Source organism: Rhinolophus hipposideros (assembly GCF_964194185.1).
Source record: "Rhinolophus hipposideros genome assembly, chromosome: 2".
NCBI lineage: Eukaryota > Metazoa > Chordata > Mammalia > Chiroptera > Rhinolophidae > Rhinolophus > Rhinolophus hipposideros.
Window position 1 is genome coordinate 3,772,743 of NC_138048.1, and position 72,089 is coordinate 3,844,831.

At 40.0% G+C, this 72,089-nt stretch overlaps 2 pseudogenes across 2 annotated transcripts; both read right to left on the minus strand.

The window, feature by feature from the left end:
- Nucleotides 1–16,537: 16,537 nt before the first annotated feature.
- On the minus strand, nt 16,538–27,028 carry LOC308506399 (spermatogenesis-associated protein 31D3-like; annotated as a pseudogene). Its single transcript has 4 exons — nt 27,015–27,028; nt 26,165–26,935; nt 16,892–17,057; nt 16,538–16,622 (listed from the first exon to the last, which is right to left on the minus strand). The product of its transcript is annotated as a spermatogenesis-associated protein 31D3-like (transcript).
- Nucleotides 27,029–27,140: 112 nt separating this feature from the next.
- Nucleotides 27,141–27,683, minus strand: LOC308506401 (spermatogenesis-associated protein 31E1-like; annotated as a pseudogene). The gene has a single exon. The product of its transcript is annotated as a spermatogenesis-associated protein 31E1-like (transcript).
- Between the last annotated feature and the right edge of the window lie 44,406 nt (nt 27,684–72,089).

Consider the following 72,089-nt stretch of genomic DNA (forward strand, 5'->3'; position numbering starts at 1 on the left):
AATAACCAGCTTAGGTAGTAGAGCTGACCAGATGGAGGAAAGAATCAGTGACATCCAAGATAGAAACCTGGAAATTACACAGATGGAGGAAGAAAGAGTCTTGAGATTTAAAAGAAATGAAAGAATTCTACCAGAACTTTCTGACTCTATCAGAAAGATCAATATAAGCATAATGGGCATACCAGAAGGAGAAGAAAGAGAGAAGGGAACAGAGAATATATTCAAACAAATTGTTGATGAAAACTTCCCAAATTTGTGGACAGAACTGGATCCCCAAATCCAAGAAGCAAATAGAACACCTAATTACCTCAATCCCAACAGACCTTCTCCAAGGCACATTGTATTGAAGCTGTCTAAAATCAAGGACAAAGAAAGAATCCTCAAGGCAGCCAGGGAAAAGAAGATGGTAACCTACAAAGGAAAGCCGATTAGATTATCATCAGATTTTTCAGCAGAAACTCTACAAGCCAGGAGGGGGTGGAAACAAATATTCAAACTATTGAAAGAGAGAAATTATGAGCCAAGAATAATGTATCCAGCAAGGATATCCTTTAGATATGATGGAGGAATAAACACCTTTCCAGACATATAGTAGCTGAGGGAATTTTCTAATACACGACCTGCACTACATGAAATACTGAAGGAAGCTATTCGACTACCATCAACAGGGACAATTTGTGGCAACAAATAAAGAGGGAGAGTAAAGGCTTGAACAGGAATATGGGACTGGAGAAAGTAAACGTGCTGAAGAAAATGGAATACTCTAAATATCAAACTTTCTTTTACATAAACATAAGGGTATCCAATCAAAACAAATCCAGAACTGAAATATATACTGTAATAAAGGAAGAAACACAGGGAAAGATCATAGAATACCACCACACAGGAATAATAGACAACAACAAAAAAACAAAGAAACAATGAAGACACAACCTTACCAGAAAACTAAAGATAGAATGAAAGGAAATCCTCAAGTATCAATAATCACCCTAAATGTAAATGGACTGAACTCACCAATAAAAACGCACAGAGTAGCAGATTGGATAAAAAAAAAAAAAAAAGAAAAAAAAAACCCTAAACTCAACCATATGCTGTCTCCAAGAGACACTTCTGAGCTACAAGGACAAGCATAGACTCAAAGTGAAAGGGTCTGAATTGACACTCCAAGAAAATGGTAACAAGAGAATATCAGGTGTAGCCATAATGATATCAGATGAAGCAGACTTCAGGGTGAAAAAGATAACAAGAGACAAAGATGGACATTTCATAATGGTAAAGGGGACATAACAGTCATCAATATTTATGCCCCCAATCAGGGAGCACCAAAATATACCAAGCAACTACTAACAGAACTAAAGGGAGGAATTGACTGAAACACAATTATACTACGGGAATTAAATAAATCATTGACAGCTATGGATAGATCATCCAAACAGAAAATTAAAAACAAAATAGCAGCCCTAAATGACACATTAGATGAAATGGACATAATTGACATATATAGAGCACTTCATCCTAAAACATCAGACTATACAATCTTTTCTAGTGTACATGGAACATTCTCAAGGATAGACCATACATTGAGGCATAAAAGCAGCCTCAGCAAATTTAAGAAGATTGAAATTATACCAAGCATATTCTCTGATCACAAGGCTTTGAAATTGGATATCAACTGCAAAAAGAAAGCAGGAAAAAACACAAATACATGGAGATTAAACAACATACTTTTAAAGAACGACTGGGTCAAAGAAGAAATTAGAGGAGAAATCAAAAGATATATAGAAACAAATTACAATGAAAATACACCCTACCAAAATTTTTGGGATGCAGTGAAAACAGTTTTAAGAGGGAAATTTATATCATTATAGGCCTATCTCAAGAAACAAGAAAAATCCCAAATAAATAACCTCATGTTACACCTTAAAGAACTAGAAAAAGAAGGACAAGTGAAACCTAAGGTCAACAGAAGAAAGGAAATCACAAAAATCAGAGCAGAGCTCAATGAAATAGAGAACAAAAAGACAATAGAAAAAATTATGTGACAAAGAGTTGGTTCTTTGAAAAGATTAACAAAATTGACAAACCCTTGGCTAGACTCACTAAGATAAAAAGAGAGAAGATACTAATTAACAAAATCAGAAATGAAAAAGGGGAAGTTATCACGGACAACACAGAAATACAAAGGATCATCCAAGAATACTATGAAGGACTATATGCCATTGAATTCAATTACCTAGAAGAAATGGACAAGTTCTTAGAAACATATAGCCTTCCAAGGCTAAACCATGAAGAACTGGAAAATCTAAACAGACCAATCACCAGTAACGAAGTTGAATCAGTCATCCAAAACCTTCCCAAAAGCAAAAGTCCGGGACCAGATGGCTTCACTAGTGAATTCTACGAAACCGTCAAAGAGTCTCTAATACCAATCCTGCTCAAAGTCATCCAAAAAATTGAAGAAGAGACAATACTCCCTAACTCATTATATGTGACCATCATTACCCTGATACCGAAACCTGCTAAGGGCAACACAAAAAAAGAATACTACAGATCAATATCTCTGATGAATACAGATGCAAAAATCTTAAACAAAATTCTAGCAAATCGAATGCAACAATGCATTAAAAAGATTATTCACCACTACCAAGTGGGGTTCATCCCCAGAACACAAGGATGGTTCAAGATCCCCAAATCCATCAATGTGATACATCACATAAACAAAATAAAGGACAAAAATCATATGATTATATCATGCAGAAAAAGCATTTGACAAGATACAACATCCATTTAGGATTAAAACACTTAATAAAAGAGGAATAGAAGGATAATACCTCAACATAATAAAGGCCACATTGACAAGCCGTCAGCTAATCTCATAATTAATGGTGAAAAACTGAAGCCCTTTGCTCTACCTTCAGGAACACGACAGGACTGTCCCCTATCACCTCTGCATTTCAACATAGTGTTGGAAGTCCTTGCCAGGGCAATCAGGCAAGAGAAAGAAATAGGCATCTAAATTGGGAATGAAGAAGTTAAATTATCACTCTATGCAGATGAGATGATGCTATGTATTGAAAACCCTAAAGACTCCAGCAAAAAGCTATTAAAACAATAAACAAATACAGTAAAGTTACCAGCCTCAAAATCAACTTACAAACGTCCATTGCATTCCTATACACTAACAATGAAATCTCAGAAAAAGAAATACAAAAAAAAAATTCCCTTTGCAATTACAGCAAAAAGAATAAAATACCTAGGAATAAACTTAACCAAGGATGTGAAAGATCTATATGCTGAAATCTATAAGACATTTTTGAAAGAAATTGAAGAAGACACAAAGAAATGGAAAAACATTCCGTGCTCATGGATTGGAAGAATCAACATAGTTAAAATGGCCATATTACCAAAGCAATATACAGATTTAATGCAATTCCCATCAAAATCCCAATGACATTTTTTAAAGAAATAGAACAAAAAAGTCATCAGATTAGTTTGGAACTACAAAAGACCCCGAATAGCCAAAGCAATTTTAAGAAAAAAGAACAATACTAGAGGTATCACACTCCCTGACTTTAGCTTGTACTACAGGGCTACAATAATCAAAACAGCATGGCATTGGCAGAAAAACAGACACATAGACCAACGGAATAGAATTGAGAACCCAGAAATAAAACCACATAAATACAGACAGATAATTTAACATAATTAAATATGGACAGACAAAAAAAAGAGGCCAAAAAACATACAATGGAGAAAAGACAGCCTCTTCAATAAATGGTGCTGGGAGAATTGGATAGCCACATGGAAAAGAATGAAACTGGACTGTTATCTGTCACCATGTACCAAAACTAATTCAAAATGGATCAAAGACTTAAGCATAAGACATGCCACAATAAACTGCATAGAAGAAAACATAGGTACTAAACTTATGGACCTTGGGTTCAAAGAGCATTTTATGAATTTGACTCCAAAGGGAAGGGAAGTAAAAGCTAACATAAATGAATGAGATTATATGAAACTTATAAGCTTCTGCACAGCAAAAGAAACTATTGACAAAATAAAGAGGCAGCCAACTGAATGGGAGAAGATTTTTGCAAAATGTGCCTCTGATAAGGGGCTAATATACAAAATATACAAGGAACTCATGAAGCTCAACAACAAAAAAACAAACAACCCAGTTGAAAAATGGGCAGAGCACCTGAAGAGACATTTCTCCAAAGAGGACATACAAATGGCAAATAGACATATGAAAAAATGCTCAACATCTCTAATCATCAGAGAAATGCAAATAAAAACCACAATGAGATATCACCTCACCCCAGTCAAAATGGTTATCATCAAGAAGACAAATAGTAACAAGTGTTGGAGAGGCTGTGGAGAAAAAGGAACCCTCATACACTGTTGGTGGGAATGCAGACTGGTGCAGCCGTTATGGAAGGCAGTGTGGAGGTTCCTCAGAAAATTATGAATAGAATTACCATATGACCTAGCAATCCCTCTCCTGGGTATCTACCCAAAATATCTGAAAACATTTATCCATAAAGACATGTGTGCTCCAATGTTTATTGCAGCTTTGTTTACGGTGGCCAATACATGGAAATCACCAAAATGTCCTTCAATAGATGAATGGATAAAGAAGTTGTGGTATATATAAACAATGGAAATCTATTGGGCGGTAAGAAAAGATGATATGGGAACATTTGTGACAACATGGATTGATCTTGAGAGTATAATGCTAAGCGAAATAAGTCAGACAGGAAAAGCAGAGAACCCTATGATTTCACTGATATGTGGTATATAAACCAAAAACAACAAAAGAACCACACAAACAAATGAGAAACAAAAACTCATAAACACAGATAATAGTTTAGTGTTTACCAGAGTGTAATGGGGGTTGGGAGAGGGAGATGAGGGTAAGGGGTATCAAATATATGGTGATGGAAGAAGAGCTGACTCTGGGTGATGAACACACAATGGGATTTATAGATGATGTAGTACAGAATTGTACACCTGAAATCTATGTAATTTCACTAACAATTGTCACCACAATAAATAAAAACAAAGTATTTAGTTTGAGCTGATTCTGTCTCCTACTCTCTCTCCCTTTCTTCCTTTTTTTCTTTCTACGCATCTTTATTAGTTTCCCACTATATGTTGATACTGTTCCTTGCTAACAGGGATATAAAAGAAATAAAAGAATTAGACAGAGTGAAAGACGGAGGACTTTATCGTGGGAAGAAACAGTGATGTGGAGAGAGAGAAAAGAAAAAGCAGTAGAAAGGTAAAGAAGGAGCCTGTTGCAGGCAAGACAAGAGGAAATTTCAGTTAGTGACAAACATAACATTAGGGTCTAAAGAAGTTAAGTATCAGCTAAAAGCTTTAGGTAAAGCATAGGGTTTCCTTAAGAGTGTTTGGTGAAGAAAGAGTGGGTAAATGTAAATAACACAAGAAGGAACTGAGGTGAGAAGAAGAGGATATAAAAGCAAATCACCTATATAAAACTTTCCCCTACATTCTCCCATTTTAGAATTATTCCTGCATTTTACTGCAGAGTATACAATCTCTATGCCATTTCCTCTAGTCTGTGTACTGTGTACCAATAAATGTTTAAACAAAGGGATGAAGATTTAGGGAAAATTGGTATTCTCTAAATTCAGGTTTAAAATTTAGTTTCTGAGTCTTAGCCAGATTAGCCAGTAAGTAAAGGGATAGAAATGGGGGGGCAAGGGGAGGGTATAGTGTAAAGTCCCAAGAATATTTCAGTGTCTACATATAGATGTCAAATCTCTTAGGGCATGTGGCTCATTGAAATCTACAATATTAAAGTGCAGAGGAGTAAGTCAGAGTAAGGTGTAAAATTCTCAAGTATTTTGGAGCTTCGACATCAATTCATGCTCTCACCAGTAGAGATGATATCTCTTCCTCATCTCAGAGACACTTAGCAGTAGTTGGGAATAGATGAAGATCTATGCTAGCCTAACGATCGGCATGTAAGAGGCATTATGTCTTTATTCTGCACTCCAAGATGGTTACTGATTAGATGTAATCTTCAGCCTTGGAAATGAAACGAAGCTTTTAATATATATATTTGAAGTTAAGTAGATGAGCGGATCTCTCCTTGGACAGCAACTGTCTAGGCAATGAAGATTATGGCTTAACTCAGAAGTTATTGAAGTGTTTTTTTCCTTTTTGGCATGATGATAATGGCCAGTGTAATGCTTTTCATTTTTCTCTAGAGTAATGATGAAGCCACTAATCGTCCCATTGCTGGAAATTACTTTCAATATTAGCTAGAGAGCAGCAAGATGCTCTCATGGTTAAAAAATAAAAATAAAAAAAATAATAAAAAGAAAGGGGTGGGTAGAAACTTGAAAATAAAGCTGTTTCTAGGAGTGGAGTAAAAATAGATTGTTCAAGTGAGAGTTTGAATATTCTTCAAGGGAACCGTAGATATTTCTTATTTCTGAAACACTGCTCTGCTTTGCTTTCTTCACTTGGCTGAAATGCTTTTATGGCATCATCTTTATGTGTTAGCTCCAGGAAGCGTTTGCTTTTCATAATTAGAAGAATAAAGTGCCATCTATACAGCGTATCATATCTAGAATGTGGTAAGTAAAGAGAGTCAGTCGTGAGTGTCCTCATTAGGATTGGGGACTAGATTTAGTTGTTAAAATACAAACCACACAGGCCTCTAAGGCCAGTGTGTGCACGAGTGTGTTTAGGCAGTGTGGGTGTGCTTGTGCCCTTGCCTTGCACAGATCACCCACAAATCAATTCAGAATAGGACCTGAAGCCAGACATTAACCTTGGCTTAGTCTAAATGTATGAGAACACTCCCTTCATCCCTATTACATAGGTTCTGTCTTAATTTAGTTTGGTGATAGAAGGTCATTGAAGTCTGAAATACGTATAGCACGACTGGAAAGATCAACTGCTAAATTTAAGACCAAAAATTATTGGAATGATCAAATTTGTTTTGAATAACACAACCCACAAAAATGCATACATACGGTGCAACAACTCACTTACATGGCACGTGTTATCCCTCAGGATATAGTCAAGAAGCTGAAAGTAAAGTTTGGAAAGGCTTCTGAGCAACCAAAATGTTACGGTCTTTGCCAACGAAAAAATTCCTCACCACCTACTTATTCTTAGTTTAAGTTTACTTTGGTTTGATATGTTTATCTGGTTTCTGAGACTACAGCACATCAGAGTAACCAACTAGAAAGAAAGGTGTTCTATTAGACTCTTAGTGAATCTGTTAGCTGCTTGCCCATGTAACAAAGGTGGGACAACAACTTACCCAGTCTAGTGATGAAAAAAACTATTAGAAAGAGTCAAAAGTCCTTAAAACAACCATATTAAATCTGTGGATACACAACACTCTTCAATAGCCTTTAAGTATGTCACTTTAGAATAATTAATGCCAAGGATCTTGAAAAAAGGAAAATGAAGCAGCATAAATTCAATGTCTTAAAAGTTAGGAAAGTGTAACATTTTAATGTGGCTACAAAGCTTTGGTTATGAGAAACATGACAGATTGCCTTATAATCCTGAGTAAACAATGATTTTACATGTATATATCCATATATATGTAAATATATAAATATACACATGCATATATATATATATATATATATATATATATGTACATACACACACATAGGCACACACACAAATACAAACACACACACCCATGCACACACACAGGGCTGCCAAAAAAGTATACATATTTTAAGAGAGGAAAACTGTATTAAAATGGTAATACTCAATATATACCAATAACAAAAGATGAATACAAATCACGTTTGACTTCTGCAATTACAAAAGGTGCTCAGTGTGGTTACCATCAGCATCTGGACATTTCTGATTATGGCAAACTACTGCTTGAGCAACGTTAACCAAAGTGTCCACTTCTATACATTTTTTGGCACCCCTGGTATTTGAATGCTACTCAGGCAGTGTACTAACCAGCACCGAATGGTTGGGTGGAGGTGTGCTGACAGGTTGGGTCCTGGGGGAGAGGAAAATTCAAAGATGGTGCTAGATTCTTGACCTTTAACCCATGTATGTGGGAGGCATTCATTTTGAAGGAGAATGTCAGATGAAAAGGGCAGAGAAAGATTGTGAGTTCACTCAGGGAGTATTGTGTTTTGTGTGCTTTTGTCAAATCCAGGACAATGTATTCCAGTTGAATATACACAGGGGGAAAACCATGAGACTATTGAGTTATGGAAGTTTAGTCAAGATGGTATTTTCAAGGGAAATATACCAACCACATCTGCTCCAAGGCCAAGTAAGACTAAGATGCAAAGGTGTCTGTTGGGTTTAGGCATGAAGGAAGCTGTCAGTGACGTTGACAAGTGACACTTCAGTGGAGTGGCGGGCCTAGAAGCCAGACTGCAGTGGGCTGAGAAATGACTGGGAAATGAGGGAGTACGGAAAAGGAATATAAGCAACTATGCAAAAGCTTGGGACAGTCCATGGGGGAGAAGAAGGGCATTCCCTGCAGGGGAAGACATGGAGGGAGGGTTTTATCTTGTATGGGAGAGAGTTGGTTGTGTGTAGTGCTGATGGTAAGAGGCTAGTTTTTCTATTGAAGTAATTTTTCTCGCCTCTGGCTCCTGCTTTCTGTCTAAAAGTCTATGTAGATCCTGGAAATTTCAGAGCAGATCTTTTAGGAAGCATCAGAATTATCTCTTGCTTTATCAACTATCTTTGAACAACCAGCTTTTATGATCTAGTCATAGCCCACATTCCCCTCTGACTATTTTCCAGTTGCTCTACTCACATTAGATAAAAATATCTCTCAAAGTTGTTAATGGGGATAAAGAGAGCAAAACTCTTCTTCCCACATTTCAAATTGCCCCGCATAAGAGTTCAAAGGGATAAATCAATATTTTAGACCAATTTTTAAAGATTTGAAGAAATGATCCTGATTATACTAATCACACATTGAGTTATTGACTGTATTTATTTCACATTTTTTTTCTTGACTGCCTACCATCTACCAGATATTTGGCATGAAACACCAAAAGATGACCTGAGTCTTGACTTTTATGTATTTTAAATTTGGAAGATTGATTTTTGGGATTTATGATGATTTTCTACATTTTTGGTACATTGTTCTCTGAGATGTCAAAATAGTGTTTTAAGGTACCACTGAAACTTTGTTTTGACACCCTACATCTAAATTCCTTTTCTGCTTCTAAAATCAGCCCTGCTGTGTGATTCTTAGTAGAAAAAAGAGATCTGCTTCCTTGTGGAAGCTGAAGACACCAGATTCCTTCTGTCGATGACCGCTGACAACTGAGATGTGAACCACTGACCTAGAATCAGACCCTGGGTCCTCTCACCGAGGGTGTTCCATCCTGAGGAAGTGGTATAACCTCCCAGGGACACTGAGAATTACTTCCGGTGATGGTAGCAGTGCTAGTGTCCAGGGGCGCTGTTCCTAGGAGCTGACCCTGGCTGTGTCCTCAGCTGCCCGGCCTCTCCGGTTCCCACCCCTGTTCTGAGCCTGCTTCCTGTGGATTCATTGAGCTCTCTGAGACCCATCCAAGACCTTTCTCTTCTGCTTAGGTTAGCCTGAGGCAGTTTCTGTTGTTTGCCATCAAGAGTCCTGACTGATTCAGAGGGTCACAATTGAATAATCAACAACTAACAAAAACATTTATGTTCAGGTCACATGTGTGGACAGCAGGCATTGTCCTTTAAACAAACGTTGTCACCAAATCCTCAGAACAGCAGAGTGAGGCAGACACATGGGTCTGTTCTTTCAAGTTTCATATTAAGGGCCTCCTTTCAAGTAGACGTTATTCTTCTTTGCTGTCCATTCTATGTCCTAAAGGAGGAGAGAATGTGTGTGTATGTGTACATATGTGTGTGTGTGTATGTGTGTACATATATATTCTCTTTTATATATATAGAGGGTGCCAAAAAAGTGTATACACATATTAAGAAAGAAAAAACTGTATTAAAATAATAATACTCAATATATACCAATAACAAAAGATGAATATAAGTCATGTGTACACATTTTCTGGCACACCTGGTATATGACATATATAAAGTATATTGGTATTACAATATTAATATAATGTATTATATATGATATGTAATATAATATATATGTTTTAACTCCTTATCATTTATTAAGATCTTATTATATGTCAGATATCATGCTTAGTATTTCCCTGTCGTTATCTCATGCCATTCCCACCAGAACTTTGTGAGTTACATTTATTACCCATTTTACTAAAGAGGAAATGAAAACAATAAAGGTTAATTAACTTTGCAAGACAGTAGCTATAAGTTGCAGAGTTGAGGTTTCAACAAATTCCATGTTCTTTGTTTTGAATTCCAACTCCTCTGTTCTTAACACTCAGCAAATTCCCTTCCCTGCCTCACTACACTCACAAGGGTGATGCTTCCCTCCTTTTCTGGACTGAGGTAGAGTCTGTGTTTCACTTGTCCTTTTTTCTATTCTGTTTTTCTCTCACTTTCCTAGGAGGGAAGGCAAATCCCTGTTCTTTAGGACCCGTCACCCATTGCTCGGTCCATGACAGACATTATGAGTCGATGACCACACTCTGTTTCCATGAGCCGTCTCGAGAATCCCTCTCCCCCTGTTCCAGGAAGTCAGACCCCTGCTTTGGTTGGAGATGAATCCTGTTTGCCATTCCTGGACCAGAACCATGCCTCTCACACAAATGTGCTTAGCAAAGTGTTCCCACCATGTTGCTATTTTGTTCATTTTACATTTAAAGAAGTAACATTTAGAGATTACTAAGCCATTCTCATGGGCATATTCATGCCTACCTCACTGGGTTATTGTGAAGATTAAATGAATTAATGCACATAAAACTCTTCGAATAGTGTCTTGGCACAGGTAAATTAGTTATTAGTACTATTATTCAAAAGCGTACATGTTGTATCCATAGAGAAGGAAAGGCAGGTCAGCAGGGGTTGTGGGGAGGAAGGAATGGGGTGTGACCTCTGCCTCAGCATGTGGTTTCCTTTTGGGGTGATGAAAATGTTTGATGCTAGATGGGGTGATGGTTGTATAACATTGTGACTGTGCTAGATGCCACTGAATTGTACACTTCAAAATGGTTAATTTTATGTTACGTGAATTTGCCCTTAACTTAGAAAAAAAATGACAGAGCTTGTAATGGATGGGGTAGGACCAGGGGGAACCTGAGAGGGACTGCTGTCTTCACTTTTGCTCCCTGGGGCCCTCGCTCACCTCACTGTAGTCCCAAATCTGGTAACACGGCCAGAATTTGGAACTAAGCCTTTAGTTCTCTAAATAAAGTATTCTTTCCACATTAATATGTTGCTTTAGAAATCAGAGAAAGTCCATCCTCACTGGTAGGTAGTTGTGATTTGTGTCCTGGTAATTGCAGATGGAGGAGGAGTGTCCCACCCTCAGGCAGGAAAAGGAGTGAATTTCATAGTTACCCAGCAGTGCTAGAGGACAATGGGTAATAAATAATAGGAACTATCTGTACGATGGGAAACATATAATGTCTGTAGTAAACATGACTCAGGCAGGGGAAGGCTGGAAGGGAGCTCTGATAGTCAGCGACTTCTCTTGCTGCACTTGGGGTCTGTCTTTACTGATTGAGAAGGAAATTCAAAGAGTTTGGAACTGTGTCTATTAAAAGCAAAGTGACATCATTCTCCTCCCTGATGTGTAAGTACCTTCACTGAGCTTGCTGTGGCATCAGTGGGGCTGCTGCTGGCCACTTAGTCTCGGCTAAATAGACCTCAGGGTACGGCCATGACTTTGCCATGAGCGTCACGTCACTGGGAGGGTCCTCGTGGAAACAAAGTCTCAGACCTTCCACTGCTAATCTCTTTGCAGTTTCCTTTATTCATAACTGTGTAAATGTGTTAGAGCCACAGCCTATTTTGTAAACACAGCTTGTTGTTTATTAATAAATAGGAAGATATTCATAAACAGCCACCTCTCATTTTAAAGCAACTTCACAGACAGAACTTGGCTAAGAATTAAGTGGCAAAAGAAGGTTTTAATTTATTACATGCTGTTCATGTTTGTCCTAAAGGGATTGCTGTGGTGGTCTTGGCCTGATGCTGGATCAAGTTGGAAGGCCAGGTGTGCGCCCTCTGTCCCCTTGTCACCTGGCTCAGGTGGACCTACCAGTGGAGGAGGGGCATAAAGCCTCCTTGTCTTCTTAGAAATCCTCAAAATTACCTTGAAAACCTGTTCAGACTGTTTCCTGTCTTTCAGCATAAATGATAAGCCTTCTCCCTGTGCTACCGGGGACACAAAGGTAAACTGCATGATTTCTGCCTCCAAGAGCTAACAGTCTGATGGGGAAATGATCGCCGAAAGAGGTAACTGTAACACAGATGATAGGAGTGTTCTAAAGTTTGGGGACTAAGTGCCAGGTGAGCAGAGGAGAGAGGATGTTTAGTTATGTTGGTGGGAGGGAGGGATAGCTTCTGGGGGCACGGGACAGGGCAAGATTACTGAGGAGTTGGCACAGAGATGACATTGAAATTGAACATTAAAGGATTACCTTGGACAGTGAAGGGAACCTGAGAGGGTGTGTGTGTGTGTGTGTGTGTGTGTCTGTGTGTCTGTGTGTATCTGTGTGTCTGTGTATGTGTCTGTGTGTGTGCATGTGTGTGTATGTGGTGTGTCTGTGGTGTGTGTAATATGTGTGGTGTGTATGGTGACACAGGGGAGAACACAGAACTCGGCCCTTACTTGAACGTAGAAAGAGAAACAGACTTGCATTGTTGGAATGTGGGAACCAACTGGAAGGATAGGTTGGGAAAGAAGAGTTGAATAAATCTCACTTCCCGATTTCTTCAGTGAGAAAAGACAAGGATATGGAAAGTCTAGGTGGCCCTCTTGAAGTTCACATAGATAAGAAGGCAGAGTCATGGGAAGAGGAACAACGATCCTGCGAGACGCTAGGCATTCTGGACAAAGCGTAAGGTTTCCCTAAGACTGTAGATGATTTCATCATGGTTTTAGACTGTAAATGTCAGATAATGTAGCATAAGGACCTGTCTTCACAAAGATGTCAGAGGAGATGGTACTTTAATGGTCGATGCAGCCAGGTCAGTGTGGGGGACGTGAGCCTGAGGCTCGGGGCTCCAGTTATGATCTGACATAGGATCACTGTTTCTTCAGCTTGTATTTTCAGCATTTTCATTCCCAGATTTGTTTGGGTGAATCATTTTATCATATGATATTCTATATTCTGTATACTTACAGCTGATTTCATTGGCCTGAGGTTAATTTTTTCGCCTTGAAGAACATAACTCCATTTTCATCAAGAGACTCTGGGGAAATTTTATTTTATTGCCAGTTTTAAGTAATTTCAGGATTGTATATTTCAATCACAATTACACCAGCCAGAATTTAGAAACTGAAATATACAATACGCATGTGCTGAATACTTGCCATTGGCCAGTCCCAGTGAGCGTCTCAGCTGTCTCTGTCCTGCTCAGTGCCCAGCACCAGCTGGGCTTCCCTGCCTGCTGATGTCCAAGGCACCAGCAGGTCCGCGAGAAGCCCAGCTCTGTCTCTCTGGACTTGGGCGATCCCTCCCTCCCCTTCCCTGTTCAGGCCTAGGGAGGCTGAGGTCTCCCTATTGTTGCTGGTTCTGCTGCTTTGCATCTTTGATCAGTTGGGTGTATCTCACCCCAGGCCACGTCTGGGTAAACTCTTCCTTTGCTCTCTGAACATTGAGATTTTCCTGCAGGAACCAACTGATGCTTATTTATGTATGTTCACCGGAAGCATATTCAGCATACGTATATGATGCTTTGCATTCACACAGTACGTTTATTACATGAACTGATCAGTGGGGGTACAACTAGCAAACAGCCACGTATTGTATGATTCCATTGTATGAAATGTTCAGAATTCACCAAACTACAGAGAAAGTAGATGAGTGGTCACCTAGGGAAGGGGGAAAGAAAAATATTGAGGGGCGAAGGCTAAAAGGATCAGAATTCTTTCTGAGGGTGGAACATGTTCTAAAATTGATTGTGGTGATGGACGCACACCATTGTGTATATACCAAAACCACTGAATTGTACACTTTTAATATGTAAATTGTATAGTATGTGAATTATACCTCCATAAGGTGGTTATTTTTGTTTGTTTTGGTTTTTGATTTTTAATAAAGAAAGTTTATAAGACTTTCACTCATAGTTGCCAAAACTGGGAAACAATAAAAATGTCCAGGGTGAATGGATAAAGCAACTGTGGTTCATTCTGGTAATGCAATAATATTTAGCATGAAAATGAAATGAGCTATTAAGCCATAAAAAGATATGGAAGAAACTTAAATGCATATTACTAAAAGAAAAAACCAATCTGAAAAGGCGATGCACTGTGTGATTCTGACTAGATGACGTTCTGGAAAAGCAAAACTCTGGGGACAGTAAAGACATCAGGGTTTGCTCCAGGGTGCGGGTGAGGGGGATGAACAGGCATAAAACAGAAAAGTTTCAGGGCAGTGAAACTACTCTGTTTGAGATTACAAGGGGGAACACATGTCACTATACATTTGTCTAAACCCGTAAATGTACAACACCAAGAACAAACCCTCATGTAACCTACGGACTCTGAGTGATAATGATATGTCCATGTAGGTCCATGGATTCTAAAACTGTGTCAGCTGGATGGTGATAGTGGGGAAGTGTATGTGTGTGTGTAGAATGTCTCAAAAGTGTTTGGGCAATTTAACCTTCATTAACATCAGAGAAGTAACTGCTACAGACTTACCCCCAAGATCGTTTGAAGGTTGAATTCTTTACATTTATTTTGTATTGAGTTCAGTTTTGTGAATGTTGAATAATGAATTATTCATTCTAATTATTTGTGTCAGCCCCTCTGATTTTAAAAGCTAACTGAAATAAACTAAAATTTGCTATTCAATATTCAGAGAACTAAGTATAAAAAAAACTTGAAGTTCTATATCTGGGTTCATGTAAGGCAAAACATTTTATAGGAAAGATGGATTTGAGGACATATATGACCTTCAGTGTAAATGTCTGGGTATAAGTAAACATTACAGGCAGTATTTCAGAATTTCAAGGTAGTAGATGTGTTTAGCCCCAAGTTAAGGTCTCCACACAGTAAAGGTAGATACAGGTAATATCTGGGTAACACGTGGAACAAGCAGAAACTTTCCTTAAGGCAAATATATGATGAAAGATGGATTGGAAAATAGGATGCCAGCAGAGGGCAGAGGGACATAGAGGCCCAACAGGGGTGGAGGATCTGCTGGTCTGGTGGGTGGGGGAGGGGCCGTGTCACAACCTTTACGACTCATCAATGGCCTGGGATGCAGGCCTAGCAATAAAGTCAAGAGTCTGCACTGTCACAGCTCAGTTGTCTCAGGCAGCTTGGCAATTCAGATACTGGACTTCCTACAATGGAATGTGTTTGCATTTCTGAATAGCGTTATTGAAATTTGTGTGAAGACCTACACTACAAGATATACTGAAGGAGGCTATTCAACCAACATAAACAGGCATAATTTGTGACAACCAAAACATAAAAAGGGAGAGAGTAAAGGCCTGAACCAGAATATGGGAATGCAGAAAGTAAGCGTGCTGAAGAAAATGGAATACTCTAAATATCAAACTTTCTTTTACATAAACTTAAGGCTAACCACTCAAAAAAAAAAAACCAGAACTGAAACATATACTGTAAAAAAAGAAGAAACTGAGGGAAAACTCACAGAGTATCACCACACAGAAATAACAGACAATAACAAAAAGGCAAAGAAGCAATGGAGACACAGGCTTACCAGAAAACCAAAGATGGAATGATAGGAAATCCTCACATATCAATAATCACCCTAAACGTAAATGGACTGAACTCACCAATAAAAATGCACAGAGTAGCAGATTGGATCAAAAAACTAAACCCACCCATATGCTGTCTCCAAAAGACACATCTCAGCTACAAGGACAAGCATAGACTCAAAGTGAAAGGGTGGAAATTGACACTCCAAGCAAATGGTACCCAGAGAAAATCAGGTGTAGCCATAATAATAGATGAAACAGACTTCAGGGTGAAAAACAAGAGACAAAGATGGACATTTCATAACGGTAAAGGGGACTATACAACAAGAAGACATAACAGTCATCAATATTTATGCCCCCAATCAGGGAGCACCAAAATATACCAAGCAAGTACTAACAGAACTAAAGGGAGAAATTGACCAAAACACAATTATACTAGGGAACCTAAATACGTCATTGACAGCTATGGGTATTTTTTCAGGTTGTCGGATTCATGACATTTTATCCCTTTTCTTTTTGCAAACAAAAGCATCACTTCCCACACAGTCAGAGGAATGTTGATCAGGGAGCCACCTAAATTCCAGGGTAAAATGAAGCTGAAAGTAAGGAAAAGCTGCCTTAGAGTGAGTGGTACATAAGAAGAAAGGGAGAGGGGAAAGAGTGACTTTGTGAGTGGAACAAAGGTTTCTGCCCCGTCATCCCCGCACTGTGACCCTGCCCTGCTCCCAGCCCCTCAGTCTGCTCCAGCTCCACCTGCTTGAGGCTGCTCAGAGCACCGCACAGCATGCCGATGCCTTTGACCCAATGGCACGGGGCTGCTGTTTGAGAGGGAAAACGTTATTTGTGGGGACGTCATCAGGCTTGGCGTCCCTGTGTTTGGGGAAGGTGATCATGGTGCCTTCCCTCCATCCATGCTTCAGGGAAACATACAGGATATTGTCCTTAGCAAGTGCTGTTAGGCCCTCAGGATGGACGTGTCCCCTTTGATCCTCATGGCCCTAGTGGAGTCCTCATCCATCTCCTCCAGAACACCTGTAGCTCATGAACCAGAGGTGAGAACCAGGGTTACAGATACTTGGGGGCTCACCATGGACCTCCATGGAACGCTTTCATTAGCCAAGACTGCACCCGTACCCACCCTGACAACAGGGTCTGAAGGGAAGGCATCTCCACTGGTACACACTGGGACTCAAAAATGGCGTGAGTGTCCCAGAGGGCACTTGAGGTCATTTTTCCAGCAAGATATATGAATCCTGTAAGGACAAAAGCAAAAACAAAACAAAACAAACAAACAATAACTGTCCACCACAGCTCTTTCTCACTAGCACACTTTAATCTCTGTGTCCCAAGTTATGCCATTGACCATATGATATTTGAAGCTTGGGGAAACAGAAAAAAGTGCAGCATGCTGATGGAGATTTGGTGGAGTCTCTGGGAAGGACCAAGGTGGGTTGAAGCCCACGGCAGGAACTTGAAGGGGAAAAAAGGCAGTGGAGGCTCTGAAATCCGTGTGGGTGGAGCAGGCAATAACTCAGCCTCCCAGACCTACATCTTCCCATCTTAGGGTCCTTTACTTTCATTCCAGCGCAGTTGCTTCCACACAATAGAGCTTGTTACCAGGAACACCTCTGCCATCTGGAATAATGCAGAGTACATTCCCAGCTTTGGCCTCAACCCCCCAACCTTCCAGCTCATCTGCCCCTTGTTATTTTTTAAAATCCACTTCATTAGTTTTTCCACTTACTCCCCGTCAATTGCTGTCAATCTGAGCTCTCGTTTTCCTCCCGGTCTCAGGTAGACTTAATAGTCTCTCGGGTAACCAACATTTAAAAATCACCACTAAAAATGGGCCCCTTCCAATCCCACTTAATTCTCCCCATTCGGCAAAAATTTACCTCTGTTTTGCCAGAAATGCCTTCCTGAAAGTAACTGATAACTTTGGATTAAATCCCACACTCCAGTCTACTCATACCCAGATCAATTCAGCTCCAGAACTATCTGGAGATCATTCATTCCACAGATAATTATCCCACTCACTAGCATGTGAAGAGAAAAAATTGGAGCTTAGGTCACAGTTTTTGAGTCCATTTGCTCTCCATTTCTACTCAAAACTATTTCAAATCTCATTCACTTTCTTCAAACTGAGGCTTTTTAAAATTTTTTTATGAAGCTCCTTTGGAAAATTATTGCATGTTAAATCTATAAACTTAGAAGACATTTATAAGATAGATTCTTGGAAAACACAGAAATTCCCACATCCATCTTGCTTTAGGCTTTAATTATATTTCAGATTGTTCTTATAACTCTTTTTTTTTATTAGTTTCAGGTGCACAAGACAAGGTAATACTTAGACGTTCATCATTTATATCCCTCACACTGTAAACCCCCCTCCCCCATCCCCCTTCCACTATCCCTCCGACATCGCACCGAGCCATCACATTATATATATAAAATTATAGTTGGCATTCATTATTGTTCAGCTTCAGGTGTACAGTACATTGATCAAGCATCTACACCTTCCCTGAGGTGGTCTCCCAAATAGGACACGTGTCCATCAGATACCCTACAAAATCTTTACAACATTATTGATTACGTTCCCCAAATTATTTTTCAAAAACCCTGAGGCCATTTTGTGGTTACCGACTGTTTTCTAATCCCCTCACCTTTCCCCTTATCCCCACCCCCCTGCCCATCTAACAACCCTCAGTTTTTCCTCTTTGTCCCCAGAACTGTTTCTGATTAGTTCATTCACTTATTCTTTTCTTTAGATTCCGCATCTAAGTAAGATCATATGGTACTTGTCTTTCTCTTTCTGACTTATTTTGCTTAACATAATGTTCTCTAGATCCATCCATGTTGTTGCAAATGGTAACTTTTCTTTTTTCTTTATGGCTGTGTAATACTCCATTGTATAAATGTACCACAGTTTCTTCATCCAGTCATCTACCGATGGGCATTTCGGTTGCTTCCATGTCTTGGCTATTGTGTATAGTGCTGCAATAAACATAGGAGTGCATAAAGATTTCTGAATTGGAGTTTTGGATTTCTCCGGATAGATGCCTAGGAGTGGAATTATTGGATCATAGGGTAGTTCCATTTTCAGATTTCTGAAATACCTCCATACTGTTTTCCATAGAGGCTGCACCAATCTGCAATCCCACCAACAGTGCACAAGCGTTCCCTTTTCTCCACATCCACGCCAGCACTTGTTGTTTGTTGATTTATTGATGATAGCCATTTTGACTGGGGTCAAAATGTTTTCGGACAATATTACTTCAAATATATTCTCAATCCCTTGCTTCTCCTTTTCACCTTCTGGTATTCCTATGATGCACATGTTGTTGTGCTTGATGTTATCCGAGAGGTCTCGTAAACCATCTTCATTGTTTTTTATTCTTTTTTCTTTCTGTTGTTCTGTTTGGGTGATCTCTGCTAACTTGTCTTCTAAGTCTCTGATTTGATCCTCTGCTTCATCTAACCTGCTGTTAATTCCTTCAAGAGAGTTCTTAATTTTGGTAATTGTGTTCTTTAGTTCTAACTGGTTGTTCGTTATGATTTCTACATCCTTCTTTATGTCTTCTCTAAGCTCCTTAAACATTCTTATCACCAGTGTCCTGAACTGTGTCTCTGATAGGTTGGTTACCTCTGCTTCATTTGGTTCCAGTTGTGGAGGTTTCTTCTGTTCTTTTATTTGGGACATGTTTCTTTGTTTCCCCATTCTGGCTGACTCTCTGTGTTTGCTTTGATGTATTAGGTAGATCCCCTAGAGTTCTTAGTTCTTGCTGGGTTATCTTATGTAGTATGTGTCCTTTATATTTGACTTGCACTAGTTCGTTCTTCTCCTCTGCGTGTGCTCCAAAGGTGACTCTTGTGTTGTGTATATTGTCCTGTTCAAGAAGAACTTTAATTGCTTTTTGCTTGTGAGTAGGAGTGTTTAACTCCTAGGCTGACTAGTTGTGAAACTTGGCTCTGCCCACCGCAGGGTGTTCTGCTGGGTGAGAGTTGACCACTTGAATGAGGTTTGGCCTCTATGGGCTCTTGTGTCTGCAGAGAATTACCTCTGGGTGTGTGACTTGTAGGTCAAACCTCATAGTACTCTGGTTTGGTCTGGAGTTGGCCTCTGGATATGTTGAATCTTGTGTCTCTTAAGCTGGGCCCTGGTAGGGCAATTTCAGAACAAAGCAAATCACCAAGCACAACAACAACAACAACAACAAAGAAAAAAAAACACAAGAACATTCACATGTAAAAACGACCGACAACCCCCACTCAACATAGGCAAATGTATCAAAGAAATAAAGACAAAACAAAGCAAAACAAAACAAACAAACAAAAACAAGACAAAAACAACAAAAAGCAAAACAAAACAAAGAAAACAAAAGAAAAAGAAAAAAGAAAAAAAAGATAACAAAGCAAAGCAAAACAAGGAGCAGCACCATTCTTGTCTTAAGCCCCCCAAGTAATCTCCAGGTTGTCCTCCGCTGTGCCAAAGAGTTCCCTGCCTATTGCGCAGGCAGTGCCGGTCACCTGGTGCCCAGAGTGAATTTGGGAGTGTAGATTTAAATGCGAGGGCCTGAGGGGTCTGGATGACAGTTTTTAAAGAGTCAGTGCTGTTTTTGCCCTTGTCTGCACAAATGCCGCTGAGAGTAGCACCCCCAGCCCTGGGTCCAGTACTCCTGAGACTTAGGACACTTTGTCTGTGTGTGTGGAGGGGGGGGGGTGGGCAGGAGATTTTTGAGGTGCTGAAAGCCAGAAGCTGCTTCTGCCTCTTCTTCCTGCTGATCTCAGGGAGTGCCTCTGCAGTTGCCCTTGCCCCGCCCCAGGCCAGCCAGAAAGGGTGGGGGCTGGGGATGGAGGGGTCTTCTCTCTCCCAGGCCAGCTACATCACATTCCTCCCGCAGGCCCGAAAATGTAGTGGCTGGGGGTGGAGGAGTCTCCTCTCTCCTCGTCCAGTGAAATTCCCACTCCTCCCAGCCTCTTCTGTGGGTCAGAGCTGGCTGCCAATCTTCCCAGAGCCTGAGCACTGAGGCTCCTCTGTAATCTGACTCTACTCCTCAGTTCAGGGGTCAGTTTAAGTCTCTGGAAGGGCGTAGGTAGGATTGGAAGAGCCGGGGGAGGGGCCTATGTGTTGAGTCTGTGTTCTTTGTCTGCCCTAGGGCCCACTAGCTGCCGGCCCTGGTGGTCGAGATCATCTGTGGGGCGCAGGGAAAGAGCCCACCTCCTGGCTTTTGTGTTCTCTGTTCTGCCCTGGGCTCCCGCGCAGCAGCGCGCTGCAGGGTCGAGGCTCTACCGTGGGGGGGGGCACGTTTCCTCTCCCCTCTTCTCTCCTCCCCCGCTCGCCCACTTAGCGCACCCCTAAGCAAACCTTCCACGAGTCTCTTAGCTGTTCTCCTGGCTCTAGTGTTCTTCGTTCTGCCCTGGGACCGGCGAGTCCCTGGGGCTTTGGGTGCCGCTGGGCCGAGGCTCCGCCGTCGGGGGGAAGGGGGGGGTGTGTTTCCACTTCGCTGTCCTGCCTCTTCCCCTGCTCGCAATTAGCACGCACCTTCAGGTAATTCTTCCACGAGTCTCCCAGCTGTTCTGCGTGATGAGCAAAGAACTCCTTGATGGGTTATATGTCCCGTTTGCATCAAGATCCTGAGGAGAACTCAAAAAGAGCGCCCAGCTGTCGCTATTCCTATGACGTCATCTCCAAACTGAGGCCATTTCCATTTGCTCAACAGATGTGCTGGACCACTGTTCACACAGCAGTTAAAGACATAAGATCCATAATTTTCATCGAAACACACACACAGGAAAAATTGCTTTCACTTTCTTCCTTCTGTTTTTTCCTTCATTTTATGTGAAAAGACATGTCTTTCCTCACCTCAAAAAACAAAGAAACAAACCAAAAAATGACCCTTCCTGAAATCTCCTTCCTGAGAAATAGATAAACTTTAGTCTGGATAGACTCATGTACCTCCACAGGAATTCTTTTGCACTACTCCCTGATATCAGGAGGAATGCAACATCTTTTCTATTCTAAAATCTTGTCATTACAGAAATGTTTAACCATGCACAAGAGCTGATAGATCAATATATATTCCCATGTGCCCTCACCCAACTTTCCTAATGATCATCTGCATGGGTGATTGTGGGGACAAAGCCCCCAAAAAGCAGTTTCCAGGCTCTCGGCCTCACATAGAAAGGTGCTGGCTTGGGTAGTAAATGGCCATCAACTGTGATCAGATGGTCAGCAGCTGTGGCTAGTTGGCCGTCAGCTGTAACCCGTAAGCGATTGGCCACTAATATAACTGCTGTGGCTACGCTAGCAGAAAATAATGGGGGCTAGCAAGAAGACGGTGGCTGGCAAGCGTGGACTGCTGTTAGGCAGATTATGTAGATCCTGCTTCCTGTGTCTCCAGTCCAGCCGCCAGTGAGAATATATTGGTTTGACTCCCCTATCTATGGCTCCGTGGGTGTTCCTTTTTGGCCTTACCGTGTCCTGCGTTCTTGGGCGGGGAGTGGGAGCTGAGACCCTGCACGACAAATGGCGCAGCGAGCAGGGTCCCCTGCTTGACAGTGATACATTCCATTTTTTACACAAATGTAAAGTGAGAAAGCCCATCGAAGTAACTTGCCATCCCCTCAATTGTATCCTCAGTGCCCATGTCAAAGTTCTCACATTTCTTTCATATTTGTCACCTGTGGGACACACTATACACCACAGATGTAACCAGCACTGGTGACGAAAAGCATGGAGCTCCTAGATGCTTTGGCAATTGGTCCTGTTCTGCCTTTTACTAAACCCCAGGAGTCATTTGAGAGAATTTCCCCTCAAGGCCACCCAAGAAGTAATTTACGGAGCAAACCCAATACACAATATTGCTGTGTGTTAATCACACAGTAACTATACTAACATGTATTAATAAAAAGTATAGAATGGGAAATCTTTACATGTTGATAGAACTTGGTATTGCTATATGTGCTTTCAAATATTAGGAGAAAATTTTTTCATGTCACATATTAAAACGAGCTATTGTATTTTGAATTAAACACAGTATTTCCCATAATGCCAGGAAAAGTAAAAGATTAGATGCGAAGATGCTTAACACCATCAGCCATGAGGGAAACGCAAATCAAAACCACCATGTGATAGCACTGCACACACACACACACACACACACACACACACGCCTAGAAACAAGAAGTGAGATCATAAGTGTCACTGAGAATGTGGAGAAAGTGGAACGCTCGTACACTGCTGGAGGGAATGAGATACGGTGCAGCCACTTGGGAAAAAGTCTTGTGCTTCCTCAAAATGTTCAACATAGAGTTAAACATGTCCTTGTAAAACTTATAAACCAATATTCACACCAGTATTATTAATAGAGTCCAAATGTGGAAATAACCTAAATGTCCATCAATAAACATGGTATATCCATATGATGTGTCATGTTTTGACAACAAAAAGTACTGATACATGCTACACAATGGATGAAACTTGAAAACATTATGTTGAGGGAATGAAGCCAGTCACACATGAGCACGCATGATCCCATTCATATGAAATGTCCACATAAGGAAATCTACAGAGACAAAGTAGGCTAGTAATCACTTAGGCTTGGGGAGAGGAGGGAAGAGGTAGACGGTAGCTAAAGGTCATGAGGTTTCTTTTTGAAGCCATGAATATTTTAACATGGACTGTGATGATTTCCATGTCTGTGAATGTAAAAAAAAAATGGAATTATACACTTTAGGTGGTTGAATTGTGTGGTATGTGAAGTATAATTTCAATCAGCTGTTAAAACAAGTAAAGGATTTTAAAACAGTAAGTGCTTGAGAATGATAAGAAAGGGTGAGGATAAGAGAAAAGACATCAACACGTTTTGGGAAGATGGAAATCCCTGGAGGAGTGGAAAGTGACTGGCAGAGCAGAGGAAGTGCTGACAGAGCAATTCACACTGCAGAACCCAGAAGGTGGACAACCTGGTTGCACCAGGTAAGAAAGAAATCAGGGGTTCCATGCTGTAAACATCTTTCATTTAGTGTTTGTTTTATATTGTACAAAATTTTTAAAAAATGGAGGTGAGGACTGCTCTCCAGCATTTTGTAAACTCCTGTCACAATGTCAGAATGCGTCAGTATGCAGAGTTCCTAGGTTTCGTGCTGGGACAGAAGCCGAGACAACTGTTTTCAAGTTGCATTGCACACTTCTGGGGTCTGTGTGTGGTGGCGAGAGAAGCTGTGGATTTCAAAGGCAGATATCTTTAAGGTCAGGTAAAATTAAACACAACAAAACAAAAAACAATGAATGGTATATTTAAAAATGTATTTATTTTACAATAAGTAAACTTGTGGAAAAGCTGCATGAGTGGTAAAACCATAAACCGTTTATCTAGATTTATCTACTAATATTTTGACTCATTTATCATCTCTCCCTGTCTCTTTCTGTTTCTGCCTTCTTTCCTCCTTCCTATGACTCTCTGTATATAAACACACAAAAATATGTATGAAAACTATGCATACATTCCTGAATATTTGAGAATACATTTCATGCACTATGCACTTTCTCCTTGAATATTTCTTTGTATATTTTTTAGGACAAGGCCCAGTGTCCTGTATACAGTACACTTATTCCCTTTAGTCAATTTAACAGTTGGTATAAGACTTTTAACTAATCTCCTATTCATATACTATTTTTGGCAATTTATTGAGCAATGGTCATTGTAACCTTTTTATAAACCCCCCATTACAGTAGCCTCTCTAGAATCGCATATTGCATTTAGTGGTCCTGGGTTTTTTAGTCTCCTTTAAACTGGATCACTTTCTCAGCCTTTCCTTTTCATAACAAGGCCATTTTTGGAGAATATATTCAATGTGCCATTTTTACACCCCATCTCATCTTGAAATTTCTTGGTGGAGCTTCTCATATTTAGACTTTAAATGATGTTTTTACCGTTATGAGTCCTAGGGAACTTAGGGACAGTCAGGACCAGACGTGGCTGAAAAAAGACCAGAGATGCAGAGCTATGTGGAGGGATTGTTCTGAACAGACACACCTTCGGCTGTCCCAGGAGGGCATGGAGAGGGGCTGGCCTTGAGGTGCACCTTCTTACTGAGGGGACAATGGTGAAGCTGGGGAGGCTGGAGGAGAAGGCAAAGGAGGAGCTGTCATGATGGAAAACCTTCCTCATACGGGAGGGAAAAGAGTGGGTGTCTGGGGCCAAGACTGAGTCATCAGACACAGAGAGGGAATGCAGGCAAAGAAAGGGAGAAAAGGACCCAGGGCTTCACTTCGGCAGTTTCTAATCTAAATAATGAAGCTGCAGGGATTATTAGTGTTAAATGAAGAGCTGGCACCAGGAGATGAAAAAAGTTCATATACACCATCTACAAATTATTGTTTCAAAATATTTGCAGGTCCAAAAGAAATTCTGGTGAAATGTTACAAAGTAGATGGGGAAAAAAATAAAACTTTTCATGGGAAAGTTATCAATTGTGAGATATAAAGCCAAAAGGTATTGCTAAATATAATTTCAACAGTGTTCATTACAACTTATGATAAAGAGAAGCCCCCTGCAGAAAACACCAAGATGAGTTGGTCCTGTGGGGTGTGGGCCAGCACAGTTACAATGTAAGTATTTTCATGGAAACACAGGTTTTGGGGCATAGAAGAAAGAGCAAACAGCAGGGTGGGACACTGAATGTATGGAAGGGGCTGAAGAGCCTAAAGTAGATGTTGGGAGAGAAAAGATGACGAAAGATTTTAAAGTTATTCGTCATGGGCCCATGGGGTTGCCAGGTCCCCATCTCCCTCCTTGTCATGCTTTCTGTTCCTCACTACAGGCCACTCTGCTCTCTCACGTTTTTGGTGAATGTGGATTCTTAGGGGGAAATGTGGGGTTGGGGCTGTTGCTGAGTATATTCCCGGGTTCATACAGGTAAACACACATCATGGAGAAGTGGAAGCTGTAGGTGAGGACAGAGTAGAATTTGGGAGTACAAATCCACGGGCACAGCAGGCTTTCAAAGAGTATGTGGGGTCCAAACAAGGCTCACCAGACTGTAAAATGGTCTCAGGTATTATCTGGGTAACGGGCAGAATAAATAGAAAATTGCACTGAGGTAAATAAAATATGTGGCATGGTGAATGGGTGGAGATGGACATTGGCTGGAGGGATCTAAAAGGCCCTGGAGGGATGGACCCAGCTGCTTCTACCACTTGTGTGGTGTTAGGACCAAGAAAAGAAAGCTCTAGAATAGTAATCTGGCAGTACTTCAGCTATCATTCTGTTTTTCGAGTTTTCGTTTTCCATTTTGGTCTGGAAATTCCCAAAGGGCAGCAATGTGATATCCTCTGCTAGCCATGAATAATACACACCTATAGGGATCCTACACATAGTGGCCTGCCAACACTGCTTGCTCAAATGTAATGTAAGACTGGTTTCCTCTTGATTCTGGTCTGTGTCATTCACTGCGACATTTAATAATTCATTACCTACATAATTCCTTCATTGACACCCACAGTTACTTTTTGTGACTGAGGCCACCCACAGAGCCTTCACTAGGTAGCATTCTGAGACTGTCTTGTAGGCTGGCTTCTGGGCTCTTCCCTAGGATATTCTCAAGAGTCCTCCTCATGTCCTTCCTGAGCTGAAATTTTGGTGAGATGCTCTCATAGGACCTTCCTGGGAGATTCAATTCAGTCCTGATAGATGCTTCCTACTCTGGCCCTGAAGCTCAGAGAGTTATAAGTGAGCATGACGGCCTTCCTGCTGAGATGTTTCTGTTAATGTACGTTGAGGCGCCATCAGTGCTGGAGAGTCTAGGTTCCTACAGGAGAGCAGGCAGCAGCGCGGGATTATCTTCCTTGGGACGTGGAGCTACAGCTTTTCCTGGGGTTCACATATGATATGAAAATGGCCAGGGAAGATGGACCAGGGATGGGACACAGGCCTAGGACAACCAGCTGACCAACGTGAGGTCAGAGACTTGAGGACATGTGGCCTCTTGAGAGCTTTGGAGAATATAGACTAAACCTCCAAAACTTTCCTGTTGCTTCTGCAACACATGCCATTCCCAGTGTTGATCTTCAGACAAGACGTGAGAGTCCAGCTCATTCTGGGTTCTCTGGGATGACACTCCACAGTCCCTAATTGGGAATAGAGAAGAAGATGGAAGGACTGTGTGTCAGGAATGAAGGTTGGCCTGTGGCTAGACATGAGTGATACTTGGGATGGAGCATGATTCAGGACAAAGTTTGAGGATGTACACTGAGTAGGGAAAGGACATGGAAATGAGGAGGTGGTGGAGATCTTTGATGCTGCATTTTCGTTGCAGAAGTGTTACATATAACGTTAAATAATGCACAGTGAGGCTCTCATTGGGAGCTGGGAGCTACTTCTTAAAACCAGGAGAGTGGCCACTAGGGATTCACTGTGCAAAGAAGGAAGACCCCAGAAGAACTGGCTACATTTTGGCTGCAAGTTTTCCCACAAAGACTTGAAATCAAAGAGTTGCTGGCCAAAGTGCTGTGGTATGTCTTCTACGTTCCATCCAGTTTGGGGAGCTGTGGTGTCCTGTACCTCCAGTGGCTAGAGTGAAATTCATGCAGTTGTCCGTCGGTATTCTGTCACATATGTTTTGAAAATGGTCAAAACATGTGACAGAATATGTTTTTCTCTAATATCTGAAAAGCTTTGTATTTCTTCTCTAATATCTGAAAAGCCATTCTCTTTTTCTTTGTGTCTCCAAGAGTACCTGGATGGTAAGGCCCAGGAAAGAATGGCTACTGGCCTCCATGTGCTTAGGAACAGAGTCTCCCCAGACAGACGTCCTGGGACGTGGAGGGAAACATGCTCTTGCTGAAAATGAGAGTGTGATAACGTGGGGAGGAACATGCTCTTGGAATATCACATGGCTGCCAACAGGACAAGTGTGAAATTGACAGGTTTGAATGGTCAGTGCCTCCGATTGTTGGGACATAAGTGGACAATGCATCAGGACTATGTAGAAATGAGTCCTCTGGAACAGGTTCGGCAAGATGGAAATCAACTTAGATTGAGTCACAGAGAAGTGCAGTCTGGTGGTGGTGAAATAGATAGCATTGGTCCATTGTGATGACAAGCAATGGATCAGGGGGATTCGTTTTCTGTTATCAACCTGGTAAGGAGTTGATATCTTGGGAAGAGGGAGGATCAAGTGAAAAGATGGTAATCAGGATGTGGTAGCCTCTGGTTTGACAGCAGGATCTATGATCTAAGTTCATGGGTGGGGGGCAAAGGCAAGGGGTTGGTGAGGCCTAAGGTCCACTGGTAATTTGGATTTCAATGTAGGAAATGCTTCTGGTGGCAGAGAGTGATGTTTCGATGAAGGGGAAAGAAAATCAGCTAAGGAGTAACTCTATCAGGAAAGGGAATTGTGGGTGGCGGTGGGGAAGGCTGGGGCCTAAGGGCGGGGATTGGGTATCTTGGTGGGATACCTGAGAGGGCAGGAGACAGAGTGAAGGATGTCTCAGGCAAGAAATATCCTCAGAGACCATGACCTTAGGAACTCAGCTTAAGGGTCATCCTTGGAAAGCATTGGTAGAATAGGCAGATCCTTACCTTCTAAAATCATTTTTAAAGAAGAATAGTTGCAATGCTAAGAGAAGAAAGTAAATGCAATCATATTAAATGCTTGTTTAAAACCAGAAAATGCAATAAAAATGGGGAAAGAAAAGAAATTGACATAATGAAATGTAAACAATTATAGGTATGGCAGATATGAATCCAAACAGATGAAAAATATCTGTAATGTGAATGTGCTAAATTCCCCAATTAAAAGTCAGAGAATGTCAGAGTAGATGAAAACAAACAAACAAACAAAAAAACAACAAGAACCTATTATATGTCTACACAATACCCACTATAAATATAAAGACACAGATAGATTAAAAGTACAGGGACAAAGAAATATGTACCGTGCTGACACTAATCAAAAGTAAACAGGAGAACTATGATAATTTCAGACAAAGCAGACTTCAGAACAAGGGGAAGTATCAGTGACTGAGAGGGGTATTACAGAGGCAACAAAGGGCTCAGTTCTCCAAGAAGACACAGCAGTCCTTCACATCTAACAACAGTGTCAAAATATGTGAGGTAAGTTCTGTTACAACTGCAAGGAAGATCAGATGAATCCTCTGTGATAGGAAACGTCCACACCCCTCTATCAGAAAGGGGCCGATTCAGCAGGCACATAATCAGTAAGGATGTAGTTGACCCAAACAGCACCATCAGTCACCTTGACCTCATTAACATTGATAGAATACTTCATGCAACAACAGAATTCACATTCTTTTCTAGGTCACATGGGACACACCACTCTAGGCCACAGAACACACCCTAACAAATATAAAAGAAGTCATACAAAGCATGTTTTCGGACTACAATGGAATTACACTAGAAATCGTTTTCAGAGAGATAGTTGGAAAACCCAAAATGTGTAGAGGTGAAACAACATAGCACAAATACAAGGGTCAAGGAAGAACTCTCAAAAGAAGAAAGAATTTTAAACTAAACGAAAACAAAAATGCAACTTAAAATTTGTGACATGTAGCTTACGCAGTATTTGGAGAAAAATTGGGAGCACTGAATTCATCTATTTGGAAAGAAAGATGTAATATCTCTGAGGAACTCCGGTTTACTTACCTGATTGACGTCTGTGTTTCCAAAGTCCTGGGAAACATGGATTCCCATTTAGGTAGCTCAGTGACAGGAGGAGGAGCCCCACCCCACACAGGAAGACAAGGATGGGAATACCTGGGAAGTGAGCTGGAGCTCGGCCACAGGGCAGTGAGGCTCCTCAGACAGAGGACGTGGTGCATCGTGGGAAGGGCATTGCTGCCTCAGGCAGCTGTGCACTGAGTACACATTCTAGGCTGGACTCCCTGGCTCACATCACAGAGCTGTGGCCCCAACATCAAAGGTTCTGGAGGGTTGGGAAGGGGACGCTTGAAGGAATATGAACCCCAATCCCTTGCCCCACCCTCCAGCCCAGCAGCTGGGTCCATCTCTCCAGGGCCTTTTAGATCCCTCCAGCCAATGTCCATCTCCACCCATTCGCCATGCCACATATTTTATTTACCTCAGTGCAATTTTCTATTTATTCTGCCCATTACCCAGATAATACCTGAGACCATTTTACAGTCTGGTGAGCCTCGTTTGGACCCCACATACTCTTTGAAAGCCTGCTCTACCTCTGGATTTGTACTCCGAAATTCTACTCTGTCCTCACCTACAGCTTCCACTTCTCCATGATGTGTTTTTACCTGTATGAACCCAGGAATATACTCAGCAGGAACCCCAACCATATATCTCCCCCAAAGAATCCCCATTCATCAAAGAGCATGAGAGAGCAGAGTGGCCTGTAGTGAGGAACAGGAAGCATGACAAGGAGGGAGACGGGGACCTGGCAACCCCATGGACCCACGGCCAATAACTTTAAAATCTTTAGTCATCTTTTCTCTCCCAACATCCCTTTGGTGCAAAAGAATTCCTGTGGAGGCACATGAGTCCATCCAGACTAGACTAGAGTTTATCTACTTCTCAGAAAGGTGATTTCAGGAAGAGAATTTTTTTTTTCTTTTTCCTTTTTTTCCTTTTTTCCCCTTTTTTTTTTGTTTTGTGTTTTTTTTTTTTGTTTTGTTTTTGTTTTTTTTTTGGTGAGGAAGGATATCTCTTTCCATATAAAGCAAAGGAAAGAGGAAAGGAAGACAATGAAAGAGGGTTTTTTCTGTGTTTTATTTTTTTAAGTGTTTTTAATGAAAATTTTGGCTCTTATGGCTTTAGCTCCTCCGTGAACAGTAGTCCATCTGTTGAGCAAATGGGGATGGGCTCAGTTTGAGGAAAGTGAATGAGATTTGAAATAGGTTTGAGTAGCAATGGAGAGAAAATGGACTCAGGAAACTGTGCCCTAAGCTCCATTTGTTTTGTTCATCTGCCAGTGAGTTTGGAATAATTATTTGTGGAATGAATAATTTTCAGATAGTTGTGGAGCTGAACTGATCTGGGAATGAGTAGACTTGAATGTGGGATTTAATACAATAGTGATCAGTTACTTTTAGGAAAGTATTTCTGGAAGAACAGAGGTAAAATTTTGCTACCTGGTAGAATTAAATGGGATCGGAAGGGGCCCATTTGTAGTGGTGCTTTCTTAAATGTTCGTTACCCGAGAGACAGGCAGAGAGGAAAATAAGAGCTGGGATTGATGGGGATTGACAGGGAATAAGTGAGAAAATGAATGGAGTGGAGTTTTAAAATTAACAAGGCGCATATAAGCTGCAAGGATAAGGGCATAAGGCCAAAGCTGGGAATGTACTCTGTACTATTCCAGATGGCAGAGGTGGTCCTGGTAACAAGCTCTATTGTGTGGAAGCAACTGCGCTGGAATGAAAGTAAAGGACCCTAAGAAGGGAAGATGTAGGTCTGGGAGGCTGAGTTATTGCCTGCTCCACCCACACGGATGTCAGAGCCTCCACGGCCTTTTCTCCCCTTCAAGTTCCTGCCATGGACCAAACCCACCTTGGTCCTTCCCAGGGCCTCCACAACACCTGTACTTTTTTCTGTTTTCCCAAGCTTCAGATATTGTATGGTCAATCACATACCTCCTTGGGACATGAAGATACAAGTGTGGTAGTGAGAGAGGGATGTATTGGACATAGTTTTTCTTTTCTTTTCTTTGCTTTTGCCATCACAGGATTCACATATCTTGCTGGAAAAATGACCTCAAGTGCACTCTGGGACACTCACACTATTTTTGAGAATCAGTGTGTACCAGTGGAGCTGCCTTCCCTTCAGACCCTGTTGTAAGGGTGAGTATGTGTGCAGTCTTGGCTAATGAAAGTGTTCTACAGAAGAACATGGTGAGCCCCCAAATATCCGTAACCTAGGATCTCACCTCTGGTTCACGAGCTACAGGTGTTCTGGAGGAGATGGATGAGGGCTCCACCAGGGCCGTGAGAATCAAAGGGGACACATCCACCTTGAGGGCCAAACAGCACTCGTTAAGGGCAAGATTTTGTATATTTCCATCAAGCATGGATGGAGGGAAGGCACCATGATCACCTTCCCCAAACACAGGGATGTCAAGCCTGACGAGATCCCAACAAATAAAGTTTTTCCTCTCAAACAACAGCCCCGTGCCATTGGGTCTAAGGCATCGGCATGCTGTGCGGTGCTCTGAGCAGCCTCAAGCAGGTGGAGCTGGAGCAGACAGAGGGGCTGGGAGCAAGGCAGGGTCACAGTGCGGGGATGACGGGGCAGAAACCTTTGTTCCACCCGCATGGTCGCTCCTTCCCCTCTGCCTTTCTTCACTTTCAGCTTTATTTTACCTTGGAAGGCAGGTGGCTGCCTGGTCCACATTCCTACCACTGAGAGGGAAGTGATGCATTCCTTTGCAAAGAGAAAAAGAAAGTCATGAATCCAATAGCACAAAGAAATACCCAGGGACAGAATCCACATTGCCAAGGTGACTTTCCAGGAGGGAATCTTCAGTGTCAAGGTTAAAGGATGTTTCCCCAACACATTAACATGAGCCACGAGACAGACTTGTAAGCAGCATGGGAGCTGTTCCTAGACCGACCCCAACCACCCAGGAACCAGTAAACAACGTCCACCCCAAACACACCCCTGAGGATCCACCCTCCTTGGGATCCTCACCACTGACTTCTCCATAACGTTGAAGCCACTGTTTCTTCTTCCCTGATACTTTCTGAACATGTACCTGGCCTTGACCTTCTTCAGATGTAGAAGGCCTGTCTTCCCCACCACCCTATAGGATATAAAGCATTCCATGAGGGGGAAGGTGTGGGCTGCTATCCATGGTCACTAAGACTAAGCCTAGAAGCAGGAGACACAGCCCATCTCCTCACTCTTCACCAGGATGAAAGGGGCCTTTGGGGACATGCTCTCTATTTCTCAGCTAGAGCTGCAGGGAACTGGTCACCTTTCAGAAGCCAAAGGAAGCAAACGATAAGGGCTGAACTAAGTCCTTCCTTTCCCTAAGCACAAGCCCCGAGTTTCCCAAAACCCATGTCCCCCACACAGCACACAGCAAAAACATCACTGTTATTAGAGAGACATTTATTAGGGAGAATCAACACTCATCCCAAGGGAGGAATTACTTGGGGGTGGGATAATTCTGGAACCGATTTAGTGTCAAAATAGTACAGACGCATCTCTGAAAGCTGTGCCTTCGGCAGTGGTGACACAGAGAGAAGCTGGAGGCTCCAGACCAGCTCGACGCCTGCAAGTGGGGTTTGGATGGGCCGCGGTCTCCCTGTGAGGCCCGGATTGGGGGGGCTTCTGATGGAATAGCCGCTGCATAAATGCTGCAAATTTCTGTGGTTGTCTGTTCTTGTGTCTTTTCGGTTGAATACTTGGAGAAGTCTGGCCTGAATAGACACCTTGTTCCTGGCCTGAATTCTTGTTTGCCACTTTACAGCACGGAGCCCTGGAGTTGAGAGGAGGCCCCTGCGGGGACCCTGCCTGGGCCTGTAGTTCTGCCTCCTGCTGAACTTTCCCAAACTTCACTGGGGACAGAAGGGGCTCTTGGGGGCAGGAGATGTCTGCTGCATGCCGGCGCCCCAGCTTCTCCCATAGGTACCTCCCAATGCCTCTCCTGACTTTCTTCTCTCTGGTCATCCCAGGAAAGGCACCTCTGCCTTGAACTGGGCCTCTGCTCTGTGCACATGATATGGGGCTGTCCATTTCCTGGAGATTTTCTTGCTTTTTGCCTTCTCTGTCAGATTGAAGACAAGGAAACAAGCGTCTCATTTGTTTCCTGAATGGTCTTTCAGGAGCAGACTGCCCCTTCTGTGACGTGGTCTGGGAAGACTTGCTCCCAAGCACCTCCTCTAATGCCACGTCCTGAGTAGGATCATTCTTACTACATGTTCTTAACCCTGGATCGCCTCCAGCAAGCCCTGCTGATGTGGGGCCCTGAGGACGTACTCTGTTATGTGCCTGTAGGAGAATCTTCTTCCTACACCACCTGAAGACCCGCCTAGGGCCCCGAGGCTCCTGCCGCTGCTCCATAATGACTCCTCTGTCCTCCACGTGGACAGGCAGCCCCTGGGAAGCTCCCATGTCCACACTGGAGACACCCTGAGTATGGGTCAAGGGGACTTCGTCTGTCAAGCTGTCTGACGGACTCACCCCAGGACCATCTAGTTCTTCCTCAGAGCCATACATGAGATGTTCATCTGAAGAGCTGTCTGAGTCACCCAGAAGATGATCTTTGGGGCCATTCTCTGGGCTGTTTCCCTTATCCTTCCCCATAATTTCCTCAAGATGTTGCATTTCTGAGCCTCTCTCACAAAAGCTTCTGGGTTGGTTCAATCCTACATTTAGGGTTTTCCTGCTCTGTTCTTTATTGACAGAAATGCATGAAAATCCATAATTGCTCTCCAGCTCAGATATCTCTGAATAATAACTCGGAGGTCTCAGGAGTGCTCGAGACTCATGGATTCTGTGGGGCAGGCCCCACTGGTGTTGGATGAGCTTGTGTTGGATGAGCTCCTTACTATGGTGTCCTACATTTTTGCAATGCTCATTGTTGAGAAGAAATGCTCCAGGAAGGATGGAGATTGGAATCTGGCCCTGGGAGGGCCGGTAGTAAGCAGAATTGGGACCGGAAGAACCACAGTACTCATGAGAACTTTGGGCCACAGATGGTAAACCCCACAGATGTTCAAGTTGGTGGCACAACAGGCTCCATCCCAGGTGTTGAATTATAGATGACGTGGAATCATGTGATTCTCTGTGGACGTGATGGAAATACACTGCACAGATCCCAATGTGGGCTCTAGCACCAGATGGTACATTTGGGAAGGGACATTGCAGGTGGATCAAAAGTCGGATCTGACTGAGAGGTAGGGGCTGGGATTCGGGGAAGGGGTGAGCCTGCACCCCAGGCAAGGACGGAAGCAAAGCATTGGAACCTATGGCACAGAGTTGTCCTGTGGGGGCATTTGTGTATCCATAGGAAGTACTTATTGATGAATAGACAGGAAAAGGTGAGGTCTCACTAAGCAAAGATGGAAAACCCCAGGAAAGATGAACAGGATTTTCCATCCAATAATCCTGCCTGGTCCTAGGATGAGAGGGCTGCTGCTGGTGGACATGCCGTTCTGTTGGTGTGCCTCTGCTTCTCCAGTAAGGAAGGGCGTCTAACGAATCATGCCTAGCAGAAGCTAAGTGTATCACTTTTCGTGAAGAAATTAGGTGATGGTCTGGCCTATGTTGTTTGGGGAAACATCCACTTTTCTTCCCCTTTCCCCTCCACCTCAGGAAAGGAGTCCTCTTTTGGACTTGTCTTTCAGGGAATGCCACAATTCCTGGGCTGAGAATCTTAAGTTGACCACACCCTATAAGGTTGGCTGCAGGATGTCCAGCAAAAGAGGCCTGTAAAGAATAGAGGGCAAAAAAACTCTTGCTTGAAATCACATTGTGCCAAGGGGGAAGGGAATGAGTCTTTGGCATGAGCTCATCTACACCAGGAAAGGTTTACATGTGACAGGCTGGAATGGTCAATGCCTGTGACCACCGGGACAGAACTGGACAATGCACAGGGGCTATATGGAGATGCTGTCTCTGCATCAGGCTTCTATGGGACGGAAATTGGTTTAGAGTGAGTCACAGTGAAATTGTAGCCCAGTGGTGGCGGGTACACAGCATTGGTTGTATCACATGACAAGCCAATGAACCAGTGGGACTCCTTGTCTGAGACAAATATGGTAAGGGGTTGATATCTTGGGAAAGGGAGGGGTTAAGAAAGATGGTGTTCAGAGTAAAAGGGGCCTCTGCTTGGAGAAGGGGATCTGCTCTGGAAGTCCCATATGGTGGGGCGACAAGGGGTTGGGGTGGAGAATGGTCCACTGGGAATGCAGATTCCAAGGGAGGAAAAGGCTCTTGACCTGGTGTTGAGGGTGAAGTAAAATCAGACATGGAGGTCATTGGATTAGGAGAGAGAATTGGGAGTGACGATGGGAAAAGGCTCAGGCAAAGGGAATGGTATTGATTTTCCTGGAGGTACTCCTGAGAAGGTGGAGCCAATGGGAATGATGAATCAATCACATAATCTGTGGAAGCCACAGTGCACACTGAGGCAGTAGCATCTTCCCGGGCCTCCGGAAATGGTAGACAATTGACTTCAGCGTTTACATTATTGCTCACCTGACAGAAGGGGTCTGGACGTAATTGCTGATGAAATCTCATGGTATCATGCCACCGGTGCAAGGAGCTGCAAGAGTCAGGAGGTACAGAGCTACAGCCAGGACCAGAATAGACAGGAGGCCCTAACGGACCTGTGGGGGTGGGGCCACCTGAAAGAAGCCTGCTGCCCTTCACATTGCTCCACATCCCTGACTTCACAATACACCCAATAGTGCTCACCCCGGGCCTGTATGCTTATCTCCATTCCTATGGCTACTCCATCCCATGGCTACTCCATCCCATGACTATGGAAGGTTGCACCGAGTGCCTGGAATTGCATAGAACATGCTAAAGAGGGATCACCGAAGGCTAGGGAAGACTACTCACCTTTTGTGGATAGAAATCAGCCGTGTTTTCTCTTCTTCCGCCCTCTGGTAATGTCTCCAATCTGGGAAACCAGAAGTTTCGTGGGATGAAGTGGGATGAGTTACGTGGGATGAAGGTAGAAGCACAGGTAGTATACAGGAGTCCCTCTATGGGAAACCATTGTGATACTAGACTGTGATGCCCCAAGAATCAGTCGATGAAGTGAAATGATCCATGTCAATATGGACACGGGCCCATGTGTCTGTTGCTTCATTTGTAAATTACTTTCACATACATTATCTCATTTGATATTCAAAACCACTTTGTGATGCAGAGAGGTCAGTGGTTACATCCAAGAGGAATCTCATTATGCCAGAGGTCAATGTACTTAAACAAAGCCCAGAGACAGAAGTTCTGAGTATCCACATCTATTTGGCAATGTCCCCTGCTCAGATCCATCACTGCTCATGCCCAGTGAGGGCAGAGCAGGGGACCAGAGAAGTAACTCAGGGTCTCACTACCTTCCAAGGAGCCTGTCCTCTGACAGCTCCGTTTTCATACAGGGACTGTATCTAGCAACTAATGGCCTCAGAGGTCATGGACCAGGGACCTCATGGAAAGGACAGAAAGGGCCACCGTGGGAGAGCGCAGGTGCAAGAGGCAGAACCTTACCTTTCCGTGTCCCACCTTTCCTTCTTTTCTTGGCTCTGCCCGGGTGCTGAGAAGAAGAGAATCATTTCTGTCACTTCTCTCCGTACGAAACTTAGACATTCATGATCCCAGAATAACATGACTCTATTTTAATTACTAGAACTTTGTGTTCCTTCCTTTGATCCATCTTTATGGGTTCAAAATGTTTTCAATTTTTCCTTCTTTGACAAAATTAAGGAAAGATTTAGTCTATGAGGTCCACACTTGGTATTCTCAGTTAGAAGTCCTGTGCTCAAGGAGGGCAGAGAATCTGAGGCCAACAGTCGCATCGCTGCTCCCTCAGATAGGACCCTGTAACCTGGGCAGAGCTCAGGCTCCAGCCTCTGCTCAGAGGCTCTCAGAGGCTCAGTGCTGCCCTCCTGATCAGCCCAACTCAGAGGAAGTCTCCGTGGAGTGATGCCTGACATGGGAATATGACTCCTGATGAAGTGCTGGGGAACTCCCTTCTCCTGCAGAGATCCCAAACCCTCTGCATAACCCAAGCCAGGGCCAGGAAGTCACTGTTTGGGGTTTGATCCTGGAATCAGTCCTCTACCACACGCACATGGTCTGTGAGCTACCAAGGAAACAGTCCCAGCTGAACCTAAGCCCGGTCCTGCCTATTCTCCTAGAAGGGTCTTCTATTCTCTCAGACTCCCCACCTCAGGTGTTACTCTCAGCCAGCCCTGCTCATTTTCAAAGGTGGGAGTGGAAATGGGCACAACACTAAACAAAATCTGTTGGGCCTCCTTGGGGTTCCTTACCTTTGGGATGTTTTTGGTTTCCTGGACGGGTGGTAAAGGCAGAATCTCCACCAGGTAGCACAGGAACAGAAGGAGCCAACACAAACCCCACAGACAAGTGAGGAGAACCTGTAATGACACAGAGCCGAAGCTCACACAAATTTTAATAAAGCTATTCAGAAATGCAAACACATTCCGTTGTGGGAAAGCCATTATCCGAATTGCCAAGCTGCCTGAGGCAACTGAGCTGTGACAGTGCAGACTCTTGACTTTATTGCCAGGCCTGCCTCCCAGACCATTGAAGAGTCACAAAGGGTGTGACACAGCCCCTCCCCCACCCAGCGGACCAGCAGATCCCTCCACCCCTGTTGGGCCTCTAGGTCCCTCTGCCCTCTGTGGGCATCCTATTTTCCAATCCATCTTTCATCATATATTTACCTTAAGAAAAGGTTCTGCTTGTTTCACCTGTAACCCAGATTTTACCTGGGACCCCCTTACTGTGTGGAGAACTTAATTTACGGCTAACCATGTCCACTACCTTGAAAGTCTGAAATACTGCCTGGAACATTTGCTTGTACCCATTTACACTCAGGGTCATATATGTCCTCCAATCCATCTTTCCTATAGAATGTTTTGCCTTACATGAACCCAGATATACAACTTGAAGTTTTTTTATACTTAGTTATCTGAATGTTAAATAGCAAATTTTAGTGTATTTCAGTTAGCTTTTAAAATCAGACAGGCAGACACAAATAATTAAAGTGAATAATTCATCATTCAACATTCACAAAACTGAACTCAATACAAAATAAATGTAAAGAATTCAACCTTCAAATGATGTTGAGGGTAAGTCTGTAGCAGTTACTTCTCTGACGTTAATGAAGGTTAAATTGCCCAAACACTTTTTGGCCATGCTGCACACACACACACACACACACACACACAAACACACAAACACACACTTCCCCACTATCATCCTCCAGCACCACACTGGGATAGTTTTAGAATCCACGGACCTACATGGACACATCATTACCACTCACAGTCCATAGGTTACATGAGAGATCGTTCTTGATGTTGTTCATTTATGGGTTTAGACAAATGTATAATGACATGTGTCCCCCTTTATACTATCAAATAGAGCAGGATCACTGCCCTGAAAATCCTGAGTTTTATGCGTATTCATCCTGCCTCTCTCCCATCCCGGGGCAAACACTGATCTCCTTATTGTGTTCAGAGTTTTACTTTTCCAGAAAGTCATCTATTTGGAATCACACAGCACATCGCCTTTTCGGGTTGGCTGTTTTCACTTAGTGATATGCATTTAAGTTTCCTCCATATCTTTTCGTGGCTTAATAGCTCATTTCTTTTTTGTGCTAAATATTATTCCGTTATCTGAATGAACCAAGTTTCTTTATCCATTTACTCTGGACATTTTTGTTGCTTCCCAGTTTTAGCTACTATGAGTGAAGGTCTCATAAACTTTATTTAAAAAACAAAACAAAACAAAAAACCTTATGGAGATACAATTCACATGCCATACAATTTATATATTAAAAGTGTACAATTCAATGGCTTTTGGTATATTCACGATGGTGTGCGTCCATCACCACAATCAATTTTAGAACACGTTCCACACTCAGAAAGCCACTCTGTTCCCTTTAGCCTTCGCCCTTCAATCTTCTTACTTCCCCCCCATACCCTACGTGACCACTCATCTACTTTCTCTGTAGTTTGGTGAATTCTCAACATTTCATACAATGGAATCATACAATATGTGGCTGTTTGCTAGTTGTACCCCCACTGACCAGTTCATGTAATAAACGTACTGTGTGAATGCAAAGCATCATATACGTATCTTTAATATGCTTCTGGTGAACATACCTAAATAAGCATCGGTTGGTTCCTGCAGGAAAATCTCAATGTTCAGAGAGCAAAGGAAGAGTTTAACCAGACGTGGCCTGGGGTGAGATACACCCAACTGATCAAAGATGTGAAGCAGCAGAACCAGCAACAATAGGGAGACCTCAGCCTCCCTAGGCCTGAACGGGGAAGGGGACGGAGGGATCGCCCAAGTCCAGAGAGACAGAGCGGGGCTTCTCGCGGACCTGCTGGTGCCTTGGACATCAGCAGGCAGGGAAGCCCAGCTGGTGCTGGGCACTGAGCAGGACAGAGACAGCTGAGACGCTCACTGGGACTGGCCAATGGCAAGTATTCAGCACATGCGTATTGTATATTTCAGTTTCTAAATCCTGGCAGATGTAATTGAAACATAGAATCCTGAAATTACTTAAAACTGGCAATAAAGTAAAATTTCAACAGTCTCTTGGCAAAAAATGGAATTATATTCCTCAAAGAGGAAATATTAATCTCAAGCCAATGAAATCAGCCATAAGTACATAGAACACAGATTATCATATGATAAAAATTATTCACCCAAACAAATGTGGAAATAAAAATACTGAAAATAAAAGCTGAAGAAATAGTGATCCTATGTCAGGACTCAAATGCAGACCCGAGCCTCAGGCTCACGTCCCCTGCACTGACCTGTCTGCATAGACCATTAAAGTACTATCTCCTCTGACATCTTTGAAAAGACAGATCCTCGGCGCTACTTTATCTGACATTTACAGTCTAAAACCATGATGAAATCATCTATAGTCTTAGGATAACCATATGCTTGTCCAGAATGCTTAGCATTTTTTAATTTAAAAAAATAAGCTTTATTATAGACCAGTATACCCACACATGCACAAAACTAATATAAAATTTTCATGGATTATTACAAACCCTTATTATGTACAATACACTCTAATGTTATCTATTCCATTTTGTTTCATTGTCTTTGCAAGCACCACCGTTGTTTCATAATTCACTAATAGGTCAGAAACTGAGTTTGAGAAACACTGTTTCAAAAGTATAGTTTCCTCCACTAAAGAGCCAAAGCAGCCCTAAGGAAAAAAGAAAAAAACAATGCTGGAGGTATCACACTCCCTGACTTCACCTTGTCCTAATGTACAACAATAATCAAAACAGTATGGTATTGGCAGAAAAACAGACACACAGAACAATGGAATAGAATTGAGAACCCACAGATAAATCCACATAAATGTGGACAGATAATTTTTGACTAGAAGACAAAGACATACAGTGGAGAAAAGGCAGCCTCTTCAATAAATGGTGCTGGGAGAATTGGAAAGCACGTGCAAAGGAATAAAACTAGACTGCCATCTGTCACCATGTACCAAAATTAACTAAAAATCGATCAAAAACCTAAACATAAGACCTAACGCAATAAACTGCATAGAAGCAAACATAGGTACTAAACTTATGGACCTTGGGTTCAAAGAGGATTTTATGCATTTCACTTCAAAGGCAAGAGAAGTAAAAGCTGAAATGAATGAATGGGATTGTATCAAACTAAAATGCTTCTGCATAGCAAAAGAAACCAACGAAAAAATAAAGAGGCAACCAACGGAATGGGAGAAGATTTTGCAAACAGTGTCTCCGATAAGGGGCTAATATCCAAAATATACAAGGAACTCATGAAACTCAACAACTGAAAAACAAACAACCCAATTAAGAAATGGGCAGAGGACCTGAAGAGACATTTCTCCAAAGAGGACAGACAAATGGCAAATAGAAATATGAAAAGATGCTCAACATCACTAATAATCAGAAAAATGCAAATAAAAACCACAATGAGATATCACCTCACCCCAGTCAGAATGGCTGTCATCAACAAGACAAATAGTCACAAGTGTTGGAGAGGCTGTGGAGAAAAAGGAACCCTCATACACTATTGGTGGGAATGCAGACTGGTGCAGCCGTTATGGAAGGCAGTGTGGAGGTTCCTCAAAAAATTACAAATAGAATTACCATATGACCCAGTAATCCCTCTCCTGGGTATGTACCCAAAAATTCTGAAAATGTTTATCTGTAAATATATATATATATGTGCTCCAATGTGCATTGCAGCTTTATTTACGGTGTCCAAGACATGTAAACGACCAGAGTGTCCTTTAAGATACATGATTGGAAAGAAGATGTGGTATATATACACAATGGAATACTATTCTGCCATAAGAAAAGATGAAATAGTGCCATTTGCAACAAAATGGATGGATCTTGAGATTATTATGCTAAGTGAAATAAGCCAGAGAGAAAAAGTGGACACCATATGATTTCACTGATATGTGGTATATAAAACTGAAAACAACAAAGGATCAAGGCAAACAAATGAAGAAACAAAAACTTATAGACACAGACAATCGTTTAGTGGTTACCAGAGGGTAACGGGGGAGGGAGGTAGCAGATGAGGGTAAAAGGGATCAAATATGTGGCGATGGAAGGAGAACTGACTCTGAGTGGTAAACACACAACACGATCTATAGATGATGTAATACAGAATTGTATATTTGAAATGTATATACCTTTACTAACACATGTCACACCAATAAACTTTAATTAAAAAACTATATATAATGTGTGTGTGTGTATATATATATATATATATATATATATATATATATATGCATATGTATATATGTTCCGGATACTCTAGTCTGTAGTCTGGTGTCCAAATTTGAAAAAGGCTCATTACAATGCATTATCAAAAAGCAGTGACCCAATCCCTCAACTAGGATCTACCCAAAAATCTGAAAACATGTATCTGTAAAGATTTATGTGCTTTGATGATCATTGCAGCTTTATTTGCAATGGCCAAAACATGGAAACAACTAAAATGTCCTTTTATAGATGATTAGATAAAGAAGATGTGGTATATATACACAACGGAATACTACTCTGCTTAAGAAAAGATGAAATAGTACCATGTGTACAAAATGGATGGAGCTTAAATTATTATGCTAAGCAAAATAAGTTATCCAGTAAAAGTCAGGATCATATTATTTTACTGATATGTGAGATATAAAACTGAAAGCAACAAAGGAACAATACAGACAAATAAAGAAACAAAATCTCACAGATACTGCCATACTTTACTGGTTACCAGAGGTTAAGGGGGGATGAGGATAGTAGGTGAGGTTAAAGGGGGTCAAACATATGATGATGGAAGGAGAACTGACTCTGGGTGATGAACACAGAGTGATATATAGATGATGTGTTACAAAGTTGTACATCTGAAACATATGTATTGTTACTAGACCCTGTCAACCCAACAAATTTTAATTAAATAAATTTTTGTAAATAAAAATAAAAGCAGTATTTGCTAAAAGAACTTCAGTCTCCCAGAGAGCTTTGATTCTAAGACAGCTGCAGGGGAAATGCGAGATGGTCCTGACAAATGTTGCATGAGAAATTAAGAAAACATTTTTAAAATGATGGAGACATGTCAAAAGGACCCAGAAGCCAGTTTAAAGGGACTCCCAAAGTCTAAACCAGTGACAAGATGAACATAAAAATATTGATTACAGACAATTAATTAACAAAATGAAATATAAAACCATGTGCTCTCCAGAATATAAATGAATAAATGATCGAAAGCTTTGATGAAGGCGCACACACACACACACACACACACACACACACACACACACACACGGAGTGACAATTAAGTTCGCAAACTTTTTGCAAGGCTGTTGCTAATGTTTTCATATCAGAGCAATTACTCATTAAGAATTTGTACTAGCTTGACAAACGGTTAACCAACTTACTGTTTGGAAATGCTGAAAAGACCGCCTGAAAAATTTAGATGACCTGAACTTTTCACCACCAATTCATGGCTCCTGCATCACGACAATGCACCAGCTCACACGGCACTGTCTGTGAGGGAGTATTTTAGCCAGTAGACAAATAACTGTATTGGAACACCCTCCCCACTCACCTGATCTGGCCCCCAATGACTTCTTTCTTTACCCAAAGATAAAGGAAATATTGAAAGGAAGACATTTGATGATATTCGGGTCATCAAGAATAATATGACGACAGATCTGATGGCCATTCCAGAAAAAGAGTTCCAAATTGCTTTGAAGGGTGGACTAGGTGCTGACATTGGTGCATAGCATCCCAAGGGGAGTACTTTGAAGGTGACCATAGTGATATTCAGCAATGTGGGATATGGCACTTTTTCTATGATGAGTTCATGTGCTTAATTGTATGACCGTGTGTGTGTGTGTGTGTGTGTGTGTGTGCGTATTCTCTCAAAATACCACTATACAAAATAGTAATAACAAAGAAAAAACGATAACTTTACAGTATAAAGTTGTGACAGACAATACCTTCATCAAATGCTTAAATTGAACATCATTAACAATGCGGTTAATGAGAATCATGCAGGATAAAATAAAAAGTCAGCTCACTTGTGTGCTAATCCTACCAAAGACATATAACCTAAAACTAAACATGAGGAAACGACAAACAAACCCAAATGTAAAGACATACCACAAATAGCTAGCTTATACTATTAGACACTTAGGAAAATCAAGCATCAACTGAGAAACTGGCCCAGACTAAAAGACACTACTACCTTTTGCTACCTAATTTTTCAATGATTTTTGTCAACATGCGTGTTTACTTCCTATTCAAAACGTTTATTCATTGAGTGTTTTACATAGGTAAACACGTGCTTTCAAAAATGTGGTTTGTCTGTACACATTTGATGTTAATAAAACTAGTCTCCGGGATGTAAAGCACAGCGTTGCGAATATAGTAAATGGTGTCAGATGGATACTAGACTTATCAGGGTTATCACTTCCCAAGGTATATAAATGTCTAATCACTATGTTATACACCTGAAGCTAATATATTACTGTATGTCAACTGTAATTGAAAAATTAAAACAATTACAAAATAAATGTAAAAATAAAGTCTCCTACTGATCATGCCTTCCTAGGAGGTAAACACTATGATCTCTATACCTGTTTGGGATACATTCTGTGCTGTGCATTGACCTGGAATATATATAGTTCATGTACTGATTTTGCATAAAACGGCATCATGTTGTGCCCATTGTCTGCAGCATGTTTCTTGTATTCCACAGATATCCTGTCAACCTACCTATAGCAGCACATATAGATGCCTCTGATCCCTTTTAACCGCTGTATGATATTTCTTTAAATGGATAGTCAGCACGCTCAGATTGCTGCATGTCTGTGTCCTATTTTTCCTTATTACAGACAATGCTGCCGTGAACACCTTTCTACATGCCTCCCTGTGCATAGTTTAAAGTGCTTCTCTAGAGTATGTACTGAGAAATGGATCACACTGTTCTGGGTCAGAAGCACATATTTAAAAGCACATATTTACTTATTTAAAACATTCAATGAATAAACGTTTTGAATAGGAAGTAAATACGCATGTTGACAAAAATCATTGAAAAGTTAGGTAGCAAAAGGTAGTAGTGTCTTTTAGTCTGGGCCAGTTTCTCGGTTGATGCTTGATTTTCCTAAGTGTCTAATAGTATAAGCTAGCTATTTGTGGTATGTCTTTACATTTGGGTTTGTTTGTCGTTTCCTCATGCTTAGTTTTAGGTTATATGTCTTTGGTAGGATTAGCACACAAGTGAGCTGACTTTTTATTTTATCCTGCATGATTCTCATCAACGCTATTGTTAATGATGTTCAATTTAAGCATTTGATGAAGGTGTTGTCTGCCACAACTTTATACTGTTAAGTTCTCTTTGTTTCTTTGTTATTACTATTTTGTATAGTGGTACTTTGAGAGAATACACACACACACACACACACACACACACACACACACACACGAGGCCTCACAATTAAGTTCGCAAACTCATCCTAGAAAAACTGGTACATACCTGATTGCTGAATATCACTACAATCGCCTTTGAAATACTCCCCTTGGGAATCTATGCACCAATAGCAGCACCTAGTCCACCCTTCAAAGCAATTTTGGAACTCTTTCTGGCATGGCCATCAGAGCTGTCATCGTATTATCCTTAATATCCTGAATGTCATCAAAATGCCTTCCTTTCAATATTTCCATTATCTTTGGGTAAAGAAAGAAGTCATTGGGGGCCAGATCAGGTGAGTAGGGAGGGTGTTCCAATACAGTTATTTGTCTACTGGCTAAAAACTCCCTCACAGACAGTGCTGTGTGAGCTGGTGCATTGTCGTGATGCAAGAGCCATGAATTGCTGGTGAAAAGTTCAGGTTGTCTAACTTTTTCATGCAGCCTTTTCAGCACTGCCAAACAGTAAACTTGGTTAACTGTTTGTCCAGCTGGTACAAATTCGTAATGAATAATCCCTATGATATCAAAAATAGGTTAGCAATATCATTGCAACAAATTTGTGAACTTAATTGTAACACCCTGTGTGTGTGTGTGTGTGTTTATTCATCAAAATTTTCATTCATTCATTTATTTGTATTCAGATGAACTCATGGTTTTTTATTTTATTTTGTTAATTATATTCTATAATCAATATTTATTTTGATTTTCATATTGTCACAGGTTTAGACTGTATGAGTCACTAAACTTACTTCTGGGTCCTTTTGACATATCTCCAACATTTTTTTTTCACATTTTCTTACTTTCTCATGAAACACATGTCAGGCCCATGTTGTATTTTTCCTGCAACAGTTTTAGATTCAAAGCTCTCTGGGGGATGGACATTTCTTTAGAAAATACTGCTTTCTTGTTTTTTTTTTTCAGTATAAAAATGTCTTTAATTAAAATTTATTGGGGTGACAATGGTTAGTAATGTTACATAGGTTTCAAGTGTACAATTCTGTAATACATCATTTATATATCAAATTATATGTTCATCACCCAGAGTCAGTTCTCTTTCCGTCATCATATATTTGATCCTTTTTACCCGCATCTACCACTTCCTTATCCCCTTAACCCTCTGGTAACCTCCCTGTTCCCTATTGTCTTTGTCTATGAGTTTTTGTTTCTTTATTTGTTTGTATTGTTCCTTTGTTGCTTTCAGTTTTATATCCCACATATCAGTGAAATCATATGGTTCTCGACTTTTACTGTGTGACTTATTTTGCTTAGCATAATAATCTAAAGATCCAGCCATTTTGTCACAAATCGTACTATTTCATCTTTTCTTATGAAAAGTAGTATTCCATTGTGTATATATTCCACATCTTTTTATCTAATCATCTGTTGAAGGACATTTTGGTTGTTTCCATGTTTTGGCCACCGTAAATAAAGCTGCAATGAACAATGGAGCACATGTATCTTTATGGATAAATGTTGTCAGATTTTTGAGTAGATCCCAGGAGAGGGATTGGGTCACTGCCTTTTGACAATGCGTTGTAATGGGACTTTTAGATTGGCTGGACCAACCTACATTCCCACCATCATTGTATGATGGTTCCTTTTTCTCCACAGCCTCTCCAACACTTGTTTTTATTTGTCTTATTGATGATAGCCATTATAACTGGTGTGAGGTTATAGATATCTCTTTGTGGTTTTTATTTGCATTTCTCTGATGATTAGTGATGTTGAACATTTTTTCACTGTCTATTGGCCATTTATATATCTTCTTTGGACAAATGTTTATTCAGTTCCTCTGCCCATTTTTCAATTAGACTGTTTGTTTCTTAGTTGTTGAGTTGTATAAGTTCCTTATATTTTGGATATTAGCCCCTTTTCAGAGGTATTCTTTGCGAAAATCTTCCATTTGGTTGGTTGTCTCTTTATTTTGTCAATGGTTTCTTTTGCTGTGAAGAAGCGTTTTAATTTGATATAGCCCGATTCATTTATTTTAGCTTTTACTTCCCTTGCCTTTGGAGTCAAATTCATTAAATTCTTTTTGAATACAAGGTCCATAAGTTTAGTACCTATTTTTTCTTCTATGAAGTTTATTGATTCAGGTCTTATGTTTAAGTCCTTGATCCATTTTGAATTAATTTTGGTACATGGTGACAGATAACAGTCCAGTTTCATTCTTTTTGCACGTGGCTATCCAATTCTCCCAGCACCATTTATTGAAGATGCTGTCTTTTCTCCATTGTATGCTTTTGTCTTCTTTGTCAAAAATTACCTATCCATATTTATGTGGGTTTATTTCTGGGTTTTCAATTTTATTCCATTGTTCTGTGTGTCTGTTTTTCTGCCAATACCATGCTGGTTTGATTACTGTTGCCCTGTAGTGCAAGCTGAAGTCAGGGAGTGTGATACTTCCAGCATTGTTCTTTTCTCTTAGGATTTCTTTGTCTATTTGAGGTCTTTTGTGGAGGAACCAATACTTTAAAATAGTGTTTCTCAAATTCAGATTCTGACCCGTTAGTGAATTATGAAATAATTGTGGTGATTGCAACAAACACTTATAAGACAATGAAACAAAATGGAATAGATAATATTATAGTGTACTGTACATAAGGATCTGCAATATTCCATAAGCTTTCATATTAGTTTGTGTATGTGTGTGTATACTTGTCTATGATAAAAATTATTTTGTATATATTTTTGTAAGTCTCTTTCAAAGGAGTTTGAAAGCCACTGCCTTGGGTTCAAAGCTACCTCAAGCAATTTTACAATATTGCAGTATGAAACGGAGACCCACCAATACAATATCCCAATAAATGGTTGGAGCCCACATGCTGTTTCCCTGGGAGGGTCTGAAGTAGCAGGTTATCATGTAGTCTATAATATTGTCCCACTGGGGTGGTCTCTTGGAGGTACTGTGTTTTCCCTAAACAGACTGGGAGGACCCAGTTTTCCAAGGTTTCCTCTGCCAGTAAGATGGCATCACACTTCTCCCCTATTAGTGGGAAAGGTACCTGGCTTGGGGAGCTGGACAACTCTAACCCTTAACTCCCCTCTTTGCTAGAGAACCTCCTCTTTCTTTCCTGCTGGTTCTTGGGAAGATGGAAAGCAACCTTTAAAGCTATGTGTGTTTTAGTCGTGCCATGTGAATCTGTATTTCTGTGTGAAGTCCTACTCATTCTGAGGAGAGTTCTGTCCCTGGAATTAGAAATTAATTCTTAATCAGAATAATGCAGTGTCACACTTTCAATCTGCTAATGAACTTTGGACAGAAGCAGTGCATCTTTCTCCAGGTGATGGATGCCCCTTTTAGAGGACATATGATATCTTCAACAGGTCTTTACTCAGCTAGATGAACACACACTTCAGAACCAAAAGAATCTCCAGGGCAGAAAGGGTCCCCTTATGTTTTTGGCTCTTGCCTCTTTAAGTTGCCCAATTTCTCACTTATAGTCTATCTTCTCTCCCATTAAAATGGCTGCCTATCAAACTGTTAAGTGGAATCTAACTTATCGTGTCTCTTAACTGTTTTCCTCTGCTTATGTTTCTGTTTGTTTGTTTTTCTTTCATATAAAGTCCTACTCTTCTTTTATAAGGCTTTTATTTTCAGCTTTCTACTGCAGAAAATCAACGAGATTATTTCATCACTGCCCCTCTCTCAATCTCCATCAACTTTTTCCTGTTATTCAGGTTTTTGTATATGTATACTCAAGTGATACTCAACAAAGATGGACTAATTCTTTACATGGGACTGTTTCTTCTGCATGGGCCATTTTTTAGAATTGGAATTTTCACACAACTTAAACAAGGTAGATACATCTATTACCAACATTAGAATCTCATTGTAAAATATTTTCCACAGCTCAAATGTGGCATCAGACCATATTGAACAGAAAGGGCCTGATTATAAGTTGTCTTGAAGACCCTAAAATTGTCCTTGAGAGCAGTGCTATGGGAGGACATGAAGCACAATCTTGGTCAACAGAGTGTGTGATTCAATGGGGACAGTGATATGATCGCTCAAAGCACTACAATCGGTTCTGCCCTGAGTCTCTCCTTGGGTTTAAATTCTTACAATCACAGAATATAAAAAAGGAAGGAAGAAACTTGGTGTTCATTCTAACTGTCTTATGTTACAAACCAGGAAATTGAGGCTCAGAGGCATGAGGTCTTTAACATCATCCAGTTATTTTGTTGGTTACTTGGACAAGGGTAGTTTTAGAAAGCATACAGAAAAATAGAAATGCTAGGGGTGCCAAAAATATATACAAATTTTAAGAAAGGAAAACACTATTAAACTTGTAATACTCAAGATGTATTGACAGCAAAAGATGAATACAAGTCACATTTGACTTCTGCAATTACAAGAGGTGCTCAAAGTGGTTACCATCAGTGTCCAGACACTTCTGATTACAGCAAACTACTGCTTGAGCAATGTTGACCAAAATATCCACTTTTATATAGTTTTTGGCACCCCCCCCCCCAATATACATGCACTGTGTGCTGTTTCTACATAAAAGTGTATCTCCTTGGATAGAAGCTGTATATATTTTGTGTTAAATTCATTCCCTTTACAACAATTTTTTCACTTTCTGGAGCTAAAAACTTTGGCAATAATCATTCTGGGTCATATGCTTGGTAAAGTAAATAGTGCTTTAGAGCAGAGCCATTTATACTTTTATACGAGTTGTAATCAAAAGATATGGTGAATGATTAAATAAATAAAAAATTACAGTAAAAGACACATTGTTATTAATCCCCCTCAAAATATTTTCTCTCACTTCAAACATAATTATCCCATCATTCTTGCCACTTTCTGAAGCAGTTCTGGAAGTCCTGTTTCATGAGTGTCTTTATTTCATCCGCCATTATGACAACACTCCATGTCACTGCTTCTGGTATATGGCAATTTTTGCCAAATAAAAATATCACAGTATGTCCTCATCCACCTTATTCACCAGATCTGACACTGTACAGCTTCTGGTTCTTCCTCAAAGTCAAAATTCCCATGAAAGGAAAACGTTTTAAATCAATTCAGGGCATCGAGGCAGCCACAACAGCACAATTAAAGACTCACAAAAGAGAACTTCCTGAAGTCCTAAAAGTGGCAAGAATGACGTGATAAGTGTGTTCGAGGTGATGGGGAGTTTTTGAGTGGGGTTAATGGAAATGTGTCTTTTACTGTAATACATTTTTCTTTTTTTTGAATTAAACATGCACCATATTATTTCATCAGTTCCCATATGTATGTAAGTTTGTTGTTTGTGAGTTACAAGTCATGAGGTTCCATAAGGTTCCAAAATGTTGAGAAGTTTCTTTATTACTTTTCTCTTGATTCCCTTACCCATGCATTTTCTTTTCCAAATACGGAACTCAGTTGCATGTTCCAAATTCTTCTTAAGGCAATAAGTGATTAACTTTGGCCAGTGACAAGGGGAAAAAAAGTTAAATAATCGGGTAAAGATAATGTGAATCAGGGTTGAAAAAGTTTTATTTAGCTATATAGTTGTTCCAGAATAGGATTAGTTTCTAGCTATCCCAGAACACAAATAGCCTTCCTGCCAGGCGAGTCTAATTCTTTTGTACCTGGCTCTGTCCTTTTTGAGAGTAATATTTCTCTTAACATCAGAATGTTTCCCTTTATCCCTGCCATGTGCATATTTATTAACTGCTCTTAGTTTCTTGTGTGTGTATTTTAGCTCAAGAACACATTTTTAAAAATTTCATCAAGCCCTTCTTTTCTTAAAAGAGTATGTAAGTTTTCTTCAAACGTTTTTGTAGATAAGGAATGGAAATTTGATGTGTGCTCAAGGATGAGCATCATGGTATTGTAATTTCTTGGGATCTTATGCCTGCTCTTGCTAAACTGAAACGCCTCGTATGGGAAACACTTTTGAGAGATTCTCCAACCAGAGGAGCACAGATTAAGTTGGGCAGCTTGAAATTATTCCAACTGAATACTACCTGCAATTATCAAACATCCTCATAACGTGATGACTGCAGAAAGGAGATGTAACATGAGCTTGGTGTTGGCACTTCTAAGTTGTAAGCAATCACGTATCTTTCTTATTGGCAACTTGTTCTGCATTATAGAGCACATGCTGTGCTAATTGATTTTGAGAACCTCACACGACTTTTTTTTTTTTTATTCATTTTGAAAGATCTATGGTTTCAAGGAGCCACTGTAGCGTCAAAAACTAGATGTGAAAACTGTGTCTCCATTTTTGCCTGTGTGCAGTGCTCAACATAATGCAGCACTTTAATAGGCTAAAAAAGAAATTGTTGATTTAATAGGCTAAAAAAGACTGCTGCTTGATACACAGCAGTCCTTCTTGTGAAAATTTACTTTCAGCTTTTGACTGCTTCTCAAGGTTATCACAATCCTTTGGAATTCTAAAACTACCTAAGTTACAGTCTTTTTCCCATTCTATTAGTGTAATAATAAGGTTGGTGACTTGAAGTCCTTGCCTGCATACCCTGCAAAGCTTTCCCATCGAAGAATTAAGGTATCATCTTAGAAACACTATCTCCAAATTATGCATACCCTGCAAAGCTTTCCCATCGAAGAATTAAGGTATCATCTTAGAAACACTATCTCCAAATTATGGTTTCCAGGTAACTAGCATTCAAGAAGGTGCAGCCAAAAATATACTAGGGCCATCAGTGGATAGGAATAAATTAGCCTTTTGGCTACAGGCCATGTCATTATAGACTTTCATGTTTTAATCTTCTGTGTATAAAGTAATGACTATCAATGTTACTCAGGAAAACACACCGACTTTAGTCTTTGAAAGAAAGGGATATTACTACACATACTAAATAATTGCATAATTAAAGATGGGCCTTGTGAAATCTGACAGTACTTTGACATGGCGATAACTACTCATGCATAATAGTCTCATGACAACAAAATTAAATTTCAATGAAAACCTAATTATTTAAGGTTAGTCTTCCCCCCAAATAATCTGAAGTAGTGAATTCTTATTATAGGTCATAACTAAATTCTTAGATGTTTCAGAGAGTCCCAGGACGCCAATAGTCTGGGCCAAGTACAACCGGTGTGGATCCCAGTTCATCAACTCTATAGCAATCTTTGAAGGACTACTCCTGAAAGGAAATAATTTTATGAAGAGATAATAGTCACAGTATATTTCATTTTTATTTAGAGGTTCTGGTGAGTACAACAAACACATAATCTAGTCCTGGAAATTGATGGGCTTATATCGAACAGAGTGTAATTACTTTCAAAAACTTACAATGGGCACACGATATTTTACCACAATGTTTTATAATGTTTCCAATACATGCTTATTTTTTATTTGAAGGCATTTTTCCAACGATCCTAGAAGAGATTACGTGAGGTTTTAGTTTTTATTTATTTGCTCCTTTGGGGCAACATTTCATGGTAAAACCAGCTGGAATAATCATTCAATTAAAAGAAAGAAATGAAGGATGTCATATTTGAATACACTATTCCATCCTCTCTTCCATCTCGTTGCTATTTTTTGAGTTGGTTATTAATCTGTAGCTATTTCCCCAAAATAAATAAATAAATAAATAAATAAATAAATAAATAAATAAATAAATAAATAAAAATAAAAGGAAAAGAAAAAGAAACATCACAGTAAAACATCAAGTCTACTGTGTGTTGTTGCCTGTGGCCCTCAGCACACATCTGGTTTACATTTTCTCTCTGCTTCAGAATCTTACTGGCTCTTGAAAACACGATAGAAAAATCAAACCATGAATTAAAAAAATAAGCTGTTTCAGAATTAGATTGAGGAGTAAAAATAAGGTTGCAACAAGAAAAAAACACAGAATGACCTACCTCCTTCAGAGGCAATGAGAAGACCTAAAACATGCCTCCCTAAAAGGACATGTGTATACATGAACATGTTATTTGGGAGTGGGGGTCTATATTTGCCTCTCCTACATCAGAATGAAACCATCAGGACAAGGACCTTTTGTTCTAATGAACCACTCCCATTCAGGTGTGTTACGGTCTTGCTGCCTTAAACCAAGAAGGACAGAGGAGAATGTCAAAAAACCTGAGTCATATTTAAGTTGGGGAAAATCAAAAAAATAAAAACAAAAAAATGAAAAACAATGTTCCCATTTGTTTTTACCTCCACGACTTATTTTACTTCCTACCTTATGTGGGGACAGAGCCAGGAGTGCAGTTTCCAGGCTCTCGCCCTCAGGTGGAAAGGTGCTCACTCAGGTAGTAAATGACCATCAACTGTGATTGGATGGCTATCAGCTGTGGCTAGTTGGCTGTCAGCTGTAACCAGTGAGCCATTGGCCACTAATATAACTGCCGTGGTTATGCTAGCAGAAAATGAGGAGCTAGCAAGAAGATGGTGGCTGAGCTAGCAAGTGGCAGAGTGGATTGCGGATTGCAGAGAGGTAGATTGCAGTTAGCAAGTGAGGTTGGTTGGCAGAGAAGAGGACAGCAGGTTGCGGATAGTGTGGCTCCTGCTTCCTGTGTCTCCAACCCAGCCGCCAGCGAGACTATAGTGGTATGACTCCCCTATCTATGGCTCCGTGGGTGCTCCTTTTTGGCCTCATGTCATGCAGAACGTCATGTGGGGTCTCTCCTGGCGTCTCTAGTCCCAGTCCCCAAATAAGAACGCAGGACATGGTGAGGCCAAACAGGAAAATCCATGGAGCCATAGATAGGGGAGTCATACCACTATATTCTTGCTGGTGGCAGGGTTGGAGACACAGGAAGCAGGAGCCACATGATCCGCAACCCGCCGTCTATTTCTCTGTACCAACCAACCTCACTGGCTAGCTGCAATCCGCTCTTGCTAGCTCAGCCACCATCTTCTTGCTAGCCCCCATATTCTGCTAGTGTAGCCACGGCGGTTATATTAGTGGCCAAAGGCTCACTAGTTACAGCTGACGGTCAACCAGCCACAGCTGATGGCCATCCAATCACAGTTGATGGCCATGTACTACCTGAGCCAGCACCTTTCCAGTGAGGCTGAGAGCCTGGAAACTGCACTCTGGGGCTCTGTCCCCACACCTCACCATGTCCGTCCTGCGTTCTTATGTGGGGAGTGGGAGCTGAGACCCCGCCTGACACCGTGCATGACAACTTACTAAACTTCCACGAATCTAGTTAACAATGTTGTGATTTCCAATGTAGAAGGCACAGCTCTGAAAAACAAAACAAAACAAAACAAAAACAAAACACAAGACAGTTATAAACAGTACTTTATGGAAAAAAATCTGTTGAGACAGAGAGGGCTAGAAGAATCAAACTATGACAAAGGGAAGACATATAGCATCTGCTGTTTGGACAAAAATCTACATTTGCAAAGGATTGATAATGTGCTAAGTTGCTTTAATGAATCATCTTTTTAATTTATCCTAAATCTTAAGCAGTACACAACTCAATAAAATATCAATATGGGGACACTTATTTATTTTCTTTCAAGAAGCACTCCTATTTGGAAATGCATTCAGGTTTCCGAAGCATGGCAACATTTGGCTTAGCACAATCTATATCCTTTCTACACTAGAATTAATGAGCAGTTTTGTGCAATCCCCTCCTATTTGGCTGAGGAAAATCTTTTAGTAGCCAAATAAATAAATACTGTGCAATAACAACAGAAAGGGGAAGTGACATGCTCATGAGTTAAGCACTGGCAAGTTACTTAGTATAACCTTTCTTAAGGTCAGTTTGGCAACATGTATCAAAGACTTAAAATTTACCTGCTTTTGGATGTAGATAATAGCTTCTCTAATGTTTTTTTTTTTTTAATTATCATGCCTTATTTTGTTCCATTTCCTGACCTGAGAAACATATGACTAGTCAAGAAAATAGGTTTTGTTCATTAGAGATTTTAATGATTTATTTTGCCCACATGGAACCATAAATCAGTGGAGGCAGAGAGATGGAGCAACTCTGTTTACAGGCTGGGTCTTCTGAAATGACTCATTCTGACATGGAGCTCTTAAGTTTCAGTAGGTCTGGTTTTCTTCCTAACAAGGCCACAAATGGTGTTTCAGAAAGTGCTTGAGCAGTGCTTGTAGTTCCACTTCAGATCCCATTAATTTAATTTCCTTTACATTCTAGTAGGAATAATAACAAATACAAAATATACTCACATTTTATTATCTCATGTGATATTCTCAGGGTTGTCCGTTCTGCATTTTGAAACCACTTCTCTTTCTTTCCTTCTTTCCTTCCTTCCTTCCTTCCTTCCTTCCTTCCTTCCTTCCTTCCTTCCTTCCTTCCTTCCTTCCTTCCTTCCTTCTCTCTCTCTCTCTCTCTCTCTCTCTCTCTCTCTCTCTCTCTCTCTCTCTCTCTCTCTCTCTCTCTTCTCTTTCCACTTGGGTTCAAATATCAGATCTGCTACTTCCCATGTGATCTTGGGCAAAGATGTGACTTCATTTTTTTATCTGTATAAAGGGAATGATAACAGCATCTTGACTTAGAGTGGGTGTTGTGGGATTGAGTGACTTGGCACACTTAAAGAATTTACAATAATGTGTGGCCCATTGCAGAGTTTGGCTGTTATAGGCAGGAATGGGGAGGTAGAAAGTATGGGCATAGTTTTAAAATAGTAGGGTTGAATGAAAGAGCTCTACTACTTTTGTCTGCACAATCTGAAAATTTTGTTCATGAAAAGAGATTTTTATGTATTATTATTGAGCGCTGCAAGTTTTCTTTGGTGGCAGTATGGAACACAAGATGCTTCTTTGGCCAGGGAAAATCTACCCGTAGCCAAATAAATAAATAATATGCAATAACAATAAAAAAGGGAAGTGACATGCTCATGAGTTAAGCACTGGCAAGTTACTTAGTACAACCTTTATTGAGGTCAATGTGGCAATGTGTATCAAATACTTAAAATTTACCTGCTTTTTGACATAGGCATTTCACTTTTGGGAATGATTCCTGAGGACATACTAAGAGTGTGGGAAAGATTGAGCTCCAAGGATATTCACTGGAACACTCTTTGAAAAGGCAAAATTTGGGCATCACTTACCTTTCAGTTGGGTAAGCAAAATATAGTGCTTTGAAACTGGGCCACTACACTGTAAAGAAAACATTTATTGACATGGAAAGATGGTCATAATATATTGGTAAATGAAAACAGAAGCTTCAAAAGCATCAGGGTTTAATTTGCACATGGTGTGTGTGATAGGGAGGGGAGTTTAGGGGATTAAGTACCAAGATAGTGGTCCTCTTTGATCAGGTGTAGTTTTAATGTTTTATTAAATTTTTTTGTATAGTCTGATTTCCGATAGTAATAGGGAAGTATTGCTTTTTCAGTTTTAACTGAACTGTCAAATGAGAAATGAGAGACTCATAGAGCCCAAATCTTATGTTTGATTTTTTTAAAGTTCTGCAAAACATTCTCTCTGAGCAAACATTGTATGTAGATTTTGGTTTCCAAGGAACTGGCAAATGTAACTATACAATTATAAGCAGCCCAGATCTTCATTTTCTTATCACTGTGGGTACAGTGATGATAAAACTGCGTCCGTGAGGCTCAGTGGATCAGATAAAATAATGAATGCAACAGTGATTTGAAGCTTGTACCAGTGGCATTCTGAATTTATGATTTCATCTAGAAGAGCAATTCACTGAGCCCTGATAAAGAGAGGGATAAATTATGATTGAACAGCCAAGATAATATGATTCATTTCAGCTCAGCTTATGCAGAACTATTGCTTCCAAGGATGACTATACCTGGTCATCTTGTGAGGTAGGTACTAAAGAACCCAACTGCTGAAGAAACTGCCAATGGTGGCTGACAAGAGAGGGAAAGTTTAGATTTCCTAATGCAAAAATAATCGGAGTGAGGAGTCAGGTAAAGATTTTCCAGGCATAGATTTAGCAACTCACTCATACTGGCAAACACATCATAGGAGAATGCTCTATCACCAAAAATCCCTTCTGTGCCTTGACATGTATCTGTAATTATATTATAAACAAGAAATGGCTAATGTCAGGACAGACTGCTGCCAGTATTAGAGATGATATGACAGATGCTTCATTTTAATAACTCTAAAACTTATATTTTTTGCACTAAGTAAAAAAATGTGGCGTAAACATACTATCTAGAACATATTTACTGCTCGCTTACTCTTTCACAAGAACTGTGCTAAGTTGCTTGCATGATCTTAATCAGTCATTCTCAATGTCTTGTTTCTAGGCCAGCAGTACTAGCATCCTCTGGCTACTTGTTAGGGAAGCAAATCCTTGGGCCACATCACAGACTGTGCAGTGCAAACCCTAGAGGAGGGTCTCACAGTTTGTGGGTCAACAACCCCTCTAGGTGATTCTTCTGTGTGCGCCTCTGAGAACACCTGATCTGAATTAACCCTCATTATAACTGTAAGAGGCTACAATTACTATCCCTCTTCTACAGCTGAGGAAATTCAAGTTTTGAGATTTTAAGCACCCTGCTCAAGGGCACATAATAACTGGATCCAGGGCATGAAATCGTGTCTTCTAGTTTCGTAAGCCAGTGAATACTACCACTCTTTAACCTGATAATTTATTACTCCCCCATTTCTTCTATTCTTTCATCTCCAACCTAAGTGGTAGTGAGATAGTGTGGGGTCTGGGCCTCTAAGAAGACCATTAACCAGCAGTTGAAGGTAAAGGCCAATAAATCAAGATGAGAAGGAAATCAGCTAGAACTGGCCAAGACCAAGATGTCTACAAGATTCACCTCCAAGTAACCTCCAGCTGCATTACATGGCCATTGTAATACATCTCCATGCTAAATGACACTCCCACCTATGCTAAGACACCTCTGGGGAGGACCGTATAAGGACAAAAAAGGGGTACAGTTTAAATTTCCAGCAAAATCCACCCCTTCAGAGAACTAATAAGAATATTTGTCCCTCTTAGTCCCATATTAAAAAGCTTAACTATTAAAAACCACTGCCATAGGGAGGGTCGGGCTGTCTCTTGCCTCAGGACAGCATCTGCTCTGCCTAAGGAGTAGATTTTTGTTCAAGAAACCACTATTGCTTTATTTCCTGGCTCAGCTAGAATTATTTCCTGTAAGACGCCAAGGACCCTCTTTCCTACAACAGTAGCATGAGTTGTATTGAGATACAAGAGACTCAGAAAGGGCTGGGATCCAAAATTCTACACGTTTTCCTACCTTAATGCTGCCACTAGGTTGGTTCCTTCTGTAAGTGACACCTGATTGAGAAACATGCTCAGGTGTGTAAAACAGGCAAGGAATTGTAGATTTGACTCCAAACCTGTGTTAATCTTTGCTCTAACGAGCTGGACTAAATTATATGGAGCCAGAATGACTTTATCAGCTTGATGGCCACCTCAGTATCACAACTGAAACTGGGGCTGGCTCCCTAACTGACTTCAATATATTTCCATACAGTCGTCATTTACCGAGGACTGTTAGCTTAAAAAATTTAAATTGGTCTTCAAATTTTAACTCTGTAAGCTCGACCAACAGCAATATCTAGTCTATGTTATGGTCTAGAAATAACTAGGTTATTCTATTCACCCTCATCAATTTCCTTTACAGAACCATGATTTAACATTGTCTTCCATATTCACAAAACTCTACATACTTGGATATAAAAAAAATACTTTGCACTTTCCTGTCTCCAAGATTTTCTAGGATTCTTTAAGAGACACAGATGTGTCTTTACAAATTCACTAGTCTTGCTGCTTACTACAGTCAGAGTCCATGGCAGAGTAGCCACTGTAGCTGGGCTCAAGCCCCCTTCCCACTAAGCTACTTCTGGTTCCACTGGGGTGCCACTGTGGTTCTTAATCTTTCCAGTACTGCAGCAGCTCAGGCAGCTTTCATAGATGTAGAGGGGGCTCTTTGTCCCTGCGTATGATGCTGTTACGGTTTGCCACAGCGCGGGGTTGGCCACAGACTGTGGAGCTCAGTGAGAGTACTTTAAGCTCCTTTGTACAACCCTTCCCCTCCAGGCCTCTGCAGTTCTTGGCTGAGGACAGGTTTCATGACTAGAAACCACCAGTTCTCTTGGACACACATGCCTTGGCTAGAGATTGAGAGACAGGTTTCTTTCTCCTTTGGAGCAAGTTCTCTCTCAAAGCTTTCCTGATCCTTGTCTCCACCTGGCTTGGGGTCAACTCCTCTGGCCCAATAGACCGGCTGATATGTCTGCACATCAAGGCTGTTTGTGGAAGACTTTTTTTTTTTTTTCTTCCAGAGAATTTTCTAACCCTCAGGGCACATCAGTAGACACAGTTGGATAAATGTAGGATGGGTGTGTTTAATTTGGCACATCTAAAGCCATTATTGTTCTGGCTCTGTGAAGACGCCAGTGTTTCATTTATAGAACTAGATATCATTTGTCCATTATGTTGTACAATGTTTCATATATAAAGATGGTCATGCAGATTGTTTTTCAAATTAAAGTTTATTGGAGTGACAATAGTTAGTAAAGTTAGATAGGTTTCAAGTATTCAATTCTTTAATACATCATCTATATATCATGCAAATTTTTCCTTAAGACTGGGGATATATCATTTCATTTAGCAAGCTTTTATTGAATGTCCATTTACCAGGTACTAAGGTATATGCTGGTGATGTAACAATGAATGAGACATCCTTCCCTTCAGAAAATTCAGGCTGTCATGAGAGATGCAATTAGGGTGTCATCTGAGAAAAGCTGTAACAGGGCATTCAAGTATCTTTTGTCCTGAAAGCTAACTCTTCCACTGCCTACTTTTTAGAAGGCTCCCGTACTTCACAGCTCAGCTCAACTGTCATTTCCCTGAGCAGAGCTCTGTCACAAGCCACCACTATGCCTCACCCTCCCTGGTATCCTTTTGTATTGTTAACCCTCGATTATGCCAGTGTGTCGTATTTTTCTCACAGTACTTACCAGTATCTGAAATGAACTGGTCTACATATAATATAAGCTCTATGATGGCTGAAGCAGTCCTGGGCATTGCTGAATCCTCTGTTTATAAAGGTGTTCAGAATAAAATCATGAACGATACCACACATACCTTTTGGAGGAATCAGTCTTGCTAAAACTGTAGAAGGCTTGCGCTGCATTTTAAACACTGAGACAGGAGAAGAGTCTAGAAGGGCATGCAGAGGGGCAGAGCAGCATAGAAATGATCTCTGAGAGCTGCAGGAAGGGCCAGCACTGCAGAAGCTGGGGCACACCTATTGAAGGGCGAGGTTGGTCAAGTACCCACATCATGAAGGAGGCAAGGCTTTTATACAGGGCTGAAAGGGGCTACTTCACATTCCAGGAAAACTGACAGTTCTTTATCCTTGCGCACAGCTTTTTGTGTTTCTTCACCATCCGAACCTGTAATTGCTGCCTGGGCTTGTCTGAGATGGAGTAGAGATTTGACTCTGAGGAGTATTTTTGTCTTATTGCAGGTGGATACCCAAGGTGACATTTATAAAAGTACACTTCATTGTTAGTTTGTCTTTCCCATCCTGCTGTTTCACAATGCTTTGGATCCACCCAGGACCTTGGAGATGGAGTTGTTAACACTTCTTACAATGTGGCACTGTCACACAAACTACTGTGTCTCTTACCTCTTGGGATCCGGATGTGTGGGGATGGGGATAAAGATATGTGAGAAGCTCATGTTTACTGAGAAACAGAATTATACCACCAATTACAATTTTTCTCTGCCTTGGTTCTTTTGTGTTTTCATTTTGTGCCTGATTATCCTCTGAGCTCAGAGTACAGGAGTCATATCATATTCATCTTTGTTTCACCAACATCTAACACAGTGCTTTGCAAATCAGCACTCAATAAAGATGTGGAAATAAATGTTGTGTTCAGATTTAAGTCTTGTGTTTGTCTGAGGTAAATATCTGCCCCTGTGTTCTTCTAGGTAATAGGGAGATTCATTGGATTTTGTTTGTGATAACAATTCCTTTATTACCTCATCTTTCAAATGGAATTTTAAATAAATACAAAGAAAAGTTGGGTGGAGTCTTATTGACTTTGGAAAAGCTGTCCCAGCTTGTGTGTCAGCAGCACAGGGCAGAGGAAATAGCGTTATCTTTCAGCAAGGCTCATATTGAATCATGTTTCTGACATGAACCAGTGATGAAAAATGGTAACAAAAATTGCCCAACACTGAGACTTAGTTTCCTCCTCTGTAAAGTGGAGGCAATTAAGATGTTTAATATATAAGGTTGTTGAGAATATTAAAAGGAGCTAATAGACGAAGAAAGCTTTGCACCCTGGCACAAGAGCATCCATTAATGCCAATTTCCAAATTTAACTTTCCTCCATGAAAATTGAGAAAGTTCAACGTCACCTGTCAAATGGTGTGTCATGTTAAAAAAACACTTCATCCTGTATTAACTTAAAAGTGTGAATTTCTTGAGTAGTTTTACTAGATGGTCCTCAAAGATCCTTTGTTTACTTGGTTGTTTCAACACTTTCATGAAATATCAGCATACAAAATGTCACTGCTGGTGAGAAGAATGATGGCCTGTGCAGAGCAGAGCTTCCTCTGAATCATAAGGCCTGGATGAAAGCTATTGGCTCCCACTTGGTGATTTTATAGTGCACACGAGCCTCTGATAGGAAAACAAGCATTTTGCTCAAGAGTACAGAAGTTGCAGTGTTTGTTTAATGATTACTACAGCTTGCTTTGTAATTATGATTGCATGGGCAATCCTGCAAAATCCAGGGAACTTTTGGAAAGTAATGACAGTAATTTACAGCCATGTGGTTTTGTCTGGATGCTTAAGTACTTGCTATGTGGCTTGCTTGCATGCTCCATTGCCTGCCTGATGGACCCATTCCCCATCTGCACTTTTTGTCCCCTTTTTGATTGAACACTGTAGAATGAATATTGAGATTGTGTGAAAGACAAAAGAAAGAAAATGTATGTTGGGAAAGAGAATGAATCTGTAAGAAATTTCACTCTACTTTTAGCTTTTAAATCAATGAAAACAAATTACTGTGTTTTTAAGACAGTAGAATATAAAGTAAGTATAAATTAGATACCTCAATGTCTAAAAAAAATATTAAATTTATTGGGGTGACATTGGTTAGTAAAATTATATAGGATTCACGTGTACATTTCTATGATACTAGGATGGATCTTGAGATTATCATGCTAAGCAAAATAAGTCACACAAAAAGTCAAGAACCATATGATTTCACTCATATGTGGGGTATAAAACTGAAAGCAACAAAAGAACAAGATAAACAAACAAAGATATCTAAAATTTTAAGAGAACTTGGAGAATTGCTGTAGGCTTCTGGTCAACTTCTGATAATATTTCCTTTTAACTGTGTATTTTTAGATAATTGAAAATGAATTTAAGTAACTTTCCATGGCTTATGGTTACTTGTAAGCATGTTTTATTCATGATGACAAGCTTCCTTAAACAGAAATAAAAATGCCATGTTTAAGTCATATTCAGATCTTGGGGGAAAGACAGGAATGATAAAGTTAAGGAAAAACAGTAAAAGAGCATTTAGTTTCTGTCTATTGCTTTTGAAAATGTGCCACATCCTGAAAGGAAATTCTGCTCATGTGTGCCACTGTCTCCAAATGGAAAATGAAGGTTTTGGTTAAATTCTTCAATAGGCTAGTCCCAAAGAATTTCCTTTGAATTTGTTTTATATGCTTCTTCACTGAAAAACTTAAAGATAAGTTATAACTCTGTTGTTTGCTTTGAAAATAAATTCAGCACGTTAATTGTATTTATGGGAGAAACTATTAAATGTCCCAGAATGAACACACAGCTATAATTTACTGGGAGGGAACAGCTACTGCCCATAAACTTCTCCTACTTGCTTCTCCTGCTTCACGTTATTAGCCGGCATCCGGAATGAATCACTGCTTTGTGCACCATCAGGTTCCTGCTCTGCATAAATTTCCACCGAATGCTTATCCAATAAGATTACTTCTTATTGCATATTTTCTTTGCTAATTTTCCAGGAGATTAAATACACCCTGTATTTTACAGTAAGGACCTCGGTTGATATGAGCTGCATATTCATTTGGATTTAGAAACACTTGTGTACCACTGGTAGAACATGGGATAAATGTGAGGGGCCTCTTTGCATCAGGAAGTGAGGGGTCTCATTAGGAAACCTTACCCGATGGAGGAGAGAACGGGGTACATGGACGTGGTCTTGCATGTAGCCATGTCTTTGCCATCAGATGGAACAGGTGACTCTGATGCATTACAGTGTGTGTAACGCGTGTCCAACATACCACACTCGAGTTCTAGGGACACATGAGAAAACAAAAGAACCACCTTTATACACAAAATCTCTATGGTACATTGGGATCAAAGGCAGCTTTTCCTCGATCAGGATAATAGACATAACAGTAAAGGAGGGCTGCCAACTCCACTCTGGCAAGAAGCACCTGGCGTGGGTGAACTCGAGCTCCAAACAACCCAGGTGAGGAGCAGTCAGGGTTCCAAGGCCACAGGGATGGGAGAGGCCCTCAGCTATGAAGCATCAGTGTTGAAAAGAGATCTGAGGCTTGAAGGGATGGGGAGTCATAGTCCGTTGAATGACGTCATTGTCTTCCTTCTTCCTGTAGGGCAGGTGAGGCTTCTTCATGTGACACGGGGAGCAGCTGAGGCCTCTGGATATAGTGGACACTGAGAGGGTGTAAGCCCACCTGGGCTGGTCCTTAGAGACTTGGAAGTAGGTGAGAGGTGACTGTGAGCATAGCAGGCCTGTGGAATGAAAGACCAGGGCATGGAAGCCAGAATAGTGGTCTTCTTCCCGCGTCCTGTCACTTAATTTGTGCCTCCAGGTTGATCTGGCGTGACGGACTGGTGAGGACTCATTTGTACTCTTATAGTAATTTCCCCTTTATACAAGCTGTACTTGTTCTTGATCTTACTACTAGATTAGGGTTAAAAGAATCACAAATCCATTGTAGAGCCTTTTTCTATGACATTTTTGGAGAAAGATTTGGCTGTAACTCAACTACACGTTACCAAATATTGCAAATGGTTTTCCAAAGAAATATCACTTGATCCAGACAAATTCTAAATGATTTCTTAAACTTGCATTGGTTCCATCTCCTATGACAACAGTGTCCACTTTTCTAATCGTCCCTGTGCCTTCTGACTTAGAAGATATGGTAAGTAATAAGATGATGTGTGTTTCAACATTAAAGATGAAATAACAACAAAAGAGAAAATTAAACTCTATAATCCTGTCCATATCTATTTGAGGAGGGTGAAGGCTGGAATAATGAAAGCAACATATTTAAAATGCCTTTCAGGCCTTCTCTCTGATTTCTTATTATGGGTCATGCTGTTTGATTTCCCATAAGGTCATCTTAATTTTTCAGATATGGGCATGTGTATCAAGGTTTGTGTTTGTCTCCTACCCATTATTTGCATCTAATGTCTCTAATTTTAAATACATAGTATAGTGTCATAAAGCTTTAAATAGATTCCAAACAAAATATCAATCAATACAAAATTAATTAAAAACAAAAAACATGGAAAGAGAACTGACTCTGGGTGGTGAACACAAAATATGATATATAGATGATGTATTACTGAATTCTGCACCTGACATCTATGTAACTTTACTAACAACTGTCACTCCAATAAACTTTAATTACAAAAAAGAACAACAAAAAGCAGAAGCCATGTAAACTATCTTATAAAAATTAAATTAAAAAACATTTGCAAAGAAGGACACACACACACACACACACCATCCTCAGTGAATACTAGCAAGTCCTTGTCCCATTAAAGCAATTCTCTAATAATTTAAAAATAAATGATGAAGGATGCATAAGGCCTGTGAGAAGAGGTCAAAGAGAAGCAAGAAAGATTTTAAAGTCTTAGATATACTTATTATGAAAATCAATGACATATGCTCACTCAGGAAGTTATTATAGCAAAATAAACTCAGGGAAAGTAGAAAGGAATTATCAAATATAAAAGCTGAAATTAAAGAGATAGAAAACTTTCGGAAAAAGATGTTAAAATCCAATCTGGTTCTTTAAAAACAACCGAGATTCCTATCAGTAGACAACTGGGTTAAGAAACTGTGGTACATTTATACAATGAAGTGTTACTCGGCCATAAAGAAGAATGAAATCTTACCATTTGCAATGACATGGATGGATGAGAATATTATTATAGGAGAAATAAATCAGACAGAGAAAGATTAATACCATATTGTCTCACTTATATGTGGAATCTAAAGAATAGAATAAATGAGCAAAGTAAACAGAAATGGTCTCAGAGATATAGAGAAAACACTGATGTTTGCTAGATAGGAGGGGTGTGGGGATGAGGGAGAAGGTGAGGGGATTAGATAGCATAAATTGGTAACCACAAGATTGCCATGGGGATACAAAGGACAGTTTGGGGACTATAATCAATAATGCAAAGATTTTGTAGGGTATCAGATGGATACTTGTCTCATTAGGGAGACCATTTCAGGGATGGTGTAGATGGCTAATAACTGCGCTGTACACCTGAAGCTGAATAATATTGAGTCTCAACCATAATTTAATATATTTAAGGTCATGGGATATGGAGAACAGCATAGGGAATAGAGTTAATGGAATTGTAATAGATATATACGAGGTCAGAGGGGCAATAGATTGGGGGTGAGGGGTTATCACTTTGTGTGGGGTGTAAATGTCTAATTATTGTTTTGTACACCTGAAACTAATTAAAAATAAATAAATGAAATAAAATAAACTGTCAACAAAAAAGCAAATAATTATTAAAAGACATCCTTTTGACAAGTTTGATAGAAAAATTAGAGAATATGAGCAACAAAAATATAACTGTAAAAATTGAAGCAATTAAAAACTATGAAACAATCCTAATAAAGCTTTATACATAAAATTTGAAAAGCTAGAATAAATAGATGATTTTTTTAGTTAACATTTACTTAAGAAGAGTCAACACACTGGGAAAGACCAATGTCATTGAAAAACTTGAAATAATGCTTGAAATTTATTACTATTATTGGCACTAGTGCAAATTAATTTTCCTGGAAAGGTACAACAATGTATAAGCACCAGATAATTTCCATATTAGATAAAGTTTTCCAGAAATAAAAAAAAAAAAAAAAAAAAAAAAAAAACATGTAAAACTTCCAAATTCAATAAATGAGCTGAGAATTTTTCTGGTATCAAAACCTAATGAAAACAATACAGAAAGAATTCCACAGGTAATTTTTTTTTGTTGTTGTTAATTTGAATTTGTACTTAAAACTACCCACTTTGCAAGATGCCATTAAAAGCTAAGTTTACGTAGTATGTTTAAAATATGATTGAATTTTCAGAAGTGTTGTATATGTAATTTTCCAAAATATGCCTTATTTCCAAAAAATTTTACTCACAAAAGGAATTTGAAAACAAGCAAGAATTTTTTTCAAGTTGCCAAACTGATCAAGCATATTTCATGAAATTACTAAAAAAGATTTTGAAAAAAAATCTATATAAACGCAGGAAAACAAGAGTGCCATATGCACACAATAAATTTCTGAAAGAAAGGAAACAGATCGGATCAGATCTATGAACAAAAATAAAATGCAACTCTAGCCAAAAACACATAGGAGAATATTGCTATGGCAATAGAATAGTTCTAGGAGCCATAACCAAAGAATAAATGGACTAGAAAATTCAAAAGAATTAACAGGTAAACTCTTAGATTTAATTTAAGAATTAATAAGTTTGTCAGATCAATTTATGAAATATTTTATTTTGAAACTTTACTGAGAGATATAAGAAAATATGAATTAATAAATTAAACGTACATAGGAAAATTAAAATAGCATTGTAAAATTTTGAAAGGATATAAAGCTAGAAAGAGTCTCTTTCATCCTTGCAATAAGAAAAATACAGAAAATGTATAAAATCATAATTTTTCTCGAACCCAAAAAGAAGTTAAAAAATGAGATCCAGATGAAGTGTCGGGGCAACTAACTAGCTAGAAATTTAAGGAAATAAACATATCTCCATAGAGTGTCAGTATGCCGGTACTATTTCACTTGTAGAACAGAAAAAAAAAAAATAGGTTCACGATAAAGTAAAATAAAAAGAAAGAAAGAAAGAATAGTTTTTTTTCAGCAAATGACACTGGAACAACTGGGTATCTACATCTATATATAGCAGGGGTGCCAAAAAATGTATCCAAGTGGACACTTTGGTCAATGTTACTTAAGCAAGTAGTTTGCCATAATCAGAAGTGTCTGGAGGCTGATGGGAACCACTTTGAGCACCTCTTGTAATTGCAGAAGTCAAACATGACTTGTATTCATCTTTTGTTATTGGTATCTATTGAGCATTACAATTTTAGTACAATTTTTCCTTTCTTAAAATGTATATACATTTTTTGGCTCTCTCTGTATATTATATAATATACATTATATATAGTATATGAATTTTTGTTTATATTATGGACTGAATTGTGTCCCTGGAATTCATATGTTGAAGCAGTCACCCCCAGGACCACAGAATGTGGCTTTATTTGGATGGGTCTGTAAAGATGTGATTAAGCTAAGATGAGGCCTTTAAGGCAGGGCCTACTCCACTCTGACTGGAGTTTTTACAAGAAAAGGAGAGAAATACACCAGGGATGTGTCCTCACAGAGTCACAGTCATGTGAGGGCATAGCAAGAAGTCAGCCATCTGCAAGCCAAGGAGAGAGATTTCAGAAGAAATATACCTGCCGATGCTTTGATTTCAGGCTTTTAGCCTTCAGAACTATGAAAACATAAATTTCTGTTGTTTAAGCCATTCAGTCTGTAGTACTTTGTTATGACAGTCCTGGCAAAGTAATACAATTCATAACTAAAAATAGATCACAGACTTAAATATAAAACCTCCACTTCCATACTTATGGAAGAAAATGCAAGAGGAAATATTTGTGACTCAGAGTTAGGCAAAGACTTTGTAGATAAGACACTAAAAATATAATTTATTGAAGAACAAATTGATCATCTGGATGTCATCAAAATTTAGAATCTCTGATCTGTGAGAAATGGTGTTTAGAAAGGACAAGGGCAAACCACAGACTGGGAGAAAATACACATAACTAATAAAGAAGTTGTATTTGGACTACATAACTTCTAAAACACAATGATAAGACAATAACCTAACAAAAAATGGGCACAAGATTTGAATATATCCTTCATCCAAGAAGATACATGAATGGAAAACATGAACAGATGCTTAACATCAGTAGTCTTAGGGGAAATGCAAATTAAAACCACAGTCTTACATTGCCCCACACTTAGAATGGTTAACGAAACAGAACAATCCAAAACCCCGGATAGCACGTGCTGACCAGGGTGCAGGGCAGCTGGAACCTTCACATGTTGCTGGTGAGAATGCAAAATGGTACAGTCCCTTTGGAAACCAGTTTAGCATTTTTTTTTAAGTTAAACATACATTTACCACTCGAGTATTTCCCTAATATAAATGAAAATTCATGTTTATCTAAAAGTCTTATGTTGAATATTTTTAGTGGTTTTGTTATCATCCAGACCAAAAACCACCCAAATAGTCTTCAACTGGTAAATGATAAGATAGGATGTGGTGTATCTGTACAATAGAACAGCACTCAGCTATTAGAAGTTGTAACTTTGTACTGATACCTTTAATGACATAAGATGAATCTCAACCGCATTGTGCTAAGTGAAAGATGCTAACCTCTAAAGTTTACAGCGTCTATGATTCCATTTAAATGGCTTTATACAAGAGCGAAAACTGTAGGGACAGAAAAATGATCAGTAGTTGCCAGGGTCTGGGTATTGGGCCAATGGTTGACAAAAGGGACACGAGGGAATCTTTTGAGAATTGGAATTGTTCTGTATCTTCATTGTGGTAGTGATATCATGACTTCATGTGTTTGTCAAAACTTGTGCACTAAAAATAAAATAAATTCTATTTCCTGTAAATAATACCTCAATAAACTTGGCTTTAAAAGACAGGATTTGAAGAAAGAATAGGATAATAACTGGATTAATTTAGGGAGGGGAAACTCTTCCTAAGCAAGACACAAAGACTACAGACATGGATACATAAAGATTTAAACTTCTGTGTAAAAAAAGTGCACTAAATATAAAGTCAAAAACTTGTATTAGACTGGAAAAAAATATTTATAATGTATTTTTCAGACAGCAGTTATTATCCAGAATATCAAAACTGTTTCTACAAATCAGTAAGAAAAATAGAAGTTACACAGTTGAAAAAATGTCTCCAAACATGAATTGCAGTTCACCTAAGTATATTACGGTGAAAATATGCTAACCTATATTGTTAATAGGGAAAAATAAATTAACAGCAGAGATGTTTTCACACATTAGGTTGGCACATGCTGTTGTGTTGCAGGGCAAGCAGCTTCTCTGAGACACTCTGGTCAGAGTGCACAATGGGGAGTGTGCAGGGAAGCCCATTTCACAGTATCTGCTGAAGTTACATAAGTATCCATTGAGACAGCAGTCCACTACTAAAAGTCTCTGTTCAAGATATTTTTTGAAAAGATTGCACCATATCTTTACTAACAAAAATTTAGAAGTGGCCCACATCCATGTCAACAGGAGAGGTGTTAAATAATAATGTATTACTACTTTATGCAGCCCATTAAAAAATAGGATACAGCTATATGTATTTACACGGTAATCTCCGTAAGTCATATTGTTAAGGAAAAAATGTTAAGACTACATATTTTATTGTTAAGACTACATATTTTATTGTTAAGACTACATATTTTATTGTTAAGGCTACATATTTTAATATGTAGTCTTTCATCTCATTCATATAAAAAAAAGCTTTAAGAAGGGTGTGTGTATGTGTACTCGTGCATTATTACATAAGTACAATGACACTTGTCAAGCTTAGTGTTTACCACTAGCTGTGGGGATGAGGTGAATGAAGAGGGATTTGAGGTTACGTACTATATGTTTCTGTCTGCGCTGTTACATTGAAAAAAAATTATACATTGCTTACATAATTTGAATGCAGAGAACAGAAAACAGGGAAAACAAATTGTATAATATGTAGTGTGCTATGCTGCTTAACGCAGGTGTTTTGAAATGCTTTGTACAAAAAAATTATAATTGTTCACATACTTGATCTGGTGAGATTTGCCGTGATCACCAAAAGCTTCACAAGTGATTATGCACAACGTCTGCTTCCAGTATGCCATTATGCACATTCTTGCATAGGAAATCATTTGTCTCTATAGAAATTATGTCTGCTCCTTATCTTGGAACTCTTTACTAGATAGTGCAGGCATTCACACTGGGATATGTGAGAAATATAAAATTATGTGTCTAGTTCCTGATAATGCCTGTATTACTACAGTGGCAAGTCAGAGCCAGATTTGAGGCTGTGGGTTTTCCTTTTCTCTCAGCATGAAACACAATGTAATATGACTTGCTTGTGTATAATCACTCTTTACAATATAGACAGCCCGTCATGCAGGATTTGAAACACTTTGCATGTCAGTGGTTTGCTTCTTTAGTGTCAGTCACCAAGCAATTCAGGCTTCCATCTGATGGGAAGATTTTACTATTAATCTCCACCACCTCCTTACTCTGCTCAGGAATGTTCCACTGTCAATCAGTTCTTACCTCTCCTTATTTTTTTGAAGAATGGTGTTATTAAACAACTTGCCTTAGGCCACAGAAGACATCGGTTGGAAAACCTAGACAGGAATACCAATTCCTGGTTCTGTACGTGTATCAACAAGTCTCCCTACTTGAAAAGAACCTTTTTCTTTTGCAGATCTATGTTCATATTTGCTACTAAAAGTATGATACATCTTGCAATTCCAGAGAAAGTTATTACCTGCCTGTTTTATTGGTGGTTAAGGGGTTCTTTCCATCCAAGGAGTCAAAGGAACTAGGTATTGAACTCTGAATGTTGAACTCAAGGGTGGTAGCTATCGTGGTGTTCACAGACATTCCAGCTCTTCCCTCTCCTCCAAGCGTGTGGAAGAGTTGCATGACTGCACCCAACTGCAGTTATGTATAGTCAAGTGACTTGCTTTAGTTTTTGACACGTAAAGAAAGTGATGTGTGTCACCCCAGGGAGCAGCTTTAAGAGTCACGGAGCGCCTTGCTATATCTTCCCTCATTAGAGTGATGGGCACTTTTCTAAAAATTGGTTGCTTCATCAGCCTAGGCCTGGAATTAAAACATTAGGCAGAGCTACATGTGTGGTAACATGTTAGGGAAAAAGCCCACAAACCTATGTCATAAGCCATTGAAATTCTGGGACTGTTTGTAAGTACACCATACGCTAGCCTGTTGTGACTAATTATGTTTTCCTAATAACATAATTGTTCCCTAGTCCAAATTCTCAAATAAGTTTTATGATGAACATTCTAAGCTAAAAACATACACCATTTCCCTTAATAATTTTTGGCTTATGTATTAGTACAATAGAATGTCAATGTTTTTAAAGTGCGTTCTTACCATCTTCTATTTAAAGTAACAGCTAACATTTGAATTTTCTGATTGTATTTAAGTGATAAAACAAGGAATTTTCATGTTAAGGAGTAAAATTGGTCTTTATTTTATTGGCATATGTTTCTTTTAAAAGATGAACTTGTGAGCTTTTATTTTAATGCACTCCTAGGGAAAGCAGACTGGAAATTACTGTCGGCATCTTCTTTATTCC